The following is a 52,200-nucleotide window of genomic DNA, read 5'->3' as shown; positions in this document are numbered from 1 at the left end:
AGCATGTAATTTCGAATCGAATTCCAAATAAATATATAAGTTTAAATTAAGAAATTTTATAGAAAAAAATGATTGTCAATTACACGAAGTATACGCACATATGTAGACAATATAAATATCTTATTAACTACAAGAACTATTGTCATCATACAGTGATATGCAAGAACAAACATGAGTTCAGTGTACAATATCATAACCATCAATTTTGAGTGCTTTGTTTGCCAGAATCAGGTGTTGACCAATATTGACTAACGTTAACCGATGTTGGTTGACGTTTATTTATTTTTTAATTTATTTATTTTTTAATTTATTTTCTGTTGACCGATGTTGACCGACGTTTATGTTTTGATGTGTGGTCATGTGTTGGCATATACTTCGTGTAGCTGATAATCACTTTTCCAATTTTATGCCAAATTTTAGTTTTATCCCACACATAACTTCAGAAATTAATGGTTCTTGCCTATCCCGTTTTCGATCGGTAATACAAAAAAAAATTTCTATATTGAGAATGTCCCATATTAATTGGGAATACATTCGTTATGTGACGGGAATTTTGAAAACATGTATAGGACATAATGTGACATAACAAATATTACATTCGTTCCCTAAATATTTGTATTTGTTTTAAACGAGCTTTAGTCGTTTCAAACGGGTTTTAAACAAATCTCTAATTTGTTTACAAATATAACACCGCACGTACGTGCGGGTCCGATCTGAAGTCGATAGTATCCAACCAAATCGAATCCATATATCGAAAAATATCCAATATGTTCTATTTTTCGAAACCCGTTTATCCGAACTTGATCGGGTAATACCCCAAACCTGAACGGGTTATCCGAATGTTTAACCCTAATAAAATAGGTTTACAAAGATAATCCGTAAATACACTATATATTGCAAATCTGATTACAAACTTAGTTTTTTAAATTAACCCCACACGTATGTGCGGGTCTGAACCTAGTTTTTCATTAATAGAGAAAATAGTGTTTTTGTAAGTTAAATCTCTTGATTGACTATGAGATTTAGTTACCCATTTGACTGATTAGAATTTACCTAATCACATAGCAAATGTCTAAAACAAAAAGAAAAAAATCATTTTGGTAAATTAGAAATTTAAAACCTGTTTAGCAAATTTATTATGAAATACTATATAACAGTAAATATATTACACTAGATTAGGACCCGCACGATGTGCATATTTTAAAATTATTTAATAAAAATACAAATTTTTAAAATATAGAAATATTTTTTTCGTAAGTGAAATATATTTTTCGAAAATAAAAAGATAGATATATTTAGTTAGCGAGAAGTTTTTACTTTAATACAATAATTTATATTTTTATATTTTAAAATTATTATTACAATTATTACAATAATCTAAAGCTAATTTATCGACCACCAAAATATTTTTCAAACATTAATTATTAGGAATATTATTATTGTCAAATTCCAAAATATTCAACAACTTATTCACAAAATATTTTACATGCAATACACCCATCAAATTGTCATCTGATTAGCATCCACGTACAATTTTAATCTATATTTTAACACTAATAATGTGTTCTTACACCCTAAAATATTTTATTGTTAAAATACGCTCTTTATCAACACCTATAAAATATATCTGTAAACAAAAAAACAATTTATTGTCTCTTTACTTTCACTTTGACGTAGTTTCTTTTCACCAATAAAATTTGTAGTGACAGTTTGTTTAACCATTAAAATTGTTTACTCAAAAAATATTTTGGATGAAAAACTGAGAAAAAAATATTTACACACGATTGCAATGAGTTTATGACCAACCCAATAAAATTTGAGAAATTAAAAGACAGTTAAAAAAATAAAAAATTATAACCATGATGATATAGGAATCTTAGATAATTTATAGATATAAAATATAAACTAAAATAAAAATTCAAAAAATACCACAACATAATAAATTTAAAATCTATTTTTTAAAAGGAATAAATAAATAATCTTACATATCTTTAACTGAAAAATAAAAAAGAAACTCAAAATAATATAGAAAAATTTATTTTAAAATAACACGAATTTCTATTAAGAAAATCAAATTTAACTAAATAATATAACTAAAATCTAAAATACCACAACATAATTAAAATAAAATATTAAAAAGAAGGAATAACCAAATATTGATAGTACATTGATTCGTCATCAAAAATTGTATAAGACAAATATAATAAAAGTTTTTTTTTTCCAACCAAACACTAAATAAATTAAAAGAGAACTCCCAGATTGGTTGCCCAAACCGGAGGGAAAGAGTTTACAAAAGAAGTTTCAGAAATTAAAGAATTTGAAGAACGAGCTAGACAATTTGTCCTTGCGTTAGACTCTCGTGGGATCCTGTTCAGGGTGAAGGAAGGGAAAGATGTGCTGAGCAAAGATATATCCTCTAGCAGATTCGAAAAAGTGGGCATATCATCAGGCATCTGCACCATTGCGACTAACTATTCACAATCCATCTCAAAGGCTTGACAAACCACCCCTGCCGCCAACAGAGACTCCATAGCCCAAATCAGAGCTTGAAGCTCCGCGTGTAAGGGAGTAAGGCCGCGTCTGTGACTCCGGGCTCCCAGGAGAAGCGTCGAATCGGCGCCATTGCAATACCACCAACCCAGACCCTGGAGAGGATCCGAGCTTTTCCATGAACCATCGATCTGACAGCGGGGAGAAGACTCCCTGCCCTCCAAAAGAGTGAGAGGATGTGGATAACTCCCCGAGAAAGATTTGGCTTCATCCCACAATAATTTATCATCGTTCCTACTAGCCTCTACTAATGATGCTATACTAACTCTTGTCCCTAAACGGCCATGAGCTTCAAAGATTGTGGACTACCAACCTATCTCTTGTCTTAACACACTTTACAAAGTGATCTGTAAGTTGTTAGTGGCTAGAATTAAGCCAATCCTCCCCAATCAAACTATTTTGTGCAGGATAGACTTCTACTGGAAAACACCATTTTGGCAGCAGAACTGGTCAACGGTTACCATAAGGCTACATGACCCAAGCGTCTAGTAATAAAGGTGGACATTACTAAGGCATTTGACACCATCTCTTGGGACTTCCTCTTTAATTGTTTGAAGGGAATCTCAATCCCTGACCAATACCAACAATGGCTCCAAGCTTGTGTCTGCACTACGAATTTCACCATTGGGTATAATGGGATGGTCCATGGCTATTTCAAGGGCAAGCGTGGCCTCCGGTAGGGTGATCCATTGTCTGTATACCTGTTTGTAATAACAATGAACACCTTGTCGTTAATGCTGAATAAAGCAGCAGAGGAAGGAAACTTTAACTACCATCACAACTATGACAGGGCAAAGCTTACTCACCTTTGTTTTGTTGATGATCTTCTTATCTTCCCAGATGGCAAAGCTTACTCACCTTTGTTTTGTTGATGATCTTCTTATCTTCCCGAATGGCTCTCTTTCCTCAGTACAAGATATCCTCCATGTGCTCCAGAAGTTTGAAGACAGATCTGGTCTTGCCATTAGCCTCCAAAAACATCTTTCTACGCAGGCGGGTATTCTGAGGCAGAGATTGAAAGCATCAAAACTTCTACTCGTCTGAATCATGGCTGCTTGCCAGTTCATTATCTAGGCATCCGACTCTGCACCAAAAAACTGACAATGCACCAAATAACTGACAATGCAGGATTGGGAACCTTTCCTACAGCAAGTGAGAGGCAAAATAAATAACTGGTGTTCCAAACATTTATATTTTGTAGGACGCCTTCTGCTGATTAGTCCCAGCGATGAAGGCTTAATGAAGGGCGTTGTGAAATTTGGTTTGGATATGGGATGCTATGAATGTCTACGTAGAAATACATGGTGGTTCGATTTGAATTTATCTGCTAAGCATATGCATTATGATTTGTATGATCATGACATTACTTTAGAAAGAAAGGAGTTTCCGCGTTTTCAAACCTTTTCCATATATTAAGTTTTTTATTTGCTTGAGGACAAGCAAAAGCTAAGTCTGGGGGAATTGATATATCATAGTTTTTAGGTATATTTAGCCATAATGTAAGTCTTATTTATAGAATCTTTTTGGTGTTTTTGGAGTCTTTTTGAGTATTTGCAAGTTTAGGTACGTCTTGGGCTTATTTGTAGATTTTAGAGCATGTAGAGAAGTTATGCCGAGGAAACGAACTCGAAGACCAAAATTGATGTATGCATCGATTGATGTCTCCTTTGTGTCGAGCGACACATCATACTAACGGCAATTGAATTGCACATCTTTTTGAAGTTTGAAGATTTCCAAATTCGACTCATAATTTCTCCTTGTATGCAATTAAGGCCCAAGTCGTGTTTTACACTATAGATATGATTTTTAAGTCATTGTTGAGAGTTATGCTTTATTTTTCCTTCAACTTTTGAGAGAGGGATTTTTAGAGTACTTTTGGAGAGAAGAATCAAGACTCTTTCAGAGAAGATTCATAACTCTTTTACTCCTTCTATTAATTTTTTTATGATATCTATTTTATTCATGATGTTTGTTCCATTCACCGTGTATGAGTAGATCTCTTGTTAAGTTTAGAGTTTTCAAAGGGATTCATGAATTGTTAGGTTATCAGATTTTTAGGATAAAATTTATAGAGTTATTCATCTAGATTGGTTATTGGTTATTATAGAGTAGCGAGAGCAACCTCGAATCTGATCTTAGGTTAATTGATAGACATGAGAGTGTTATTGATTTCCTGAAATAATCTTAGATGATCAAAATTCTTATTCACAAAGAGATTTGATTTAGAGATTTTGTGAATTTATCAAACCTGAATTTAATGCTAGTTTAATCAATAGGATTTGCAAAGAGATTTGGAATTCTAGTTTTTAGAATTAGATAATTTTCGCAGCGACAGCTAGTTAAATTTACCATTGTGATTTGAGTTCTAGAATTGTTCTTAATAAATCCTAACAATTTTTTAATTTGATTTTCTGAATTTCCTGAAATTTTTTCTGAACCTATTTTCTCTTTTATTGAATTCAATCCTATTTTTTTTGTTTTTTTTTGCTCTTTTTATTTTATTACAAATTATTTGGTTTAGCATAATTAAATGGCTAATAATCTATTGTGTGAGTATAGACTCCTTGTGGATCTGATCCCTAAATACTACAATAATCTTTTAATTTGAGAGAGTAGTTGTAGGGTAAATTTGAGCTTATCACAGGAATTGATTATATGAACGTGGATGGCTTGTACATAGCTACAAGTATTGTCATTTCAGAGGGTTCTACCTACAACGATACATGCAGTTCTGATCTTGTGATTTAATGTGGTGAAGGTGACTATTTGAAAAAAAAGAATTTAAAAGCAGCCGAAGACCAGAAGATGAAAAAGGTAATATTGCCTTAGCTAACAGCATGAGAGCAGAAAGACCTATGAGAATGATCGGTGAAAAAGAATATATATATATATATATATATACTAGATAAGATCCCCATTATTATGCGGATAAAAATTTAAAAAAATTATTAAGAATAATTAAGTAGTAATATACATGTTTTTAGATTTTATGTTGTAACATTTTAATATTGAATGTGAACCTCTCATATATCATTTTACTACTCTTTCAATTCTATTATATAAGAGTTTAAGGCTTTTTTTGCTCTATTTGATAATATTTTCTCAAATTTTTATGTATAATTTTTATTAATATAACAATTTTTATTACTATTTGAATTATGTAATAGATTTTCCTATTGGCTGAAGTTTTATAAATGACATAATATTTATTGTTTATTAATCTTTGTGCTTTTATCTAAAAACTTATCATATAGGGAGTACCATTTAAATATCTATACCATCATAATAAAACATATTTTAAGTTTAATTACACATTTCATCTTAATGCATAGAACTAAATATGTTATATCGAACACAATTAATAAATTATATCAAATCTATATCTTAGTAAGAATTAAAAATACAAATAAAAATTAACAAAATATAATTCGCAAAAAAAACTGAATCAACATGATTTAAAATATATTTGTTATGTTTTTATCTCATAAGTACTAATTTTACTTCATGTCTTAATCAATTTTAAATGAGTAAAATTTATAAAAGAAAAACATATATAAAGATATAGAGACATTCTAATCAAATAACTTAAGATTCATTCCTATAAATTATAATTTATTTCGAATTATATTATGTTTTGACATATGCATTACAAAAATACATGTGTTGAAATTATAAAATCAAACATTAAATAATTACTAATATTCTTAAATGATTTTTTTTAAATGATACATATGAATATTTGAAATTTTTTTAATCTAAAATAAATTTCATCCTTAGACATTCAGTTGAGTAATCACAATTAACTATAAATTTCATCGTAAAACCACAATTCACTTCTTCATGTATTAGAGTTAAAATTTTAATAACAAAAATAATATGAGCATCATAAGATATAATATGTATATTGGTTAGTATTTTAAATTTAACAACAAAAATAATCAGTAAAAAAATCAGTTAACATCCCCAAAATTTTTGGAAATCCAAAAATATCCTATATATTATTCTTCTATATGTCATAATTTCATAAGTAATACTTTTGTCAATTTTCATCAATTAACCAAAAATCCATTCCTACAAACTCATTTTTTCAATTTTTTTTTCAGGTTTCTCATATTAGTACATGCATTAAAATCTTTAAAATAAAACATGTAAAACTATACTAATACACATCATGTATTAATTTTTTTTAAAGTTTATTATTCTTTCAAGGTTTTGTGTACTTACTTATAATAAAAATTTATATTACAACGATAAAATATAATTTATATATGATTAATTATGTTAAATAACTTATGTTATTCTTCTTAACTTTGTTATTGAAACGACCCGACCCGTTTTTTTAACTACAACTAGTGGTCCCATACCCACTAGCCTCCTAGTCACAATCACAATCAATAGCGGAAATAACCAATAATAATTCAATATCCAACATTAATTCCAAATCATAAACTAATTATCCAAACAATAAAAACCAGTGAACCAACAATCCTGAACAACATTCTAGAACTCAACTCTAACAACCTAACAGAACCCAGACAACCAAGCGAACCACTAGAACATCCTCCTCTTCATTGCCTTGATTCCACGATCACGCTTTGCCTTTACCTGCACCACAAACACATATTGCAATGCATGAGAATTTAATAAACACTCAGTAAGGCAATCCACCCATCTATTGGGCTATACACACAAGCAATAGAGTCATCTCTAACCATCAAACAACAATCAACACACAACAAATAAAAAACCAGGACTCTACATTGACCGACACCAACATGCATCGACCGACAGCACATGGGGATGCATCGACCGACACAGGGTTGCATCGATCGATGCTCGCTCTGCATCGACCGACACTCGCTCTGCATCGACCGACGCATGCATCGACATAACATGAAAACCCTAGGGTTTTACGCGCCGTCCTCGCACTTGCATCGACCGATGCAAGATATGCATCGACCAATGCAATGACCAGCATCGTGTTTTCCCCGAAGCTTCTCGCCGGATCTTCGTTCCTACAACCACAAAACTCGATCCCAAGCCACAAGAAAGCTTCCTAACGTCCAAAATAACGATCTAATGAGTCTAATAACACATAGCAAGCAAATTAGAGAGTTCTCTAGCTTAGATAAGCCATGGTCCTGCACTTACCTTTGCCAAGACGAAACTGAACCTTAAACCAACAAGAAAACACTTCCACGAAGCTCCTACAACGATCCCAGCTACAGATCTCTACAGGAACAGCTTCCAATCTCCAGAAATCACCAAGAACACTCAAGAACACTTAGGGAACTTTTCTCTCTTTCTTTTTCTCTCAAAAGCGGCCAAAGCCCGACTAATGAGACAAAACTCGTGTTAAGGGTTTTTCCTAACCCAAAACGCAGCGTTTAACTTAACTTGTCTGCAGAAAACTGAACCTGCATCGACCGATGCACTATATGCATCGACCGATGCAATCTCCTAAACCGGGATTTCGGTTCGCGGATGTTACAATTCTCCTCCACCAAACTAGATTCGTCCTCAAATCTCGAACAACCATCAGCCAAGGACTCCCGTGCAACCGTATCCACGGTCCGCACCCTTCCGACCAGTCTACGAAAAGTCACCTCTAGGCGATAAACTCACGCTCCAGGAATTATTTGCTCTCAACTTTTGGACTTTCCTTTACTCATAGGCCTAAACCATGAGTTTTTATTGGCTCTTCATCAGACCTAAGTTTGCATGCCATAATGTTGGCTCCTCATCGGGCCTAAACCCGCATGCCATAATATATAAGGAAGTCCAATATTCGTCTCTCGGGTTGCCACCCTATAGCGCGCCCCCGGATCATCATCCGAAGTCGATATACCAACCATACTCCCAAGCCACAAAGTCTCAGAATATGGCAGTACTAGGAGAACCTAAGTCCCTCAAGAGTCGCGAGCAAACAATTCTGAACACGTCTGAGTCCTATCCCTAACCAGGTTTCCTTCCCGTGGCTAGCGTAAGACATCACTATGTCCTACCAACCATATATCCCCTCACTGGGATACCTCACTGCAACAAGGGCCGCCACAAAGGTCAAACAAATGTCCTAAACAGGACCGCCACCAAGGCCAAACAAATGTCCTAAACAGGACCGCCACCAAAGCCAAACAAATGTCCTAAACATGACCGCCACCAAGGCCAAACAAATGTCCTAAAGAGGACCGTCCCAAAGACCATCTGTCCAGAAAGACCGCCTAAACAGGCACTCTGGCTAAAAATCCCGCCACAAAGGCCACACATCTGGCTAAACAGCCCGCCATAAAAGCCACACATCTGGCTAAACAGTCCGCCACAAAGGCCACACATCTGGCTAAACAGCCCGCCACAAAGGCCACACAATGTCTCAAAAGACCGCCACTAAGGCCACACAATGACTAAAAAGTCCGCCACCATGGCCACACAAGCCCCTCAACGGCTTCTTACACTAAAATGGACAAATTTTAACTCACATAAAACTTTCCACTTTTAGAAACTTTCCACTTTTGGAAACTTCTAATTCATGAAACTTTCCTCCAAATACCCCGCCTCACGGAAACTTTGTACCCCGAGCACCACCTCATCTTGTTACTTAGTCGCACAACCAACCACCCCAAGCGACCAAGTAAACAAGAGAGATGGACTGGAATACTCCATTCCCGCTCCAGCCACGGATTTACAGATGGAACTAGGCTAGACAAGCTCAAGCCGCGGCTTGCTTCTCGAACCACTTCTTAAACTTTGCTTTCATCCTCGCCTCTGGCTCCCAAGTCTGCTCCTCAACACCATCACAAGTCTGCTCCTCAACACCATCACAGTCTCAAAGGAATTTTCTTCTTCCGAAGTTCCTTGATCCTCCTCTCGAGAACCCTCACTGGTCTCGCCCCCAAAGTCATGTTAGGCTGAAAATCCTCAGGAATCTTAGCTAACAACTAATCATCCTCACGGAGAAATTTCCGCAACATAGACACATGGAAAACCTTATGCAAAGCACACATAACCTCAGGTAACTCTAGTCTATATGCCACTGGTCCAACCCACTCAATCACTATGAACGGACCCATATACCTCGGACTAAACTTAGACTTAGTCAATGACCTGTTCGGACCCCGCAACATGGCCATCTTGAGGTACACTCTGTCTCCTACCTGAAACTCAAGATCTCTCCTCCTCCTATCGGCATAACTCCTCTGCCGATCCTGTGCTTCCTTCATGTTCAGCTTGAGAACCTTAATCTTCTCTGAGGTCTCCTAAACAAAATATGTCCCGTAAATGCTCCTCACCCCCACCTGAGTCCAGCATAACGGTGTACGACACGGCCTCCCATACAAAGCCTCATAAGGAGCAATCCTAATACTCGTCTGGTAACTGTTGTTGTAAGCAAACTCTACCAAGCTCAAGTGATCTGCCCAATGGTCTCCCCAATCCAACACACACATCCTCAACAAATCCTCCAGCGTCTGGATTAACCACCAAGCAGCAAAAATATCTGCTCCAAAAACATAATCAATAAAGACATGCAATCCCAAACATCACAACAGAAACCTAGTGAACCCAAACCTAGAACCGTAAGGGCTCTGATACCAAACTGAAACGACCCGACCCATTTTTTTAAATAGATAATAAATAATAATATAATAATAATAAACTACAACTAGTGGTGCCATACCCACTAGCCTCCTAGTCACAATCACAATCAACAGCGAAAATAACCAATAATAATTCAATAGCCAACATTAATTCCAAATCATAAACTAATTATCCAAACAACATAAACCAGTGAACCAACATTCTTGAACAACATTATAGAACTCAACTCTAACAACCTAACATAAGCCAGACAACCAAGCGAACCACTAGAACATCCTCCTCTTCATTGCCTTGATTCCACGATCACGCTTTGCCTTTACCTGCACCACAAACACATATTGCAATGCATGAGAATTTAATAAACACTCAGTAAGGCAATCCTCCCATCTACTGGGCTATACACACAAGCAATAGAGTCATCTCTAACCATCAAACAACAATCAACACACAACAAATAAAAAACAAGGACTCTACATCGACCGACACCAACATGCATCGACCGACACCACATGGGGATGCATCGACCGACAAAGGGTTGCATCGATCGATGCTCGCTCTGCATCGACTGACACTCGCTCTGCATCGACCGACGCATGCATCGACATAACACGAAAACCCTAGGGTTTTACGCGCCGTCCTCGCACTTGCATCGACCGACGCAAGATATGCATCGACCGATGCAATGCCGAGCATCGTGTTTTCCCCGAAACTTCTCGCCGGATCTTCGTTCCTAGAACCACAATACTCGATTCCAAGCCACAAGAAAGCTTCCTAACGTCCAAAATAACAATCTAACGAGTCTAATAACACATAGAAAGCAAATTAGAGAGTTCTATAGCTTAGATAAGCCATGGTCCTGCACTTACCTTTGCCAAGACGAAACTGAACCTTAAACCAACAAGAAAACACTTCCAGGAAGCTCCTACAACAATCCCAGTTATAGATCTCTACAGGAACAACTTCCAATCTCCAGAAATCACCAAGAACACTCAAGAACACTTAGGGAACTTTTCTCTCTTTCTTTTTCTCTCAAAAACGGCCAAAACCCGACTAATGAGACAAAACTAGTGTTAAGAGTTTTCCTTAACCCAAAACGCAGCGTTTAACTTAACTCGTCTGCAGAAAACTGAACCTGCATCGACCGATGCAATCCCCTAAACCGGGATTTCGGATGTTACAGTTATTCATTATTCATTGATTAATATATATGCTTAATAAATTAAGTTTTTGCTTATACATGTCAAATTTTATTGAAAACAGTTATAATATAATTAGCATACAATGGAAAATATATTGATTGTGTTAATTTTATTTTTATTTAGAAAAATAAAATTTTAAAATATAAACATGTAAAATTCTGTATATATAATTAGCTAATTACTATGTTTATAAAAAAAAATGATACGTGTCAACATCTAATCAATATATTTGACATGTGTCACAATTTTGTTAATGAGTAACTTTTAATGAATAATTTTGACATCAAACTTTATATAATAAGATATGATGGTAGTATAACATTGGAAAAGGTAATATGCCAATATTATTTTTGTATCAAATCAGAAAATCAAGATAGCAAAATTAGCAAAACAATGTTATTTTTCATTTAACGCACGTGGGTTTTTGTTGGTGGGAAGATTAGATTACGCACACGTACGTATTACGTGGGTGTTGCGTTGAAAACAGAGGCCCCAAAACGGGACAGAGGAGGAGGAAGAGTTCTTGTTTTTTAGTTCGGCGAAGAAAGATGTCAGGTCATCATCATCAATGCACCGAGAACCCACCTAATCTGGATCCAAATAGCGGGTCGGGTCATGTCGAGAAACTGGGAAACCTCGACACTTACGTCTCTGGTTCTACTCATTCAAAGCTTGCTGTTCTTCTCGTCTCTCATGTTTTCGGTAAAAGCCTTTTTCACCTTTCTTACGAGTTTGGGAAATCTCTCTGTATTTGAGAAATCTATAACCATTTTTTTTACGGCAGGATATGAAACTCCAAACCTGAGGTACCTGAATCTTTACTTGATCAGCTTGTTGGTTAAAGCGTATATTCCTTTTTTACTGGATTTGAAAGTCTTTAACTTCAGAGTCTTTGTTTTGAATGAGTTACAGTTTGTATCATTTGCTGTTTGTATATATTTGTGTTAGTGTCTCTAGCTCAATGCTTAGGTTCATTGTTGTTGTAACTTGTCTTGGTTTTTTTGCTCTTACTGTGATACAGGAAACTTGCTGACAAGGTTGCTGAAGCTGGATTCTATGCCGTGGTTCCTGATTTTTTCCATGGTGATCCTTATAATCCCGAGAACCAAGATCGACCGCTTCCTATATGGATAAAAGATCATGGACAAGTTAGTACTTTCTCTTCCTTTATCAAGTGTTCAATCCTCAATATTGCAAAGCTAAGATCAAGATAGTATTTTACCCTGTTTTTGTGCCGTTGTATCTGAAACAAGTCCATTGGAATTTCCTAGGAGAAAGGGTTTGAAGAGTCAAAGCCAATAATGGAGGCCTTGAAGAACAAAGGAATAACTAGTATAGGAGCAGCAGGGTTTTGTTGGGGTGGTGAGTTTGGTTTTCCTTGTTCCCAACATGGTCCATGGACATAAGCTAACACATGAATTTATCTTTCCTGTTGTGGATCTTTAATCTCAGCAAAAGTTGCTGTGGAACTGGCAAAGCAGAAGCTTGTTGACGCTACTGTTCTATTACATCCTTCTCGTGTTACGGTGGATGATATCAAGGGTAACTACATACTTTTTAATATATTATCTTTACTTGCTAGTTCCCTCTCATTTGTTGTGATTATGACTCTGATCAATACATAATGGAAGTAGGGGTCAGCATTCCAATTGCTGTATTAGGAGCTGAATTCGATCAAGTATCTCCTCCTGAACTTGTTAGACAATTCGAAGATGTTTTGGCTTCTAAACCTGAGGTACCTTTGCTTAGCACTATTTCTTTATACAAGTTAATATTTCCATTAGTACTTACAAAAACACCATTAGTAGTTTGATATGTTCTTCAAGTAAATAATATTCATTTAGTGACATGTTTCAGGTGAAGATTTTTGTGAAGATATTTCCAAGTGTCAAACACGGTTGGACTGTTAGGTATAATGAAAATGATCCATTTGAAGTTGAAGCTGCAGAGGAAGCTCACAAAGACATGCTCTCTTGGCTCACCAACCATGTCAAGTAAAAGAATTTGGAAAGATCTATCTAAGCTTTGGTTTGCACATAACCAGAGGAGACCCAAAATCATGTCGGTTATTCTTCAAATGATATATTTAACTAGTTGTATGTCTTCTTACGTTGCTTTAGTATTTTCATGGCTAGTGTTGTCTCAAAATGTTTCATTCTGAGAAACATCAATATGAGCTAGTTGTATTTATATTGAAATAATGACAACCCCCAATTAAAGTCAACTGCATTAAAAAGAAAACTATATTAATTAAATCTTGCTAAATTGGAATTATACTATTTGGGTTTTTATCTATGATTGATCAATTAGCTCTACTTGACTAAGTGGTCACTTTTCAACTAATGCCTAGGAAAAGAGTTGTTAGGTTCACCAGCTTTTATTGAATGATTAGTTTGATGATTAAAAAATAAACACATTTTATAAATATGGACTGTTGTAGTGATATTTAAGATTAATCATCTTTCTTAGTTGTTTCCTAGTTGATGATGAGTATCCATGGTTGAGAAAAAAAGACGAGAAGATGTGTAACATTGATCTGACTATAATGGACCAAACTGGGTCCTGTGAGTCAGGTAAACTTTTGGAAATAAACTATCTTCCAAAACCCATAGTGAGCAGATCAGATAAAGTGATCAACGAAATAAACGAGGCATATGTGTGAGGTGGAAACTTGATCAATCCGTAAGTTATCTACTTCAAGGAGATGCACGGTGAAGTAAAACCTCCATAAGTAATACGCAATTAATTAATAAATACTATTATATAATAATTTTTTTTGTTGATTAAATAATTTGATGATCGATCTATTATAGGTTTTGTTATTTATTGTCAAAAAGAAGTTGTTTTTTCTTCTTCTTCTTCTAAATATTAATTTTCAAGTCTAAAGCATGGAGCACGTTCTGTCTTTTATTGTCTAAATCATATTTTATTTTTCTGTTAATGAGTAATTGTGCTGTGTTTTAAAGCTGTCATGCTCTGTTCTTTTATTTCATAAACTTTTTTTATTTATTTAATAAAATAAATATTATTAGTGTCATGTTTTTGCGTCCATGTCTTGTTTATCTCTCTTATTTTTTTCTTTTTCATTCTTCACCTTGCCATTACACAGTTCTCATCTTCAAACTCTTAACCAAATCCAATGGCTGATCCCACGACGCTCTCTCCGTTGTTGGATGAGTACCATGAAGGTGGAGGAGATGATAGAGGAAGTAGAAGAACATCAACTTGGGTTGAAAAACTGGTTGACGTGGAAGAAACAAAGGCTCAAATTATTTACTCTCTGCCAATGATATTCACCAATCTTTTCTACTATTGTATCCCTTTAACCTCTGTGATGTTTTCTTCTCACCTCGGCCAACTCGAGCTCGCCGGTGCCACCCTTGCCAATTCTTTCGCCACCGTCTCCGGTTATGCCTTCATGGTACCATCATTTTATTATTGTTTATTTTTTTGGTCAACTGTTACCATCATTTCTTTATTCCTTATGGTTTTTATCCATTTCTCTAAATTATTCCACTTAACTTTTACAACCTTTTATGCTAAAATCATGAATCAAAACTTAGACTAATCCCAAACATGTAGAATAACCTTTTCTTTTGTTATTAGGGCGTCTAGTGTGACCAGAGTTCTAATTGCTATTTAAGGCGTCTAGATAAGTTTAGGAGCTTTACCTCTCTGTTTTTTTTTTTTTTTTCTGGAAGTTTTTGGCATATATTTTTTTATAACGATATCTTCAAGAACATATATATGGCCAATGGTATAACATAAATATATTTGTTTATGACATACATTAATGTTTCTTGGTTTTAAGATAGGATTAAGTGGAGCACTTGAGACATTGTGTGGACAAGGCTTCGGTGCAAAAAACTACAGGATGTTGGGGATTCACCTACAATCATCTTGCATTGTCTCATTGGTCTTCTCCATCCTCATCACCATATTCTGGTTTTACACAGAATCGATTTTCGTATTTCTCAGACAAGATCCTAGCATCTCAAAACAAGCTGCACTCTATATGAAGTACCTAACCCCCGGTTTGGTGGCTTTCGGCTTCTTACAAAATATTCTGAGATTTTGCCAAACACAATCCATCATTACTCCTCTACTCATCTTCTCGTTTATTCCCTTGGTGGTTAATGTTGGTACCGCATATGTTCTGGTTTATGTAGCTGGGTTTGGATTCATTGGTGCTCCAATAGCTACATCTATTTCAACGTGGGTAGCATTCCTATCTCTCGGAATTTATGTGATCTGTTCAGAAAAGTTTAAGGAAACATGGACTGGATACTCGTTGGAATCATTTCGGTACGTCGTAATAAACTTGACATTAAGTATCCCTTCCGCTGCTATGGTATGGTAAGTTTGTTAACCGTTATATTTAGCCTAGTGGCTTGTGTACGTTAATGTAATTATAATATCCGGGGTCACACCAAATAGTACATGTTTTTTTAGGTTTGTTAAAGCTTAAGAGATTATATTGTGTGCAACAGTTTGGAATATTGGGCGTTCGAGATTCTTGTGTTCATGGCAGGAGTGATGCCAAATCCGGAAATCAATACTTCTTTGGTAGCTATATGGTAACTTTTTCTATCACTATTTATTAGTTAATTAATATTTACGATTAACGTAGCTCACTATGTGTAATGTTATTAAATAAATTCAGCGTCACCACGGAATCGATTAGCTACATGCTAACATATGGACTTAGCGCAGCTGCAAGGTTTGCTCATCTTATCAGATAGTTTCAAAATACTTTGTATAAATTTTGTTTTGGAAATGTAAAACTTGATAATGTTGCAGTACCCGTGTGTCCAACGAACTTGGAGCTGGAAATATAGAAGGCGCAAAGAAAGCGACTTCTGTGTCCGTTAAGTTGTCTTTAGTTCTTGCTCTCGGCGTAGTGATTGCCATACTTGTAGGTCATGATGTATGGGTTGGTTTTTATAGCAATAGCCTTGTGATTAAAGAGGAGTTTGCATCAATGAGGTTTTTCCTTGCTGCTTCTATAACTCTTGATTCGATCCAAGGTGTACTATCAGGTAAAAAGATCCAAGATTTTTTTTTTTTTTTTTTTTCTCTAATCATCAAACACACGGTTAAATTTAGCTCGTTTATTTTAATTATTTATAGGAGTTGCAAGAGGATGTGGATGGCAGAATGTAGTCACGGTTATAAATTTGGGAACATTCTACTTAATTGGAATGCCTATTGCTGCCTTTTGTGGTTTCAAGCTGAAATTATATGCCAAGGTAAATGCTTGACTCTCTTATGGAATTGGTAAAGTTTGTTTTCTTGTGTTATCTTTGACTCATTACTTTTTGGTGAAAACAGGGTTTGTGGATTGGTATGATATTTGGGATATTTTGCCAGTCCTCATCTCTCTTGCTCATGACAATTTTCCGAAAGTGGACAAAGCTGACTGATGCTACGGTCTGAAAAACCTCTAGTTCCCATTTTTCTAGGGAGGCACATTTCTTTTAATAAGCAATATGGAATAAAATATTTTTGAGAACAAAATTCGATTTATCATTGGGAGAAGCCTAGTCATTCTGGATCAGATAACTCATGATTATTTTCTAAACGCTAAGTTATAACTTATCTTTGTTACTTTTTACATGATTATAATAAGCTGGTCACATGGCATGTGCACTATCAAAATCAACGTTTTAAACTAATTCCCTTTTAAATAGACAAGATATCCAAATCATTCAACACTTTTTTATATTATATTCAAATAAATAGAAATTTTTATCAACTTTACTTTGAAAAAAGATATTTCTCAAAAAAATTACCAAAACTGAAATCATCAACAATATTCAAAAGTGTTCCAAGAGTTAGATAACAGCCCTCAACTATTTTCACTAATATTAATAACTCAATATATGTCTCTTATTATTTTTATATGAGAATTTTTGAGAAATACCTTTTTTGGTGTACCCCTTCTCAAAAATACCCATTTCCTCTATCTATTTTTATAAATACTTTTTTTTTAAATATGAAAGATTATAAACTTTTATATGGTTCACAATGTACTTCTAAATAATAACTACTACCTCTAGACTCAATCCAAACATTTATGAAGTTTTAAAACATTTTAAAAGGTTTTTACAAGGTTTTTAAAAGGTTTACAAGGTTTTTAAAAGATTTTTAAACAGTTTTTAAAAGGTATTTATATTGTATTATAAAATATATAAAAAATTACACACATATAAAGTTAATTTGTGTATAAATTTTATAAGCTTACACATAAATTTTGAAGATTTGCAAATTTTTAGTAACTTTTTTGGTAAAATTTGAAAGAAAGGGTATTTTTCAAAAATGGTATTGCAAAAGAGGTATTTTTGAAATTCTCCTTTTTTTTTGGTACAAGATCTCTTAAAATTTTGGGTTAAAAAAAAACTGTTAACCCTAATTCTATAACAGTTAATTATTAGAACCCCGGTTTTATTCACAGAGATAAAAAAAAATGTGACAAATATATTAAAATCTAATAAAAATATATAATGCTTTTCTGAAATTTTTTAATATATTCCTATACTCTAATTTATAAGTATAAACGTTAACGTAAATTAGCTTTTCTTTATAAGCTAGGAAGCTGCCATCAAATTAATATAATAGGGTAAAGCTTTTAAAATAAAATAACAGACTAACAGTTCATTAAAAACACAATAGGGTAAAGCTTTTCAATTATATGTATGCTTTATTTTTCTAAAATAGTTAATAGCATGATGTGAAATATTAGTTTTTAAAAAGAGAAATAATACTAATATTAGTTTTAAAGAGAAAAATAATATGTTTTTTAATAAGGAATTTAGTTATATGGATTCAATGCATTCAATGACCGTGTTTACATCACAAACCCTTTGCCTTTTCTTTAGCCAAAAACCGCTGCCGCTACTTAGGTTAACCGGTTCTGGTGGCTTCTTCAGCACCGAAGTTGGGTTTCTCCCTTTAGTTTGTCTATGTTTCCATCTTTTATAGGCACATCCATCTTTTTCTTCCAATGGCAGTAGATCTAGATTTTCAGATTTAGTATTTTTAACCTTCGATCTTCCTAACCTTGGGTTCAGTTTCTTGACTCTTGTTATTTCCGTCAAGTTTAGCTTCAAGTGTGGCCGTTTTTATGGCTAAGGCAATCTCTAACTGTTACTTCACTGCCTCTGATGAAGAATCTTCACCAACGCATATCGAAATCTCCTTCCTGTTTTTAAAGAGTCGTTCTTCCTGAGTGGTCTCTAGGCTTTGGTAGTGTCTCACCGCCCCGGTAGTTCCTCTTTGAAGCAACATAAAGGGTCGCAAAGCATGCTCATACGGTTCTAACTAGTGGTAAAAGAGGTTCTTGCAAGTTAAACCGTTGTGTGTTTTTTCTAGTCTCGGATTTGTTTTAATTGTCTTCATAAGATCTAAATTTTAATTTTTCTTTTCTTGGATCTCTTGATTCTGTTTTGGGAAGTGCATGGATGTTGTGTAATTTGTTTGTCTGGGTTGTTTCCCCTTAGCTTACCTTGTTTGGTTTTAGTCTCCGGAAAAGTTTTGTACTTGCCGGCTAAAATCTCCGGAAAAATTAATTTTCTTGCCGGCCTTTATATTTTACTTTGAAGTTATTATCAATAAATCATTGAAAAAAAAATCAATGCATTCAATTTTTTTTCCTTCAGATTTGGAAACTGTTTTAACATGTGTCAAATGCGCATGTGCTACATATACCATTGTTACATAAATGAAATGTCTTTTTTTTTTTTCGGACAAACAATTGAAATGTATTTATAATTAATATGGCAATAAAAGGTAGAAATGAGAGTGGGAAAAGAGAGTGGACATGTGTTTATATTTAATGAACTGTTTCCGAGTCCATCTCTTGTTTATCTCTTATTTTTTGTTTATTCTTCACCTTGCCAATTCACAATTCTCATCTTCAAACTCTTAACCAAACAAACCCCAAAGTCCTTCCAACAAGAAGATCCAATGGCTGATCCGACGACGAGCTCTCCGTTGTTGAATGACCATGAAGGTGGAAAAGATGAAAGAGGAAGGAGAAGAACAACAACTTGGGTTCAAAAACTGATCGACGTGGAAGAAGCAAAGGCTCAAATTATTTACTCTCTGCCAATGATACTAACCAATCTTTTCTACTATTGTATTCCTATGACTTCTGTGATGTTCGCTTCTCACCTCGGCCAACTTGATCTCGCCGGGGCCACCCTTGCCAATTCTTGGGCCACCGTCTCCGGTTTTGCCTTCATGGTACCATCCATTTCTCTGAAATTATTTATTCCACATTAAAAGAATGAATAATAGATAAGTTTTTGTCTTTTTTTTTTTCTTCCTTAAAACGAAATCTTGAAGAACTTAAAAAAAGAAGATATCTTCTAGAACATATGGCCGATGGTATTTGTTTAAAATATGCATTTATGTTTTTTGGTTTTCAGACAGGGTTAAGTGGAGCACTTGAGACATTGTGTGGACAAGGCTATGGTGCAAAAAACTACAGGATGTTGGGGATTCATCTACAATCATCTTGCATCGTCTCATTAGTCTTCACCATCCTCATCACCATTTTCTGGTTTTTCACAGAATCGATATTTGGACTTCTTAGACAAGATCCTAGCATCTCAAAACAAGCTGCACTCTATATGAAGTACCAAGCTCCTGGTTTGCTCGCTTACGGGTTCTTACAGAATATTCTTAGATTTTGCCAAACACAATCCATCATTTCTCCCTTAGTCATCTTCTCGTTTGTTCCCTTGGTGATTAATATCGGTACTGCATATGTTCTGGTTTATTTTTCTGGCCTCGGATTCATCGGTGCTCCAATAGCTACGTCTATTTCATTGTGGATAGCTTTCCTATCTCTTGGAACTTATGTGATCTGTTCAGAAAAGTTTAAGGAAACATGGACTGGATTCTCGTTGGAATCATTCCGTTACGTTGTAATAAACTTGACATTAAGTATCCCTTCTGCTGCTATGGTATGGTAAGTCTGTTGACCTATTTATATTTTAGCTTAGTGGTTGGTGTTAGTTACTGTCATTATCACATCCGGGGTCAAACCAAATAGTGAATGTTGCTGACAAAAACAAAAACAAAAACATTTCCTACGCTTGTTGAAGCTTAAAGGACTATTTGTGTGCAACAGTTTGGAATATTGGGCGTTCGAAATTCTTGTGTTCTTGGCAGGAGTGATGCCAAATCCGGAAATCAATACTTCTTTGGTAGCTATATGGTAACTCTTTTTTTTTTTTTTTTTTTTTTTTCTATTTAGTTAACGTTTTTTGTATATTACATCAAAGTAGCTTACTGTATTTTATATAAATTCAGCGTCAACACGGAATCTATTAGCTACATGTTAACATATGGACTTAGCGCAGCTGCAAGGTTTGCTCATCTTATCAAATAGTTTCAAATTTATACATCAACATCATATCTTGTATATATAAATATTGTTTGGGAAATGTAACATTTGATCATGTTGCAGTACTCGTGTGTCCAACGAACTTGGAGCTGGAAATGTAAAAGGCGCAAAGAAAGCGACTTCTGTGTCCGTAAAGTTGTCTTTAGTTCTTGCTCTCGGAGTAGTGATTGCCATACTTGTAGGTCATGATGGTTGGGTTGGTTTGTTCAGCAATAGCCTTGTGATAAAAGATGAGTTTGCATCATTGAGGTTTTTCCTTGCTGCTTCTATAACCCTTGATTCGATCCAAGGTGTTCTATCAGGTAATATTTTTTTTTTTTCCAAATAATCAAGCACGGAAAATTAAACTCGTTTATTTTAATTATTTATAGGAGTTGCAAGAGGATGCGGATGGCAGCGTGTAGTCACGGTTATAAATTTGGGAACATTTTACTTAATTGGAATGCCAATTGCAGCATTTTGTGGTTTCAAATTGAAGTTTTATGCCAAGGTAAATGCTTGACTCTCTTATGAAATTGGTAAAGTTTGTTTTATTTTGTTTGACTCATTATTTTTGGTGAAAACAGGGTTTGTGGATTGGTCTCATATGTGGGATTTTCTGCCAATCATCATGTCTATTGCTTATGACAATTTTCCGGAAGTGTACAAAGCTGTACGCTGCTACGGCCTGAAAACTCAAGTTCCACTTTTTCTAGATCAAATCTGTGAATTAGCAAACCATAACCGCAAACCGTCTTCAAATTTGGAGGTACCCAGTTGTTTGAGTGTGCTTAGTCTGTTTGGGACCAAACTATCTAAATTTGGATGGCCGGGGCTCAATGAGTTCTCCATGCCGTCTTCATTACGTTCGTGCCAAATGATGCGAGCTGCAGCTTGAAACACATATCGAAGGATGAATCTGTCTCATATAAATATTTTAATATAATTTTGTTATTTATTTAGATTTGAAATCAATAAACAAAAAAATCAATCACAATAAAACACATTTAAAGGAGTCATCTCTAAGTAGAGACTATTCTCAAATTAAATCATTATCTCCCTTTCTGTCATACTTTTATTTATTTATTTATTTAGTATCATTTTAATAAGAATGTATCTAATGTAGATACTTTTAATGGAGGTGCTCTTAGAGTTTTTTTACATTATACACGATTATAAACTCGTCCCATGGCATTTTTGCATCATTGATCGAATGACTGTTACATAATCAAAGAATTAGATAATTAATTTGCGTTGTGAGTTTGGGGTTCAAGAATCACTTGATGCAGAATGAGCTGATCAGAACATGTGTATGGGAATATCTACAAGTTACTGTTCCTTGCGTCTCAAACACACCATATTAATTAGCCGTACATGAATATGTGAATAGCTATGGATTCGTGCAGGCAGGCATGAACTTTATGGTTATGAACGTATGATGAGAACATGTGTACGTGTGATATTATACCGACAATAATTAATGTTATAGATCCGTGTCCCTCAAACAGTTTCAAATGAGTTATGTTATGATTTCTAGGACCCTTGTGGTAATATGATCGGTAACACAACTTCCTTGAACTGCCTGAGTAATCAAAACAACTGTAGGAAATATCTATATATAACCCTTGTAACAAATTTTTGTGTGCTCTTTGGAAGTCTAACAAGAGCCATCGAGAAAACTGAAATATTTGTAAATGTAAGGAAACTAGAACTTGCTAACGAGGAGGAATCAAATTGCTGTAAAAGTACTTTGCTCAATATTTACAGCACCCGATGTATCAAGTATATCGATCCCCTCCAGAACTTATGTGGCAATGCGAAGATATTTTAGCTTCTAAACCTCATGTTACTTCACTTTGCTCTAATTTATTAACCAACTCAATATTTTAATTCCTATAACAAAGTAACAAATACGCCATTTCTAGTAGCTTCTGAATTTTCAAGTAGACAGTTTCATATCATTTTAATCGCGATTGAAGTCATATGTTTCAGGTAAAGATTTTTGTGGAAGATATTCCCAAGAGTGAAACACGGTTTCGACCGTTAAGTTCGACGTGAATCATCCATCAGAAGTCGATTTGTTCAAACTGTGCATACCTTTTTTGAGTTTGGAAAACGTTCTTCAATGTAAGAGATGTCCTCATGATTTGGTCACTTGCTGACCACGTCTTTGAAGTTTTAACTATACTCGCTGAGTCGCTGTAAATGGGGACAACGTACATGATAGTAGTTGTGTTCAGTCTTTTTCTATTAATTGTCTTGATTAGAGTGAGACACATCAAAAGATTTTCATCAACTTTTCAAGGGCTTCAATAGTTGTAGTTCAGATCATTTGTGATTCTAGTACCAATTCTAGTTTTCATATCGTAACACACGTGATTCATTGTAGTACTAAATCCAGTGTTCAAACTTTCGTGAGGTTGTTATTGATCATGAGCTGCCTATTATTATCTATTTTATAAATATGTTCTTATAACAAGTGAAGCAAACAAATGTTTAGGTTGATTAATCAATTTAACTGTTTTTATTTGATTGAGTAAAAATCACAGTGGCCGGCTAGATGACCAATTTTTAAATTTTCCTTAATTGACTTTCATTATAAAGATAGGATGGTTGGAATATTTCACAAAAACATTTTCATGTGTCTTACATATGTAGCAAGAAACTAATTATGTGTATCTTTGAATTCATAAAGTTTGTATATATTTTTGGTAATACTTCAGTAAAATACTTATTAATAAGAACAATTCTCATAAATACCACTAAAATGAGTTTTTTTTTTCAAAAAAAATACTACTTAATAAGTTAAGAAAGAAATGATTTACTAATCACAATATTCATATCACAATATTAATTATGTATCATTTATTTTGAAAATTTATAGATTTCCACACATATTTCCCTTCCATTATATAATAAAGCTATTTGGTAAAAGACCAAGTAGACACACGTTGTGTTATAAACACCTTGAATACTCATTCAGTTCACCTTGAATGGCCAATCCCACGACGAGCTCTCCGTTATTGAATGTCCATGAAGGTGGAGGAGATGATAAAGGAAGGATAAGAACATCAACTTGGGTTCAAAAACTGGTCGATGTGGAAGAAACAAAGGCTCAGATTATTTACTCTCTGCCAATGATACTAACCAATCTTTTCTACTACTGTATTCCTATGACTTCTGTGATGTTCGCTTCTCACCTCGGCCAACTCGAGCTTGCCGGTGCCACTCTGGCCAATTCTTGGGCCACCGTCACCGGTTTTGCCCTCTTGGTATCAGTGATTCCTTTTTCATCAAGCAAAAATATCTAGACTCCACTTTTTTCAACTCAATGATAGACACAAATTTGGATTCTATATTATCCATGTCTCTAGAATTTTTATTTGACTAATTCGTTTTTAGTCGAATTAGTCCATGTATCTATTCGTTTTTATTAATCTTTTATTTGGCTACTTCGTTAAATCCTGAACCAAAACCTATACTAATCTTAAAGAATGTAAAAAAACCAGTTTACTTTCCTATTTAAGGCGTCTAGCGTCTAGAGTGGGGTTTATGAATGTTGTCTAAATTTGTTTTTTTTGTTAACATACCTTAATGTCTCTCTGTAATTTATTTTCAGATAGGGTTAAGTGGAGCACTTGAGACATTGTGTGGACAAGGCTATGGTGCAAAAAGCTACAAAATGATGGGGATTCATCTACAATCATCTTGCATTGTCTCTTTAGTCTTCACCATCCTCATCACCATCTTATGGTTCTTCACAGAATCAGTTTTCGGACTTCTAAGACAAGATCGTAGCATCTCAAAACAAGCTGCTCTATATCTGAAGTACCAGGCTCCTGGTTTATTCGCTTACGGGTTCTTACAGAACATTATGAGATTTTGTCAAACACAATCTATCGTTACTCCGCTAGTTGTCTTCTCGTTTGCTCCCTTGGTGATTAATATTGGTACCACATATGCTCTTGTTGATTTAGCCGGGTTTGGATTCATTGGTGCTCCAATAGCTACATCTATTTCATTGTGGATAGCTTTCCTTTCTCTCGGAACTTATGTGATGTTTTCAGACAAGTTTAAGGAAACATGGACTGGATTCTCGTTGGAATCATTCCGTTATGTAGTACTAAACTTGACATTAAGCATCCCTTCTGCTGCAATGGTATGGTAAGTGACATCAATAACTTTATCTGTTTTTGACCAAGATATCTAGCCTAGTGCGCATACCAAAAAAAGAAAAATATAAAGCCTATTGGTTTGTGTTAGTCACTATAATCACACCCCCGGGTCAAAACCAAGTAGTACATGTTGACCCAAAAAAAAAATATATATAGATAGGCTTGTTGAGGTTAAGAGACTAATATATTGTTGGAACAGTTTGGAATATTGGGTGTTCGAGATTCTTGTTTTCTTGGCAGGAGTGATGCCAAATCCAGAAACTAATACCTCTTTGGTAGCTATATGGTAATTTTTTTATTTATTGATAATTTTAAGTTAGTTAATGTTTTATATAACATAAAAAAGTGGTTCATTTTTTGTAATGATTCAGTGTCAACACGGAATCGAGTAGCTACATGTTAACATACGGAGTTAGCGCAGTTGCAAGGTAATTTGCTCATCTTTTCAAATAATATCACAAATACTTTGTATTGATCTTGTATATATATGAATATTGTTTCGAAAATGTAAAAATATTGCAGTACGCGTGTGTCCAACGAACTTGGAGCTGGAAATGTAAAAGGCGCAAAGAATGCAACTTATGTGTCCATTAAGTTGTCTTTATTTCTTGCTCTTGGCGTAGTGATTGCTCTACTTGTATGCCATGATGGTTGGGTTGAATTATTTAGCAATAGCCTTGAGATTAAAGAGGAGTTTGCATCATTGAGATTTTTTCTTGCTGCCTCTATAACTCTTGATTCGATCCCAGGTGTTCTATAGGTATAAAGACCGAAGAAAGCTTCCTTTTTTTTTTTTTTTTTTTTTTTTTTTTTTGTTGAATCATCAAGCACGAAAATGAAACCCATTTAATTTTGATTTATACAGGAGTTGCAAGAGGATGCGGGTGGCAGCGTTTAGTCACGGTTATAAATTTGGGAACATTCTACTTAATTGGAATGCCTATTGCTGCCTTTTGTGGTTTCAAGTTAAAGTTTTACGCCAAGGTAAAAATGCTTGAATCTCTTTTGAGATTGATAAAGTTTTATTGTTGCCTTTTGATTCATTACTTTGATATTGTTTTTTTTGGTGAAAACAGGGTTTGTGGTTTGGTCTGATATGTAGAATGTTCTGCCAATCCTCATCTCTCTTGCTTATGACAAATTTCCGGAAGTGGACAAAGCTGAATGTTGCCACTGTCTAGAGCACATTTCTTTTCTTAAGCAATATACACGAATAGCAAAAGATTTGGACGCTCTTGCATTACTTTTTAAATTGGGAAATTTTGTGAGATAAACAATACACCATGCAACATCTGAAAAATATGTATAGTTAAGACTTAAGAGTCATCGGATGTATAATGGTTTAATTAGATTATGCAACCACTAACAATAAGTATCAAACTAGTGGCGGATGTAGAAGAAAATATTGTATGGGGCACTATTCAAAATATTGAGAAGAAAATAATGAAATGAAAACAAAAACTACAAATATGGGGCATTGAACCCTGGTCTCAAGGTTTAGCATGGGGCACATTTTACCAATTATGCTAAGTAATCATTATGGGAACCTGAACAACTGAACAATTATTAGTAAAGAACATGGGGCACGTGCCCCACCTCCTAACACTCTAGATCCGCCCCAAACAACATTATGTTATCTATTTGTTTTTGTACTTTCAAGTTGCCGTATTGGATATGTATATAGTTCCACGTGAATGAGACTTGATTAACTTTCTTAATGCGCACAGTTTTAGATATGATTAATAATAAATAATAAACGTTATTTCTATCTACTACTGAACCTCCATTAACAAATCTAGATCTAGAGGATATCGGTTACCGTCGACGACAGAGAATGCTAGTGCGCAGGGCCTTTGAGCATGTTGTGCAAGAAAACAACTTTTTTTTTCTTTTCCCGGTTAGTATATGTCCGAGAGAGTAATACATCTAAAGCACAAGTAGGAAAATGTTTGGACAAGAGACCCTGACGTCGATTTTGGATTACGTGAACCATTTGACCAAACTAATATTTTCTAAAACTGTAGCCGTTTAGTTAGATTTTTTTTTTTTTTTTTTTTTTGTGTGGCCTGAAACAAACTCTTTTTACTTACTTGATGGTGGCTGGACTGCCTTGCTAATTTACTTTGTAGGGTTGGGAGCTACGATGGTCCCGGCCAAACTCTGAATTTAATAATAAACAAGATTTCGATAACTTTTCTTTTTCAATATATACATAAGTATAAAATTTGGATAGTGACGCAAAGAAATCATAATATTTTAAATCTTATAGTCAAAATACTCCAATAAAAAAAAAAAATACAATAATCTAACATCCAAAATTTAGTTTTTGAGAAATATGTATTTTTCAGTAAAGAAATATCTATGTGAGCCGCCTAAAAGAAAAATCCCTCCAAACTCGAATAATATTGAGCCGACAGAAGGACCACACCTGCACATAATAATCAGAAGCCGATATGTATATATCCACTTGATTCCTAATAGAGTATAAACTTTTTAGAAGAAGATATGCAACTAAGTTTTATCCGCCAAGAATATTCGTATATAAGTATTATTTTTTAGGAAAAAATCAATTTATATCCAAAATATCTTTATTTTACGTATTCTCCAAATTATTAATAGTGTGTTTCCTCGAACGACATACTGAAGCAATCATGTGCGAATATGCCGGTGGTTTAGTAACTTATTTTCTGTTTCTTTCTTCATTTCTCTTTGAAATTTCACTATGTTAAAAATTTACAATCAAATTTGTTATTTAATTAAAATAAGATAGAGATCGTCTGGGAAAAGTATCCTTACATGTTGGAGTTATGAATCTGTTTAAAGTTCTTTAAAAACTTGATAACTATGATTCAAACAGTAATGTAAATAATAGTTTAATTTGTTTCGTTTTGCTTTCATGTATACGAAACAATCAAATACTGTATATAGTCTACTATATAAATAAATCTATTTCAATTGTACCAATCAGATTTACGCAAATTAAACATATATTACATAAATTAGATTACACTCATATCCAGTGTTCAAGAAAGCGGTCTAGGCGGCCGCCTAGGCGCCGTCTAGGCGCTAGGCGCTCAGCAGACGCCTAGATGACCGTCTAACCCGCTTAAAATTACATACATTTTATTTTAATATTTATTTTTGATTTTTAAATTACATATAATTAAATTATTATGTTTTATATCTATATATGTAATTATAAATATTTATATGTTGTTAATATAACTTAAATAAATGTATTTTTCTTACCGTTGTTTATAATTTATAAATTTTTTTATTTTTATAACATATATTTTAATATAATTATATATATATAATGTTTTATGTTGTAAACGCTTAAACCGCCTAGCGCTTTCTTGAACACTGCTCATATCACAACTTATACAATTGGATCACCTTAAAGGCTTAAACCATCTAAATCAAAATAAATTTGGTTCTTTAATATACACGAAATGGAATTAAATAATTTCATACAACACATCAATCGATATGTGTCAAACCTTAAAAATGTAATCAATTAGATTAAAACATTACTACATATTCAGCCCATGCAAACAGCACGGATTAGTACATAATAATGCAATTAAAATCAAAGTACTAATTCTGGCTTTGTCTACTTGGTTGTTGGTTCTTGAGTGTTAATATAAAATTCATTAATGAGATTAGTGAGTGTGCTTATATTTAGTTTTATGTTAATATTTAATAAAACTCTTTTTGCGTACCTTTTCTTGTTTTTTCTTCTTTTTCCCTCGTGTATGTGAAGAGTCGAAATTGGTTGGCATCTCCTCTGACATAGACAGGTCCTTTGAACTCATCCCATTAAAGCTCTCCACTTAATCCTTTATTTAGTTCTTCACATTCACAAATAAAAATATCGTCTTCCTTCTCCATACTCCGATCCTAACCAAATCCAAAACTCCTTGAAGATACAATCAAAACTCCTTGAAGATACAATGGTTGATCTCACGTCGGTGGATGACCATGAAGGTGAAGGAGGACGAGGGAAATCATCAACTTATGTTCAAAAGATGATTGACGTGGAAGAAGCAAAGAGTCAAATTATTTATTCTCTTCCAATGATATTCACCAATGTTTTCTACTACTGTATCCCTTTAACCTCGGTGATGTTTGCTTCTCATCTCGGCCAACTTGAGCTTGCCGGTGCCACCCTCGCTAACTCTTGGGCTACCGTCACCGGTTTTGCCTTCATGGTACTCCTTATTCTTCAAGCTTAGTTTGTATCCAACATTTATCTTTTGTTTTCTACCTGCATACGTTACTAAAACCCACTTTGACCAAAAAAAAAAAAAAAAAAAACCCACTTGGACCAAAACAGTTACAAAACCCCATTTTTTTGCTTCTAAATATAATAATAAAAAATATTGAAAAAGAGTTATAGACAAGTGGATGGGCTTATGAGTTTTGTCTAAATTGTCTTTTTCGTCTTAACGAGAACGTATGCTGAATGAGTGTTTTATATGCATAATATATATGGATGTTATTTGTGTATAAAGAAATTTAATGATTCATAATTTTTAGACAGGGTTAAGTGGAGCACTTGAGACATTGTGTGGACAAGGCTTTGGTGCAAAAAACTATAGAATGTTGGGGATTCATCTACAATCATCTTGCATTGTCTCATTAGTCTTCACAATCCTCATCACCATCTTATGGTTTTTCACGGAACCGGTCTTCTTACTTCTTAGACAAGATCCTAGCATCTCAAAACAAGCTGCACTCTATATGAAGTACTTATCCCCCGGTTTATTTGCTTACGGGTTCTTACAAAACATTCTGAGATTTTGCCAAACACAATCCATCATTATTCCGCTAGTTGTCTTCTCGTTTCTTCCCTTGGTGATTAATATCGGTCTTACGTATGCGCTGGTGCATTTAACTGGGCTTGGATTCATTGGTGCTCCAATAGCTACATCTATTTCATTGTGGATAGGTTTCATTTCTCTCGGAACTTATGTGGTTTGTTCAGAAAAGTTTAAGGAGACATGGACTGGTTTTTCCTTGGAATCATTTCGTTATGTACTTCTAAACTTGACGTTAAGCATCCCTTCTACTGCTATGGTATGGTAAGTCAGATCAATAACCATTCTCAACTACTAACTTCTTATATACTTGTTTGACCATAAAGCCAATGGTTTGTGACTTTGTGTTAGTATCGTCGTTGTGACACACCCGACATACATGTTAACAAGCAAAATTTCATATGCTTTTTGAAGTTAAAAATACTATTTTATTGCAACAGTTTAGAATATTGGGCGTTCGAGATTCTAGTGTTCTTAGCGGGATTGATGCCAAATCCAGAAATCACCACCTCTTTGCTAGCTATATGGTATGTTTGTTTTTTATTGTTTAATATCACTTTGATAGTTAATACAAAAGTTTTATTTTACATCCAACAAAAGTTGCTCATTGTGTGTAATATTGAATACATTCAGCGTCAATACGGAATCAATTAGCTACATGTTAACATGCGGACTTAGCGCAGCTGCAAGGTTTGCTCATCTCAATTCTCAACAATAATTGTTTCAAAACACTTTTGTATTCACCTCATATAGTAATATTGTTTCAAAAACTTTGCAGCACGCGTGTGTCCAATGAACTTGGAGCAGGAAATGTAAAAGGGGCAAAGAAAGCGACTTCTGTATCCGTTAAGTTGTCTTTAGTTCTTGCTCTCTGCATAGTGGTTGCCATACTTATAGGACATGATGTTTGGGTTGGGTTATTCAGCAATAGCCATGTGATTAAAGATGAGTTTGCATCATTGAAGTTTTTTCTTGCTGCTTCTGTAACTCTTGATTCAATCCAAGGTGTTTTATCAGGTAAAAGATTTCGACTAATCTTTTTTTTCTTTTTTTTTGAATCATCGAAGCGCGTTATGTTCAGAATTTATATACAGGAGTTGCAAGAGGATGCGGATGGCAGCGTATAGTCACGGTTATAAATTTGGGAACATTCTACCTTATTGGAATGCCTATATCCGTCTTTTGTGGTTTCAAGTTGAAGTTGTATGCCAAGGTGAATGTTTGACTCTCTTTGAAATATGGTTTAAATTTGTTTTTTTTGTTAAATTGTGTTTGATTCATTATTTTGATATATTTTTGGTGAAAACAGGGTTTGTGGATTGGTCTGATATGTGGGATGGTTTGCCAATCCTCATGTCTCTTGCTTATGACAATTTTCCGGAGGTGGACAAAGCTGAATGCTGCTACGGTCTGAAAACTCTTAAGTTCCATTTGTCAGAGTATTATAGGTAGAAGAATGTTATTGTGGACGCTATAAATAACTCATGATCTTCTTCCACACGCTTAGTTAGAACTTTGAACTTATCTTTGTTAATTTTGGAATGTAAAGCATCACTGTAAACCATCTTTTAAACCAACTCCTAACTGGTTTCTTGTCAAACAACCAATTTAAGAAGCCTTGGAATTTCTGAAATAAGTGTGATCAAGGAAGGATTGCGTTCAAGAAAATACATTATTAAGTTTAACTTTATAGGAACATTAATTGAATCATCATGTTTTTTTGTAACAAGATAATAAAGTGCATTTGGAATGAACACAACGCATATCTCTGTTCAAACTGTCCAAAGCCCACAAGAGAACACAAACATTTGAATAAAAAATCATATGTAAACATTTGAATAACCAAAGCCAACAACGAATTTAATTATTAACCACCTATCGATCATGACAAACCTTTGAAAAACCCTTCTATTTTTGAATCAATATGTATAGCAACTAACTTGACGCAATTACACAACCAAACTCATAACTGGACTTATTTGCTGTTTTTGAAGAAGTTTAGATCCCACCTGCGTATTAACCCGTCAAACACTTTCCCCGGTGCGCTACTACTACGTTCAACTGTCACCGTGGCCTTTGTTACTCCTGACATGTCACCAGTCTCGGTTTCCTTCTGGCTTAAAGAGCCAGGACCAAAAGCGTTTATGGGTCTCGCCAGAGAAGTCGAGGTCTCACTTAAAGGATTGGGCTCGCAAGACGACGGTAGTTGATCCTGGCTACGTGTTGCTGGACTGGAAGCCGAATCAGTCTCTGATTGATTTGCTCGAGTTGAAGTTGATTCTTCCCTGGAAGGAAGGCCTTGAGCTGCTGTTAGAAATGCAGAGCCACCATGAACTCTCGTCTCAGGAGGATCTTTCTTCTGTTGACTTTGCACTTCCAAGTCTTTCAATGATTCCATCACCGCTTTCATAAGCATCTGAATAAAGAAATAAGATTATGAGAACATCAACAGAACATAGACATATTAAGAGGTCAGAAATCCAGTTTTTCAATCTCACCCTTTCTTCTTCCTCTGCATTAGATGGGAAATCCTCCATCTGATACTCCACATATTGATCATCATCTAAAGCCATCCTAAGGTGAGGAGGGTATTGACCGCCATTTGACAAATCAAAGCTTATCATATCAGGAGATGAACTGTCTTGTCCATCATGACTCTCTTTTTCCTGAAACAAAAACATTACGCCACATCAGGAATTTCGACTTTTGTCTCTTTTATTATAATTTCTTTTATATTTCGCACGATTTGAAGCTGGTCACCATGGCACTTGTGTCTCTACCATTGTTAATTGAATGACCATTATATCATCAAACAACCATATACATGACATGGTGACTGGTAAACACACACATATCACAATAAAAAGTAGATAAGGAACGGAGGACAAACTGATTTTGTACCTTACTTTCTGATGGAGAACCGTTAGATGTGACATTCGAGGGAACCTGAAGAAAACAATCAAAAACATCAATATTACAAAGGAGAAAGCTTAAACTGCAACCTATCCTTCTGGGAAGTATATTTCATTTTACTTTAGTCAATTGTGCAAGAGAAAATCTATGCATTAGCTGTTTTGAGTAATTGTAAAGGACCCAAGTACTGAAAAGACCCAGATTACTCAAGAATTACTGACATCTGTGCGACTCATGGGTCGTTTCTTGCGGACTTCATTAATTGCTTCAGAGATGCTACCCGCGGCTAAACCTAAAAGTTGACAAAAGATGACGACTTTGAGCACAAATAAATCCTGCCAGAAACATCAGAGGAAAACCAGTATGACTCACTTTTCTGTACTGAGGATTGTGGAATATTTGTGTCATGCATAGTGCCCCAACTGCCCTGAACATAAAATAGACATCATTATTGACGTTTCTCAAGGCAGAAACAAGAATTTAAACAGTCATATGTGCCACCGCAGCATTACCTTTGCAAAGTATTCATCCAATGGGTCATAAAATGTTGGTCCCACCACCTCTGGAGGTTGAAGGACATTATGGAAAAATATATTTACCGAATCAAAGTAGAATTGAGGCCTTGGGGAGTTGTGGTCTCCCTCAAATTTGATGATATTTTTGTCACCCTACCATAATCGTAAGGCAGATGTTTATACTGAAGCACATTGAAACTAGTAGAAGATGACCATGCGCATGAGGAAGTAACTTACTATGTAAGCTTCATATATCCGATCTGAATGATGAGGGCGGATAAAGTCATCATCTAAGGCATGTCCAAATAAAACTGGAACAAAACTAGACTTTGCCACCTGCAGCATGGAATTTCAACAATTAAACTGGATAAATTTTCCAATTAAAAACTTTCGCAGCTAGCAGGATGATCAAGACAAGTAGCAAATATGTTGTATATATATATCAGACTTATGCAATCAAGTAGATAAAAGGGACAAACAAATTAAGAAGACGACCTTAATGGTGTTCAGATCCATTATATCAAACTTTGCCTTTTTCTGAATAGATCTCCGCATAAACTGTATCGCAAATTTTACCTGAACATACAGTAGAGAAAGCTTAATACCATAAAATAAACGCAATATGGAAGCCGTGCAGTAGACAGAACAAATCGAATCAGAATATCAATGTACTTACAGTAAACTTCGGCAGACGAAACTTATATGTATCTACAAGTTCCATCATCAGATCCACTAAATCGGAGAATGGGCTGTCTAGAATCATTCCTGCAATCGAAGGATCCTCGGCTCCATACATCAAGCTGTAAACACAAAAAAGGATGATTCAATCATGGTTTAGCAGGCAATACAAATGATTTCCAAGATAAATTGCTTATTTCAGAACTTCAGTAATCTCTTATACTCATGCACTTGTGACATTTAATTGATATGGATAATCACCGGAAAGTATCACAGGACCAACTGTTACTATACCCTCTAAAACTAGTGAAGCTTCACAACATATAAGAGTAACTTCCATTGACACAGTCTCATACCATTAACTAAAACTTCATGCAAGGCAGAGAAATGGATACACTCTTAATAAATTAATAAAGTATAGACTGGACCAAACCTAGTAACAGCACCCATTGACCGCCCCCATAGCCCAATCAGAGATATGTTTCCATCCTGCCGCAAAAACTCAACCACAGCCTTCAAATCGTCCTTCTACAAGCACTCACATCAAATTTAACGTAAGTAAGAAGAATGATCACTCAGAATTCAGAAGTATATAGTGTGACTTTAACCCGACATGACTTTCATGATTTCTCCACTTGTCAATCTAAACATGAACTAGAGTTTCTAGAGCCTTTAAATCAAATGAAATATGTCTTCATCATGATGATAATGGGATACCTCTATAGACGCACAACCATATTGGTTTACATGGGTTTAAAATGAGAATCAATTGAATAAATTTGGACAAACATGTTTATTTAACTTAACAATATATTTTGAAGAGTAGAAGAGATAAACAAGAATAATTAAAGAAATCACGTACTTCGTTCCAGCCTAAGGTGACATGTTCCCCGCCTGAGAGACCCGATCCCGAGAAGTCAAGTGTGAAAACTGTGATGTTTGAAGGAAGCAACACAATTGCGGCTTCACTGCCATCCGCTCTACATCCACTGGAAGACAGAATTGCAGGGCCATTAAGCAATGCAAAGAATCAAGAGGACCAAGAGTAAACCAAAGGGACAGGAGATGCACAGTTACGCAGTACAACTCGAATCATAATCATGATAATTTCTAGCTCAAAATATCTTTATCAAGCGTTCCAGTACCTGTTTCCATGGCAGTATATCACACAGGGAAAAGGCTTTCCTTCAGGGCGTTCAACTGGCATATAATGACTACACTGTAGAACATCTCCCCTACTGTTTTTAACCTGCCGCCAAAGACACATCCGAACAACACTCAAGCCAGGAAAAGAAATCAAAATAGCAAATGAAAACACACTTTTGACTAACAAATCAGTTTCTTTTACTTCCGTATCCTTATTTACCTTACTTTCTAAAAAATAGAATTTGAAAAATTTACAAGAACAAACAATGGTAGGACCTCCATTTATTTCAGGAGTGATCTAAAGGCTTCCTAGGCTCAAAGACTAATCTCCTGGGCCGGGAAACCATGCTAAATTTCGAACCCCCTGGCCAATGCTACTCGAACCCAAGTGGCGGGACTTTTCTCCCTTTACCACTGGATCAAGGCGACTTGGTTGGACCTCCATTTATTACTATCGTAGATACATAAAAATCCAAGATAGAGAAGGTTCCACAAAACAAAAGATTTGATTCTACAAGTTTACAAACAAGAGAAAAGAAAAATAGTTTTTACCTCTAAATCCTTTCTCTGATACCATCTACCTTTCATCATGAACTCCTTTTCCAATAAATCATGTTGTGGATCATACTCAGCTCTGCAGCACACATAACATCACGTCAAAAACAATAAACTGACAATCTTCGGATAGATGTTTACAGCCTCTTAGGTACAATTTCTAGTTAAGTAATCATCCCATGTCAAAAACCAAAACATGGACAACGTTCTTGAAGATTCAGAATCAGGACACCCCAGTAGAATCTAAAATAGTATTGACACAAAGAGATCACATGGGTACCCAAAAAAAAACAAGAATTTGATTCTTCTTCTAATCAGAGAAACTCAAGTTAAAGTACACACAAAGTAATGCAAAACAAAAAAAAAATTAGGAAGAAGACAAATTTTGCAAGCGGTCCACAATTTCTTTTTTTTTTTTTTTTTTTTTTTTTTTCTGGCTATAGATCTATCAACAAAAAAACTCAATTCCCAAACTTAAAATTGAGCGTAAACCTAAAATTCTTATACTTAACGATTGAGAGAATTTGAAAACTCAATCGCAAGATCGAAAGATTAAAAAAAAAAAAAAACTCGAATTCGTAATTTGGGAAAGAGAAGGTGTTCACCTTGGAGGTCGAATGATGAAGTTAACAAGCTGCTCCATTTAATGAAATCACCCAGAGACAGATTCAAGTTACAAACTCTTTATCTCTCACCAGATTGGTTAACTCGAAGAAGAAGAAGAAAGCCCCCACACAAAAACAATATAATTCGATAAAAATTAAAAATCAGAAACCCTAATTTAGAAAGAAGAAGAGAAGATCGAGTTGTTGACGAGAAGAATCAATCAGTGAGATCGGAGAGAGGTTGAAGAAGAAGAAGATACACAAAGGGGAAAGAGAGAAAGAAGAAGGAAGCTACAGAACGGATTTTTTTTTTTTTTTTTTGGTTTATTGATTTTTTTCGATTTTTCCATATTTTGTTTTCAGTTAGTATTTAAAATTGGTAAGTTACCTACATTTTTGCCACTTTATGAAAGCCATATCTTGACAATTTTGTTTATTGAGTACATTTTTAAACAATAATATATATATATATATATATATTGAGTTTATTTTGGTAATAATTATTAATTAAGCTATTTTTGTTTGATGTATTTTAATCTGGATCCATATTTATGTAATTATTATTGTTTTTTTTACAGTATAATTAAAATATTTAAACTTTTCAAATGTATAGAATGTGACGCGTATTACTTTAAAAATATGAATTTATATTATTTTAACTTTCGTGAATCATAACAAATATTGTTGACGCAAGTTTTTATCGATTTCTTTTAAATTTATTAAATATGTATTATTACCAACACTGATGTATCTGTATTTATATAATTATTATTAATTGTATACAATTTTTACCAAATATATTAAATAAACCCATCTATAGTACTACTCAATATCAATGAGTCAATGCAAAAAAAAAACGATATCAATGAGTCAATGCAATGAAAACTCACAAATAGTCACAATCAGCACGCCATCTTCTTCTACACGACCGTCATATTCGTAAAATGTAACTTTGATCTCAAGTTAGAGGTGGCCAGTAACACTTGACCACCATGTTTAACAAAATGTTGGGTTTTAGCAAAAGTTATCTCATGCTTATTCACACCATTGGAAATTTGGAAGCATAAGCAAAAACACTACTAGCACACAACATACATGGATCAGAGAGTTCGGTTAGTTTTGAAGGAGATTGTACAGTTCTTATTAACATCATCAATGAGTCAACAAAATATAATTAAAGATTTTAATTATATTTTAACTATGGGTTTGTTGTTGATTACTGCTGTCAGCGACTATCAACACAAATAAAATTATTATCAAAAATTTTAGGTGAACTATTATAGAGTTGATTAAATACTACTACTATATTAAAAGTTTCCAGTCACATAGTTGACAAAGACTAGATAGGATTGGCATTTTGATCAGGACAATACAAGATTGTTATACATGCAGTGTATCAATTGATTAAAGCTTCCACAAGTGTGTTGTTCAACAAGTAAATGATAATCTCTCTTTTTTTATTTAACAAAACTTTCACAATTAGCACACCCCATCCAAATAAATAAATAATCACACTGTTATCTCAGCTCATCAAATATTGTATAGATCGAAAAATATAAGCAACCAAATGTTGTTTGGTGCCTCTCAGGGGGCACAATAAGCAGAAGGGAATCCTTGGTATGAATCCGCGAATGCAGCTACGTTCCCTGGACGTGAGAACAGCAACTGCATTTGTGTTGTGTCAAAAAAGGTTATTCACAATCTCACTGTGGATTAATTGCAAGAAACTAAAGTCTAAGTTTAATGCAATTACCTGGTAGTTTCCAAGAGTAAGAGTCTTAAAACCAGCTGCACAATAATCGAAATAGTATTCCCATGTCCTTATGAATTTATCATCAAATCCAAGAGCCATGATTTGTCTGTGCACAAAGATAGTTTCTTTTTATGTGAGTAAAAACATGATGAAGCCAGAAGAGAAAGCAGAGGAAATGTTTTTGAGAATTTTGTCTTACTTCTGTCTCTCCAAGAAGTTCTTCCTCCACAATCTTAAAGTTTGGTAGTAATGAATCCCAATGTTCTCAACATGTTCAATGCTGTATTTGTTTTTTAGAGTTAGATTGATTCAACAAAGAGATTGTGGTGGATGAAAAAAATAAGGATGAACATGTTTACCATAGCCTAGAAGAAGAGGACATAGCTGAAGTAACTCTGGCTAAAGAAGGAAGACAGCCACCAGGGAATATGTATTCTTTTATGAAATCTGAACTTAGTCTGTACTCATTGTATCGCTCTTCGGGTATCGATATGAACTGTTATGGTCAAAACGTTATAAAAAACGATCAAATGGTTATGAAAAAACATTTGAGAAATGAGCAAGAACTATTTACCTGCAAGACGATTAAGCCGTTTTCTGCTAGCGCGGCTTCACATCGACTGAAAAACATCTCCATGAACTCATGGCCAACCGCTTCTAGCATCTCACTGAAATGTTCAAAAATGTTATGTCTAAGAAAATTTGATTACAAAGTTCTATTACCAGAGGGAAAAAGAGAGTTCTTTTTTTTTTTTTTTTACCAAGATATGATTCTGTCATATTTTTGGACATCAGATAGTTGGCGATAATCACAGAGCTCAAACTTAATACGATCCTGAAATTTCAGAAGTTGTATGAGTCATTCAGATCTTAAGTGGATCAGAAGTCAGATCAAGAGATGGATTATACGAAACCTGAAGTCCAGCTTCTTTCACTTTTTCTTCTGCATACTTAAGCTGTTCAATAGATAGTGTAATGCCAGTGTATTTGCATCCAGTTCTTTTCACAACTTCTATGGCCAAAGTTCCCCATCCACATCCAATCTCCAAAACCTCATGGTTCTTCTCTATTCTCGCCTGAAATGTCACGCTTCTGTTATTCAAGAACAGAGGAAAATCACAGGTTCTTGTTTTAAATCAAGAAAATGCTTTACCTTGTCAATCAGAAGAGATATTTTCCTCATCTGTGCAGTTTTAAGATCCTCATCGTCTGACTATAAACGCGATAATGTCAAAAAGGTTGTCAGAATGATAGTAAAGTAAGACAAATCATGGAAGTTTCTTTAATAAGTCACCTTGAATACTGCAGAGGAGTAAGTCATGGTATCATCCAAGAAGAAACCGAAAAGCTCATTGCTCTGTGAATAAACCCAACAGAGAATTTAATAATAAACTCAAAGCCAAAAAAGGAAGAAACGTCCATGAAGGTGGAGGTTCAGACTACATACAAGGTCATAGTGACGAGAAATGTTTCTACGAGCTTGTGTTAATGTGTTCTGTCTAGAGACATGCTTTAGAAAATACTTTGCAGATGCTACACCGGCAGTTAGAAACATCGGTGTCCACCATCCCCTGCAAGAGTGTGAAAGCTTAGGAGTGAAAGCTTACGAGATAAAGCTTGCAGGCAAATCAAAAAATTTAAAGCTTTTACCTTTTCTTAGTAAGATTTGATTTCGTATCTCTGTTAGCAATGAGAATCTGCAGGAAGTTTAATTAATTTGGCAGATAAGCATTAGAAATAACTAGAAAAATTAAGTATTTATGCTACTACAAGTTTATGATATGTACCATAATCAGATTCAAAAGTCCTGAGTCTTTATCGACGAAAGAAAAATCTCCATTGATATAAGCATCTGCAAGTCCTAAATCCGCTTGTGTCATAACCTAATAGACGAAACACAAGAATCAAGAATCAAGAAATCAAGAACCAGGTTCTTGAACTATGGAAGTTATTTATATATGTACCTTCCAGTAAAATTGAGGACTGTGAATTTTGAGGATAGATTTCAACGGACAAGTAGAATCTTTCCCTCCGAATGTGAACATAGTTCCTCCTTCTTCAAGTATTCTGTTTTAAGTTCATAGTAAGTATTAACGTAACAATGGTTTTTAACATAATATTATCTAAATTGAGGAGATAAGATGAGCCTCACGTTACACAACCAGTCGATATGAATTGTCCCATAAACCTAGTCACGAAAAGCCGAGCCCCTGTTTCTGTCAAGGAAGGGACCATATGCCGCGGGTTGTTCAGAAGAGCGGTTTCTTTCCCTAGCAAACCTCGTGCAGCTGCCATACCAGCCTGAATAAGACAATTCATAAAACTGTTAGTTATTACAATATGCAATGTGTAGTCAAGAGAATCTGATCATTGCCTTTAGTCCGTCTTCATGGAAACCATAGCCTGAAAGGTGAAATTCAGCTAAAGGTTAGACAATGAAAAAACGGATTTATATGTTTTAGGTTTTTAAAAGAGAAATACCCTAAAATAGCACTAAAACAAGTTTTATGGACAATTATAGCACATATTCCATAAATTTCCAAAAATAGTACTATTTAACATATTAAAATATTTAAAATTAATTTTTAGAATTTTTTTTTATGTCTGGTTTCTCAATTTCACATTTAGTGTATAGTTTTGAGGAGTAGGGTCTAGTGTTTTGAATTTATAATTTAATTTTGATAGATGAATTTTGAATTATAGTGCTATTTTTGGAAAAAAACTTATTTTGGTGCTATTTTTGAGAATCTCCCTTTTTTTTAAATATATGGTTTACCTTGATATGCACCACAGAACCATAGGTTACGTTTGCCCTGAATCTTGTGAAGCTCTTGTGAAGCTTTCCAAGCTGCAACTGAAGGTACAGGGTGACCAGTAGTCCATTTGAGCAATGCTTTCTTTGGGGGCTGGTCTGGGTTAAGTGTTACAAAAAATGGTTCACATTTCTCGCCAAGGTTCTGCACCAATAGATCTCATCAAGATTTAGCTTCAAGTCATTCCTTTCTTGTTTAAACGTACGTAGAGATTGTTTTGTATACCTGAAGTATATTGAGCCAGTATGTTACACATACTTTCTTTTCCGTACTTCCTAAGAAGTTCCACGAGCTCCAAGCTGCTTGGTTCCGTGGCATCAAATCAATGTCGTGATGGAGATATATATCACTGTAATGGATGACAAACTGTTTTTAATGAATTCCTTCACTATTTTTTTATAGAAGAAGATAAATAAAGGTGAGAATTTCGAACCTGTAAACATATCGGAAAGCACCAAGAACTCTAGTTTCGTCAAATGTGACTTCCTCACCAAGCAATCTCATAGCATCTGGGGCGTGCAAAGCCAATATGCACCTCTCGAATACTTCCTCAGTTCCATCTCCACTTGTAACAGTTACACAACCATTTTCGGATGTCGAAACAGATTTTACATCGCAGCTTGTTCTGATCTTGCATCCTAGTCGCTCCAATTCTGCCCTAACCTGATCCGTAGGTAGCAAGTTAGGTTCATATGAGTATATGCCTTACACAACACAATTATATGTGCATATCATTGGTTTTGTTTGGAACCTTTGCGACATAAGTCTGAGAACGTCCTGCAACAGTTAGCCACTGTGGCCTCCCAAAGATCTGAAAAATGATGAAATTAAGCTAAGAAAAACCAAGAAATAATTAAAAAGGAGAAAGATGTGAGAAGTTTAATGAACCTGAAGAAGGTGGTGGTTGCAGCAAAACGAAAGAACAGAGTAAGCAGAGAAGTTTAAGACACCATCTGATGGGCACGACCATATCGAACCACATATCGGAACCTACTCCACATACATATATATTCAAGGTTACTCCTAGTCCAAGAAAACTTCAAAATAACATTTTGACTACTTATCCATTATAAAGAAAAAGAACCTCACCAAATAAGCTTGCTGAAACAACTCAGAGTATCCACGAGCATTGAGGAATTCTCCCAAGGTTTCATTTCGATCAATATCGGGGTTACCCTCGAGCTCCTCAATGTATTTTAAAACATCTTCTTTAAATTTAACAATTTCTCTAATCATTCGCCAGAAATACGGATTTAAAACGTTCTTTCTCTGAGCAAATAATCCCGAGACACCATTACGGCTTCCCCACTCGCAACCTTTGCCATTGTCAAGGCTCACTGCGAAAGACATGTCTGAAACCTCCATGTCTACTGCAAGTTTCTCAAAGAACTCCATCATGTTTGGATATGTAACCTATCAACATATTCAATGTATTGATCAATATCCAAAAGGTCTAGCAATGAACATTTGAAGATATGGATATGTTCAAAAATTTAATTTTCATAACATTTTAATTTGAGACTAATTTAGACTAGAATGTAGCTCAACAGTGTCCACAATGTCACAATCCGACAAGTCATAAAAATTTACCAAAAACTAATAAATTCAAATACTATTATTTCGCAAGTTTGAAAAGTCATAAGATGATAGATACTTAGTTATCCTATCTATGTCATGTTACTCTTGTCCTAATATAAAAAAATAGAATCATAAATTTCACAGTCGTACAAGAAATTTAAAACCATCATATCAATGAAAATTCGTATTTGGTCTTTATTTGAACACTATGTAGGGTCGGGAATCGTACGAGAACAGTTACTCGTCTATAAATACGTACGTTTGACATTTCTCTAACATTAACAATACGTACGTTTGACTAATTGATGTGATTCCAAGTTCTTGGTACCCAAAAGTTTAGAAAGCAAATTAAAACAAAAATTTGACAAACTGAAGAAAAAGAAACGTACAGTGAACCAAAAAACACAACACCAGAGGGATGGTCCATAACTCCCATATGTGTGGACCAGTGGACACATAAAGGCAAAAAAGCCTCAATTATCATCACATTTTTCACGAAGATAAAGTAAATTCTAGAAAATATATAACTTTTTTTACATGAAACTATTTCTTTATTTTTTTTTTTTGGGCAAAAAAACTTTTGAGTTCTATGAAAAAATTAAAATAAAAATGAACGAAAGGGAAAGGGATACGTACACGATTAAAGACCATGAAACCAAGGTCCAAGTCAACGCCATCGAAACGCACCGTTCGAGCATGACCTCCCAATGACTCTTCTTTCTCATACAACACAACCTCTTCGACTCCTTGATTCGCAAGTACGTAGGCACTTCCTAATCCACTTATCCCACTCCCTATCACCGCCACTTTCATTTTTTTTTTTTTTTTTTTTTATCTCTTTCGTAATTTTTGTTAAAGAGAAATGTTCAATTTTGTAGTCCCTGCATTGTAGACAAATAAGTTGCATTTTGACCAGATACATCGGATTAGATTCTCAACCGATTACGCAAAAAAAAAAAAAAAAAAAAAAGAGATTTTTACTATACAAACTCGATATTTTTTTATATCTGTACTACTAAATTTTAATATCTATTTTAATGTGTGTAAATGCAAAATGCATTAAAGATGAGTACAATGGTAGTAGACTCGAATTTATTAGTGACCTCTCTCTTTCTTCTACCTTCTCATAAAAGATAAAACCAAGAATGCATAGTTATTTAGTTTGGTATCACTGTTATGCTGCATTGAAGATGAGAATCAATGGTAGAAGACTCGAATCCCTACAGTGACTATTCTTCTTCTACCTTCCCCCCTCTAATAAAACCAAGATTTATTCATTTATTTCGGATTCTATTTCATATATACGTATATGCATAAACACCAATGAACAAATCTATCATAAGAAGAAGAGAAATGTAGAGAATATTATTACCTCTTGTTAATTTGGAAAACAATGGGATTTGGATCTGGAAATGGGAATTGGATTCAGAGTTGGCTGGAATGAGTCTAGCTAGCGAGATACGCTCATTCCCGGATATCTTGGAATTCTAAAACTGAAATTTTTTGGTTTATTTAGTTTTAACCTTTTCTTGTTTTTCAGAAAGAAAAAAAAATGAAGAAAAATTTGGAGTGTGGGAATGAAGGAGGAGGATTGAAGAGTAAACGACTATTGGATGAGAGTGTAAAAGAAAACACTTGTGCTGAGGAGATAAGCCCAGCCAGCCAGCCACATTGTGTTTTGTGTTTATATGGCAAAGATATATATAGAGGCCACAAGTTAAAAGCTGCGTTTGGCTCGTTTCCAATGTACAGTACTCGACGTTTGCGTTTCTCTAATTATCCCGTTTTCTACCTTTTTACTCTCTTGTGTCATTTTGACATAATACACATAAATTAAAAAAAAGTATCTAAATTTCTTTTTTACCCTCTAGTTACAAATGCACTAAAAAAAAATCTTTATAATTAATAAACATAAATAATAAGAATAAAAAGAGATTTAATCTTTAAAACTGCATTGAGTGGAAAATTACATTACATTTTTGGCTATAAAAGATATTCCCATTTCAGAAATGGTAAATATAAAAATTAGTCAAGATTTGTTTTAACCACATTCCGGCTTACTATTATCACACACTGACACACACTTGTTAGTTGCATTGCATGGCCATGGAAGATTCTACTTTTAGATTGGGCCAATTCCAACTTTGCAAGAATATTAAACATTGAAAGTTGAGTTCTCTAATATAAAATTAAGGACCATATGCAATTTTAAGACGTGGACTTATTGTAGACCCAACATTTATCCAACGGGTAACATCTTCCCACGTCACCTAATTTCTCAAATGATATTGCAAATTAAGTCGTTGACAAAATAAGTAAATACATACATCCACTTATTATATCAACTTAAAATTTTATTGAGGTTCATGACAATAATAATGAATATATTTCTATTTCAATAATGATAAACTGTTAAATTCTCATTAGTAAATGAAAAAGATGGACTGATAAAAATTGGATATATAAGTTGGATTGTGGTTAATTAATTGTAATACTCTTTCCGTTTCATAATATAAAATGTTTAGAGAAGTATTTTTGTTTCATAATATAAGATGTTTTCAAAATTCTACGCAATTTTTAGATAATTTTATATTTTTTTATTATGCAGTCTTGTTTAATATTGGTTAAACCTTCTAAAAGTAACTATTTTTTAATATGCATGTTTTAACTATAATAACTTATATTTTTGAAACAGAGAGAGTATTAGATATGAGATTCAAGAAACACCGTTTTTAGTTTTTTTTTTTTTTTTTTGATGTCGAGGCTTTTATTGATTTATTGATTTATAAATACAAATTAGATTTTTTTTTTTAAGATTATTGGCTTTGAAATCAAAGATATAGGAATTTTGAATTAACATGTTTTACTCGCATATTTAGATAAAACAAGAATTTAAACAAGGCTACCAACCAGAACCATGTAATAAAGGGAGAGAACGATGAATGCAAAAGGTTTTATGTTTATATAATAAGTTATTTTGTCTAAACCAGTTTTTTTTAACATCCATCGAAATCACATGTGAGATTTTATAATTCTTATTTTTAACTAAAAAAATGTATTCAAAATCACTTAGAACCGCTTTCAATATTTTTTTTAAAAAAAAGAATTGTTAACTTTCCAATAACAGTGGATTTGATGAGATTTTTTAAAACTAGTGATTGATTAACATAAGATTATAAATGATTTTGAATGATTTTACCTAAATACCAAGTTCACTAACATAAAATTTGAGTGGATATTTAGAAATCCCTAATTGACTAACATGTGATTCTAATAAAAAATCAAAATCTTCTAAAATGGCTAATTCAATACATCTTCCTTTATGTTTATCTGCGTAACTATATATATAAACACATCCAATGTATAACAACAACAACAACTTAAAAAGATAATATCATAAAAATGGCTATCACGAAGAAAATGTTGCTTGCATTTGTTCTAACTATTCTCTTTGTCATGTCTTCAATTCATTGTGACGATAGCACTCATGGTACTAGTTTATTATTTTATACACACTATACTTGTTTAGTTTTATGGAGATTTTTTTTTTTCTTTTATGAAATTGAATATGTTGTATGATTATTGTAACATAGGTTTTGGAATAAAGCAAGAGATTAAGCAATGCTACCAACGAGACACATGTAAAAAGGAAGGACACGCTGGATGCGAGAGGTTTTGTGTTTATTTTATACATAGTAGAGTATATGGTGAATGTTATGATAACTTATTTTGTTGTATGTCACTGGCAAAATAATTTCTTAAAAAATATGTATTTGCTACTTCCAATAAAGTTATTAGTTTTCAAATTTTTTTTGATATCCAACGAATAAATCACTCAAAAAAAATCAAAACAAGATATTTAAAGGATCGCAAAATAAAATTTTAGGGATTTTATATGTTGTTTTGTTGTTGTCATGTTTTCTTTAGCATTATAGTTTTTTGATCTTTTTCCAACTACTTGTATTTCTCTTGTAACCCATATGTCACAACTTACAACCACAAACGAAAATAGTATAAAATTTAACATTCATACCAAAAAAACACAAAACACTTGCAGGTGGTAATAATAAACCACCTGCAAAATAAAAAACCTTTAGAGATAAATATAGCCCATTTAAAGATAATAATTTCATAATTGATAAGAGAGAGAGACAGAATAATGTCATAATTGATAAGAGAGAGAGACAGAGCGTCGAAGAGAAGACAAAAAAAAAAAGTGATTGGATTGGTCAAAAAAATGGAAGCGGCGAAGAAACATAGTGTTACAAATAAGCTTCTCGCCGTGAAAGCAGCTTCCGGCAAGACTTATACCCAATTAGCGGAGGAGACTGGTCTCACCAACGTCTACGTAGCTCAGCTTCTCCGCCGTCAAGCCCAGCTCAAACCCGATACAGTCCTCCAGAAGCTCAAGGAAGCTTTACCATCTCTGACTGATGACCTCATCGGAGATATGATGTCTCCGCCTTGGAGATCCTATGATCCTAATCTCATCCAAGAACCAACCATCTACAGGTTTGCTCTCTAAATTTTACATCTTTTTCTTTTTTGGGACTAGTTTTTTGATTTTTGTTTTTTTTGGGGTTTTGATTTTTTTTTGATTAAGGTTGAATGAAGCAGTGATGCATTTTGGTGAGAGTATAAAGGAGATTATCAATGAAGATTTTGGTGACGGCATGTAAGTTTTCAATCTTCTTTTGTATGTACAAGTCTTGAATAGTTGCTTAAAGAACCATTGTTTAGTAGTAGAATCCTTTGTGCTCCATTTGTGTTATATCGTTGAGATGATTGAATTGAAAGTTTCTTGATTTATATGGCTTTGTGTGTTCTATGTTCTTTGTAAAGTCTGAGTTTTGATCGTTGCTACTTGCTTAAAGGGTCATTGTTTTAGTAGATTCCTCTTGCTCCATTTTGTTCATATGTTGAGACTTAAGATGATTGAATTGAATTGATTTATCGGCATGTATGTATATGTTCTTTGTAAAGTCTGAGTTTTGAACGTTGCTTGAAGGGTCATTTTTGGTAGTTACCTTTGTGCTGGTTCATATGTTGAGAGGATTGAACTGAAAGATTCTTGATTTATTATGGCTGGTGTGTTCACTTCTGTAGAGTTATGATCACATAGAACCTTGTACATGTATGAACTTTACTTTATTTAACACTTTGTAGCTGAACTAGCACGCATTGCTTTAAGGAGAAGCTAGAAATGTCGACAATATTACTAGATTTGTCGCAGAACATGTTGAAAAGGATATATTGGCATTCCTCTGTGTGTGTGAGATACGATTGATTCCTAGTTGGCTTTTGTGTTGGCCAAATTTTGTATGTGATAGTGATCTATCTATATTTTCATGCCTATTGAAGCTGAGTCGTTGTTACTTTGTGTGTGTATTTGTTTAGCATGTCGGCGATAGATTTCTATTGCTCTGTGGACAAAGTTAAGGGAGTGGATGGTAACAATCGTGTGGTCGTGACACTTGATGGGAAGTATCTTTCACATTCCGAACAGGTTAGTGTTGCATTTTATAATGCTTGTTTCAATATAAGTGTTCAGAATGTGTGAATGATTTGAGATCATTTTTGTTGCAGAGGACGGAGAATATGGTTTCAAGGCTTAATCTCAAGGGAAGTACAAGCGAATGATATAAATGTAAAGAAGCCTTTAAGCATTGTCAGCTATATCATTGTAATGCGTATGGTGTTTGTTTATATGTACTCTATAGCCTCCAGGTTAAAGCTGTTTCAGGTTGAATAACAGTGCAGTAATAAAAACAAGACAACAATTTCTATCTTTGTCTTAAACATTATAATCAAGTTCTGACTCATGCTTGATATCGATTGAATAAAGTTTCTGGCAGTCTTATGAACCCGAGATGTAACCATGTCAGTATTAGAATTGTTAAGAGATACACGCATGAAGATCGATTATTTATAATAAAAGTATACAACACAATCAATTGCTAAAATATCAACATAATCAATTGCTAAAATATTCGATGATTAACTATAATGATGACGATCACATAAAAAAAAAATTCGAAATAAAGGAGAGATTGAAAAACCAACAGTTTGTTAAGCACGCACGTTAAAGGAGATGAGAATTGTAGAGAAGAAGATGAAGCGACCAGATATGTGTCCCATTGAGAGATATACAAATTAGCAAGGTTTAAAGAATAACTGAAACGGTGAAACAATGAAATCAAATAAATTTTCTTGAACCGTGACCCTGCGGGTTCGACGGGTCTACCGGGTCGCGGGTTTATAGCGGTTTATTTTGGGTTTTTTTGTTTACCGGTTAGAAGCAGTAGACCCAAACTGGGGAAGTATCCGGGTCACGGTCCGACCGGTCGAACCGTCCTCTCATATTACTAGTTTACTACTATGCATGCAATGGAAATCAAACTGGACTTAATTCATTACTATTAGATAACGTAAATGTAATGGATGCTCCATTTTTTGTTTTTACTTGCGACCAATTAATGCTCGACATGAGTAATCATTTTTTTGGGTTGTCAAGCGCTTTTTTGTAAAGAATTTGGAAGTTTTTTGGACTGATACAGACAAAAAAATGCTACATGATATTTGTTTATGTGTCTTTTTTTGAACTCGCATATGCACCAATTATATTCGTTTCCAATGTTTCATATACATCTTAGAATTACTAGATACAGTATTGTTTAAACCCTTCATATTTTATAGAAGAGTTTTTTTCAACAAATATATGTGTACAATAATAGTCAAATCCAAATTTTCTTGACACCACTATTTTCTTGTAATAGGGGCTATACAGTGTCTAGCTACTAGAGAGTAGGCAAAGAAATATGTTTCAATTTATCACAAATATTTACATTTCTGGTTCCTAAAATACAAGATACCATATGTGTAAACCAACGACCGGATGCAATTAGAATATATCATATCTATAAACCATTGACCTTAACGAGTAACTAGTTGAAGTTTGTTCAAAGCTAGGCAAACGTTATGTTTGTCAAATCGTAAACAATCATAAATTCGTAATCACTCATCGATTTGGTCACCTAAATGTAAAAGTCCTAGTATTCCACTATCCTTTTACTATAGTGAAAACAAGAGAAACTCATGATTATTTGTTTCATTATTAGTATAGTATCTCCTAGATATACTAGTCAAAAATGTATTTTATAATGTGCACTTACAACAAAAGAATGAGCGAAATACATAAAAAAATGTTTTTTTTTTGTTTTTTTGAGAAAGAACATAAAACAATGTTAGTCTAATGGTTTAACCAGTTTCATTGCTGTGTCATTTCCGAAATCTAAATCCGACATGTTGCTGAAAATAGTACAATAATACAAAGAAAAAAAAAAGTTATCCTCAATTTATGTTTTTTTTTCTTTATTTTCTTTAACATATAATTTTATTCATTTTCGCCAAACAAGACATCGTTTAATCCTCAATTTACGTTGCATGAACCATTCTTTGAATATTAACTTAGTAGAGACATCCTAGTTCTTGAATTAGGTAACAACTTGAGTTCATAGAATAGGTCAAGCTCATGAAAACTATTTACATTTACAAGTCATAGGCTAGTATATATCAAGAGATTTGGATTTGGAGTAGTAATTTCCATAGTAGTATAGTACTAGTATTAGTATGTGAAGATAATTTATTTCAATCTATTGAGTTCGGATTTGAACATCTGTTTTTCTTGCATAAACTATTACGCCAATATCATAGTTGTAGTGTTACTTTTAGAAAATTTGTTTGCCAATTTTGTATTTAAATATTGTTTCCTCTGCTGTAGAAAGAGAACCATTTTGACATGTAACACATGTAAGTGTATTACTATTTACCGTATTGGAATAATATTTTAAAGTATATAAGCTAGCTATAGTTGAGAATTGAGATATATATTAAGTACGGTTTTAGGGATTGGTGACTTACCCATTCAGTGACTTTAAACTTGAAAATTCTTAAAAATGTTTGAAAAAATGAAATATTTTTTTTGTAAAGCAGAAAAATGTTCAGCCGCCAACGTCCATGCTAACCGTTTACGATGACATTAATCAAGAATGAAATGCTTATTAGTTATTATATCCTAATATTGTTATTTTATGTAAAAGTAAAGTAAAGAAGACTTGCGACATGTACATCGCCAGTTAATCAAAGCAGAGTGGAAAATTCCTAGCAAATTTTGAGAAATCATTTGTTGTAACCATCTCAAATAAAGAAAGATACAATTGAAACTTGGATGAGCCAGCCAATAATATACAGCTCAATAGAGTAACTGGGTAGCTGCAAGAAGAAAAGCCAGGATAGTGGTATTTCTTTTTGCTAGCCGCAGGCGAGAAGACTAGAGAGTGAATAAAATTTCTAATTTGGGGATCATTTTTCTAATTTGCAGCCATTTAGGAATCGTTCTCCAAAAAAATTATTAAAATCTTCAATCTTTTAGAATGATCAATTTATACAACTACATCAGTAAACAATGTCATATTATAGAATCTTCGAATAGCAGGCGATCAAAGTAAAACCTAATATGCTTTTGGCGGTGTAAACCATTACCTTGAACTAAGTAAGGTTCACTAATCAAGCATTTAAAATACTTGGTATTACTATGTCAGCAAGTCAAAAACATCTAGACATGATCTGCATGAAAATAGATTCACATGTAAGCCAACCACTTAATTTGGTCACATTCGCGGTAAAAAAACACGCAATTCATAACATTTAATCTCTTAAGAGGACAACACCTAAACTTGTTTTCTAATTGAGTTAGGTAAAACCATTAGAAATACCTCTATTCTCACTTGATATATAAGGCGAAAATGATGGTTAAAGTAAAAGTAAGTATGTCAAAGTAAAAGTAAATTGAAAAATATAATTGGTTTAATGTGTTCATAAAGTCATTTTATAGGTAGTATAAAAAACATATTTTAATAGTAAAAATATGTTTAGGGTGTAAAAACACATTTTTAGTGATAAAAAGTATTGTAAAATTTTACATGGATAGAAATAAGATATGGTTTGACAGATGATATTTATGTAAAACATTTCGTAAAAAAAAATTGTGAAGCCATATTTTAGGTGGAGATTGTGAAATCAGGTTTTTGAGATTTGACAAGAATAATAATAATAATAATAATAATGGTTAATATATTTGCAAAAAGTTTGGTGATATATAATTTAACTGTAGTAGATTATTTTACTAATTGATACAATAAATTTAAAATACTATAGATACAAATTCATGTATTAGGGAAAAACAAATAAATTATTTTCTTGTTAAAGAAAAATTTCTCTATTTGCTTATAGGTTTTATAACAAAAAAAGAGTTTAATACATATTTTGTTATATTTAATTTACTCTTTAATTAATTTAATTTTTTTTTTAAATCATCATATTGAACCGATCCTAAATAGAGAGTAAACCGACATTGATTTGAACCAATAAAAAATTTAAAACCATATAATCAGGATTAGACCGTATTTTAATCGAGTTCTCAGTTATTTCTTTCTTAATCCCCAACCATCTCCTAAAAGTCAAAATCGTAAACTCCAATCATCTATCAAAATCAGAAACCCTAATCATCTCTCTCTCCCAAAACAAACGAGTTCTTGATCTTTTTAGTTGTTTTCATGGCAGCTGCTATTAATCTACAAGAACAACAATTAGGTTTACCCAATCATGTTAGTAACATACTGCAACAATCGACAGAGGCATGGTTGGATTTCACCCAACTGAACGATCTCTACTATGCCATCGAATTGCTTGCGCCGTAGATTATTGTAATAATTGTTGCAATAAATTTAAAATACTATAATAACAAATTAATGTATTAGGGAAAAAATATTTTCTTTTTAAATTAAAATTTCTAGATTTACTTATAACAAAAATATTAATATACATTTTGTTATATTTAGTTTTAATTAATTTATTG

The 52,200-nt window shown here is 33.9% G+C and overlaps 8 protein-coding genes and 1 pseudogene across 14 annotated transcripts; 7 read left to right on the top strand and 2 right to left on the bottom strand.

The window, feature by feature from the left end:
* Positions 1-11,751: 11,751 nt before the first annotated feature.
* LOC104766271 (endo-1,3;1,4-beta-D-glucanase-like) lies at positions 11,752-13,566 on the top strand. The gene is made up of 7 exons (XM_010490126.3): positions 11,752-12,044; positions 12,127-12,148; positions 12,364-12,490; positions 12,614-12,704; positions 12,795-12,884; positions 12,977-13,077; positions 13,200-13,566. The coding sequence occupies exons 1-7, from the start codon at positions 11,891-11,893 to the stop codon at positions 13,338-13,340; spliced, it is 726 nt and encodes a 241-aa protein (XP_010488428.2). The 5' UTR covers positions 11,752-11,890; the 3' UTR covers positions 13,341-13,566.
* A 673-nt stretch (positions 13,567-14,239) lies between these two features.
* LOC104766270 (protein DETOXIFICATION 19-like) lies at positions 14,240-17,000 on the top strand. 4 transcript variants are annotated; one of them, XM_010490124.3, is made up of 7 exons: positions 14,240-14,763; positions 15,154-15,698; positions 15,833-15,919; positions 16,006-16,062; positions 16,143-16,381; positions 16,473-16,591; positions 16,674-17,000. In XM_010490124.3, exons 1-7 carry the CDS (start codon positions 14,482-14,484, stop codon positions 16,776-16,778), a joined length of 1,434 nt encoding a protein of 477 aa, XP_010488426.1. In that variant the 5' UTR covers positions 14,240-14,481; the 3' UTR covers positions 16,779-17,000. The 4 variants fall into 4 exon arrangements, with proteins under 4 accessions (XP_010488426.1, XP_087356501.1, XP_087356500.1 ...); XM_087500375.1 differs by having other exon boundaries at positions 14,336-14,763; positions 15,158-15,698; XM_087500374.1 differs by having other exon boundaries at positions 14,381-14,763; positions 15,154-15,647.
* A 2,138-nt stretch (positions 17,001-19,138) lies between these two features.
* Positions 19,139-21,782, top strand: LOC104766264 (protein DETOXIFICATION 19). 2 transcript variants are annotated; one of them, XM_087500540.1, is made up of 7 exons: positions 19,139-19,586; positions 19,772-20,316; positions 20,479-20,565; positions 20,661-20,717; positions 20,818-21,044; positions 21,126-21,244; positions 21,321-21,782. In XM_087500540.1, the coding sequence occupies exons 1-7, from the start codon at positions 19,308-19,310 to the stop codon at positions 21,423-21,425; spliced, it is 1,419 nt and encodes a 472-aa protein (XP_087356666.1). In that variant the 5' UTR covers positions 19,139-19,307; the 3' UTR covers positions 21,426-21,782. The 2 variants fall into 2 exon arrangements, with proteins under 2 accessions (XP_087356666.1, XP_010488417.1); XM_010490115.3 differs by having other exon boundaries at positions 19,163-19,586; positions 20,818-21,056.
* Positions 21,783-23,565: 1,783 nt separating this feature from the next.
* On the top strand, positions 23,566-26,335 carry LOC104766265 (protein DETOXIFICATION 19-like). Of its 2 annotated transcripts, none has more exons than XR_002036700.2 (7): positions 23,566-24,005; positions 24,353-24,897; positions 25,108-25,194; positions 25,280-25,336; positions 25,431-25,668; positions 25,774-25,892; positions 25,985-26,335. XR_002036700.2 is itself a non-coding variant. In XM_010490118.3 (7 exons), exons 1-7 carry the CDS (start codon positions 23,727-23,729, stop codon positions 26,087-26,089), a joined length of 1,431 nt encoding a protein of 476 aa, XP_010488420.2. In that variant the 5' UTR covers positions 23,678-23,726; the 3' UTR covers positions 26,090-26,335. The 2 variants fall into 2 exon arrangements, 1 of the variants encoding a protein (XP_010488420.2); XM_010490118.3 differs by having other exon boundaries at positions 23,678-24,005; positions 25,431-25,666; positions 25,771-25,892.
* A 2,337-nt stretch (positions 26,336-28,672) lies between these two features.
* LOC104766267 (protein DETOXIFICATION 18) lies at positions 28,673-31,361 on the top strand. Its single transcript, XM_087500371.1, has 7 exons — positions 28,673-29,119; positions 29,448-29,992; positions 30,169-30,255; positions 30,362-30,418; positions 30,507-30,745; positions 30,823-30,941; positions 31,038-31,361. Exons 1-7 carry the CDS (start codon positions 28,862-28,864, stop codon positions 31,140-31,142), a joined length of 1,410 nt encoding a protein of 469 aa, XP_087356497.1. The 5' UTR covers positions 28,673-28,861; the 3' UTR covers positions 31,143-31,361.
* Positions 31,362-31,535: 174 nt separating this feature from the next.
* LOC104766269 (uncharacterized) lies at positions 31,536-36,582 on the bottom strand. 2 transcript variants are annotated; one of them, XR_015590394.1, is made up of 14 exons: positions 36,141-36,557; positions 35,533-35,614; positions 34,980-35,083; positions 34,697-34,823; positions 34,268-34,362; positions 33,833-33,956; positions 33,652-33,732; positions 33,394-33,492; positions 33,154-33,309; positions 33,014-33,063; positions 32,863-32,933; positions 32,630-32,674; positions 32,227-32,394; positions 31,536-32,144 (listed from the first exon to the last, which is right to left on the bottom strand). XR_015590394.1 is itself a non-coding variant. In XM_087500370.1 (14 exons), the coding sequence occupies exons 1-14, from the start codon at positions 36,176-36,178 to the stop codon at positions 31,704-31,706; spliced, it is 1,686 nt and encodes a 561-aa protein (XP_087356496.1). In that variant the 5' UTR covers positions 36,179-36,582; the 3' UTR covers positions 31,536-31,703. The 2 variants fall into 2 exon arrangements, 1 of the variants encoding a protein (XP_087356496.1); XM_087500370.1 differs by having other exon boundaries at positions 33,014-33,068; positions 36,141-36,582.
* Positions 36,583-37,576: 994 nt separating this feature from the next.
* LOC104767788 (uncharacterized) lies at positions 37,577-44,034 on the bottom strand. Its single transcript, XM_010491767.3, has 23 exons — positions 43,657-44,034; positions 42,921-43,165; positions 41,796-42,119; positions 41,595-41,696; positions 41,458-41,517; positions 41,140-41,369; positions 40,932-41,055; positions 40,670-40,850; positions 40,268-40,296; positions 40,046-40,194; positions 39,858-39,960; positions 39,681-39,776; positions 39,544-39,590; positions 39,341-39,464; positions 39,188-39,250; positions 39,047-39,106; positions 38,808-38,969; positions 38,655-38,728; positions 38,468-38,561; positions 38,253-38,389; positions 38,093-38,173; positions 37,894-37,999; positions 37,577-37,805 (listed from the first exon to the last, which is right to left on the bottom strand). Exons 2-23 carry the CDS (start codon positions 43,095-43,097, stop codon positions 37,725-37,727), a joined length of 2,604 nt encoding a protein of 867 aa, XP_010490069.3. The 5' UTR covers positions 43,098-43,165; positions 43,657-44,034; the 3' UTR covers positions 37,577-37,724.
* Positions 44,035-45,686: 1,652 nt separating this feature from the next.
* LOC147920486 (putative defensin-like protein 111 pseudogene) lies at positions 45,687-46,038 on the top strand (annotated as a pseudogene).
* A 338-nt stretch (positions 46,039-46,376) lies between these two features.
* Positions 46,377-48,148, top strand: LOC104766262 (cyanate hydratase). Its single transcript, XM_010490114.3, has 4 exons — positions 46,377-46,796; positions 46,888-46,959; positions 47,682-47,790; positions 47,871-48,148. The coding sequence occupies exons 1-4, from the start codon at positions 46,522-46,524 to the stop codon at positions 47,922-47,924; spliced, it is 510 nt and encodes a 169-aa protein (XP_010488416.1). The 5' UTR covers positions 46,377-46,521; the 3' UTR covers positions 47,925-48,148.
* Positions 48,149-52,200: the final 4,052 nt, after the last annotated feature.

This window comes from Camelina sativa, chromosome 19 (genome assembly GCF_030686135.1).
Source record: "Camelina sativa cultivar CO46 ecotype springtype chromosome 19, ASM3068613v1".
Lineage (NCBI taxonomy): Eukaryota > Viridiplantae > Streptophyta > Magnoliopsida > Brassicales > Brassicaceae > Camelina > Camelina sativa.
The sequence above is the reverse complement of the archived record's forward strand: the minus strand, read 5'-3'. Positions and strand labels throughout refer to the sequence as shown.

Coding starts and splice junctions, on each gene's coding strand:
- LOC104766271 (XM_010490126.3), top strand. CDS start 11,891: ATGTCAGGTCATCATCATCAATGCACCGAGAACCCACCTAATCTGGAT. Junction 12,149..12,363: donor TATGAAACTCCAAACCTGAG/GTACCTGAATCT, acceptor ACTGTGATACAG/GAAACTTGCTGACAAGGTTG. Junction 13,078..13,199: donor TTTTGGCTTCTAAACCTGAG/GTACCTTTGCTT, acceptor GACATGTTTCAG/GTGAAGATTTTTGTGAAGAT.
- LOC104766270 (XM_010490124.3), top strand. CDS start 14,482: ATGGCTGATCCCACGACGCTCTCTCCGTTGTTGGATGAGTACCATGAA. Junction 15,699..15,832: donor CCTTCCGCTGCTATGGTATG/GTAAGTTTGTTA, acceptor TGTGTGCAACAG/TTTGGAATATTGGGCGTTCG. Junction 16,382..16,472: donor GATCCAAGGTGTACTATCAG/GTAAAAAGATCC, acceptor AATTATTTATAG/GAGTTGCAAGAGGATGTGGA.
- LOC104766264 (XM_010490115.3), top strand. CDS start 19,308: ATGGCTGATCCGACGACGAGCTCTCCGTTGTTGAATGACCATGAAGGT. Junction 19,587..19,771: donor TCTCCGGTTTTGCCTTCATG/GTACCATCCATT, acceptor TTTGGTTTTCAG/ACAGGGTTAAGTGGAGCACT. Junction 20,317..20,478: donor CCTTCTGCTGCTATGGTATG/GTAAGTCTGTTG, acceptor TGTGTGCAACAG/TTTGGAATATTGGGCGTTCG.
- LOC104766265 (XM_010490118.3), top strand. CDS start 23,727: ATGGCCAATCCCACGACGAGCTCTCCGTTATTGAATGTCCATGAAGGT. Junction 24,006..24,352: donor TCACCGGTTTTGCCCTCTTG/GTATCAGTGATT, acceptor ATTTATTTTCAG/ATAGGGTTAAGTGGAGCACT. Junction 25,667..25,770: donor TTCGATCCCAGGTGTTCTAT/AGGTATAAAGAC, acceptor TTTTGATTTATA/CAGGAGTTGCAAGAGGATGC.
- LOC104766267 (XM_087500371.1), top strand. CDS start 28,862: ATGGTTGATCTCACGTCGGTGGATGACCATGAAGGTGAAGGAGGACGA. Junction 29,993..30,168: donor CCTTCTACTGCTATGGTATG/GTAAGTCAGATC, acceptor TTATTGCAACAG/TTTAGAATATTGGGCGTTCG. Junction 30,746..30,822: donor AATCCAAGGTGTTTTATCAG/GTAAAAGATTTC, acceptor ATTTATATACAG/GAGTTGCAAGAGGATGCGGA.
- LOC104766269 (XM_087500370.1), bottom strand. CDS start 36,178: ATGGAGCAGCTTGTTAACTTCATCATTCGACCTCCAAG. Junction 34,363..34,696: donor TCACCTTAGGCTGGAACGAA/GTACGTGATTTC, acceptor GAGTGCTTGTAG/AAGGACGATTTGAAGGCTGT. Junction 32,675..32,862: donor GACCCATGAGTCGCACAGAT/GTCAGTAATTCT, acceptor TGTTTTCTTCAG/GTTCCCTCGAATGTCACATC.
- LOC104767788 (XM_010491767.3), bottom strand. CDS start 43,097: ATGAAAGTGGCGGTGATAGGGAGTGGGATAAGTGGATTAGGAAGTGCC. Junction 41,697..41,795: donor TGTTTCAGCAAGCTTATTTG/GTGAGGTTCTTT, acceptor TATGTGGAGTAG/GTTCCGATATGTGGTTCGAT. Junction 38,000..38,092: donor AACTTCTTGGAGAGACAGAA/GTAAGACAAAAT, acceptor CTTTGTGCACAG/ACAAATCATGGCTCTTGGAT.
- LOC104766262 (XM_010490114.3), top strand. CDS start 46,522: ATGGAAGCGGCGAAGAAACATAGTGTTACAAATAAGCTTCTCGCCGTG. Junction 46,797..46,887: donor CAAGAACCAACCATCTACAG/GTTTGCTCTCTA, acceptor TTTTTGATTAAG/GTTGAATGAAGCAGTGATGC. Junction 46,960..47,681: donor GAAGATTTTGGTGACGGCAT/GTAAGTTTTCAA, acceptor GTATTTGTTTAG/CATGTCGGCGATAGATTTCT.